This window comes from Bubalus kerabau, chromosome 15, assembly GCF_029407905.1.
Source record: "Bubalus kerabau isolate K-KA32 ecotype Philippines breed swamp buffalo chromosome 15, PCC_UOA_SB_1v2, whole genome shotgun sequence".
NCBI lineage: Eukaryota > Metazoa > Chordata > Mammalia > Artiodactyla > Bovidae > Bubalus > Bubalus kerabau.
The window spans coordinates 36,654,794-36,726,882 of record NC_073638.1 but is presented as its reverse complement, the minus strand read 5'-3'; positions in this window follow the sequence as shown (position 1 = coordinate 36,726,882).

The window sequence follows — 72,089 nt, the reverse complement described above, 5'->3', positions numbered from 1 at the left end:
AAATATTTAGGCCAGTGGCCTCTTGGCAGCTGAGGGCTGTACTGGCCCAGGTCCCCAGCACAGAGCTGCCACCTTGAAAACTCAGTAAGTAGTTTGGACTGATTCCCCTATTAACCAGGAATTTGCAATCTCAGGAGAGGGATAATTAGCACAAGTGGTGCAATTTGGCTCATCCTCAACTGAAAGCTACAAGGAGACAATCAACATCAAAAAGCCTCTTGGTCCGGAAGTCTGCAAGGAAGTGACTAAGGATGGAGGGATTTTGATTTTGTGCTTTTAGTTTTCGGCTGAACCAGTTCCTAATTGGAACAATATCATTAACTACACATTTGTCCCCATGTGGTCTCTGAGCCTCTTAATCTGCTGCAGATAAGGATCCCTACCACAGGGTAGTTTATTACCATGTCCTCTGTCTTCTGTTGTAGTTGAAAGCAGTGTGGGATGGTGTGTTTACTGCTAGGATAGCAAATGCAGCTGGCAAATTTATTGGATTTACCCCTCCCTATCCAAACAGATTGCTTGTCTCTTCCTCCCTCACTGATGGCATTCCCTGCAAAGAACTGCAATAATTAAGACATCTGGTCACCAGTGTCCAAAAAGGAGGGAGATGTGCTTTAATAGCTAACTCCCAGTGGAATAGCTTCCCAAGAATTTGCTTGGGTCAAAGACTTTTTGGACTTTCCTGAAGCAAGTGTTAAACTTCTATAGAGCCTCTGTGGTATACAGAATTGTGGGGACACAATGCTCATTAAAACACAGCCTCTGCCATCTAGTAGCTTAGACTTAAGTCTGGAATATGAGTGCAAAATTTGAATAAACTAGAGGATCTAGGCTTCATTCCAACTCCACTGAGCTTAGGATATTCCATGATCATGGAGTATCTCTGAGCCACGATCTTCCCCTGTAAAAGGGCATCATAGGACTATTGTGAGAATTAAAATAGAGATTTCTTGGGAAAGCATCTTAAAAACAAATATATCCATTATTACTATCACTTACTGTGGTTTACAAAAGTAAATTGGAAGTAACTTAATTTTCCAGTGATACCAAATGCAAAAGTAACTTTTGGCCTTAACTATTCATGAAAACTGTTTAAGCATCTACAAAGACGTTTAGAATAACCAGAAAATATTCATGTTATGCTGTTATGAAAAATTAGGAATAAAAATTTCAACATGGATCAATTTCAAGTTTGTAAAACTAATATATAGGGGAAAATGCAAAGAGAAACACCAAAATGTTAAATGTTAAAATGACATCTTCCTTGGTAGCAAAAAGACAGCCTAGCATCCAGATCTTGGTTTCGAAATATAATTCCCCACTAGAAGGAACTGGGAATCCTGAGAAAAATGGCTGGTTTCAGGGTTGAAACTGGGAAAGCATAAGATGTGCTTGGAATTTTAGCTCATCTCAAACAATATGAAGTGCTCAAAGAATGATAGGAGAGTTTCAAAAGGACAAAGAACCCATCTTGAAGTGACTCCCACTGGCCAAATCGAGGATAGTTTGAGAATCTGAATAAATGATAGTAACAGATTATTCTTCTGCTTAATTAACTATGTTAAAGCCTTTGTATGAATCACAACAAACTGGAAAAATTCCTAAAGAGATGAGAATACAGACCACCTTCTCTGCCTCCTGAGAACCTATATGTGGGTCAAGAAGCAACAGTTAGAACAGGACATGAAATAACTAACTGGTTCAAAAATGGGAAAGGAGTACAATAAGGCTGTATCTTGTTACCCTGCTTATTTAACTTATATGCAGAGTACATCATGAGAAACGCCAGGCTGGATGAATCACAAGCTGGAATCAAGATTGCTGGGAGAAATATCAACAGCCTCAGATACGCAAATGATACCAATCTGATGGCAGAAAGTGAAGAGAGACTAAAGAGCCTCTTGAGGAAAGTGAAAGAGGAGAGTGGAAAAGTTGGCTTGAACCTCAACATTCAAAAAATTAATATCTTGTCATCTGGTCCCATCATTTCATGACAAATAGAAGGGGGAAAAGAGGAAACAGTGACAGATTTTATCTCCTTGGACTCCAAAAACATTGCAGATGGTAACTGCAGCCACAAAATTAAAAGATGCTTGCTTAGAAGAAAAGTTATCAGAAACCTAGGCAGCATATTAAAAAGCAGAGACATCACTTTGCTGACAAAAGTCCATTTAGTCAAAGCTATGGTTTTTCCAATAGTCATGTACTGATATGAGAGTTGGTCCATAAAGAAGGCTGAGCACTGAAGAATTGATACTTTTAAATTGTGGTTCTGGAGAAGACTCTTGAGAGTTCCTTGGATTGCAAGGAGATCAAGCCAGTCAGTCCTAAAGGAAATCAACCCTGAATACTCATTGAAAGGACTGATGCTGAAGCTAAAGCTCCCAATACTTTTGGCCACTTGATGCAGGGAGCATCAAGGGTCCTTGGAAAAGACCCTGATGCCAGGAAAGACTGAAGGCAATAGAAGAAGCAGGCAGCAGAAGGTGAAAATGGTTAGATAACATCACTGACTCAATGGACATGAATTCGAGCAAACTCTGGGAGATAGTGGAGGATAGAGGAGCCTCACGTGCTGCAGTCCATGAGGTTGAGGAGAGTTAGACATGACTTAACAACTGAACAACAGTAACAGTGGATTATCACCCATGAAATAAAATAAGAATCCATAAATTCATGCTGCTGCTGCTGCTGCTAAGTCGCTTCAGTCATGTCCGACTCAGTGCGACCCCATAGACGGCAGCCCACCAGGCTCCGCCATCCTTGGGATTCTCCAGGCAAGAACACTGGAGTGGGTTGCCATTGCCTTCTCCACTATAAATTCATACTTAAATTAATTAATCTCATCAGTTTTTAGTTTATACAAATACAGTTTTAAGTTTATAAAAATAATGTATAGGGAAAATATGTTAATTAATAAATTTGATTAAATACAAAAATTGAAAAGAATGGAAAGTTCTTCCTTAGGTAGAATTTCAACAATGAATTTGTTGAAGATGCTTACTCCTTGGAAGGAAAGTTATGACCAACCTAGATAGCATATTCAAAAGCAGAGACATTACTTTGCCAACAAAGGTCCGTCTAGTCAAGGCTATGGTTTTCCAGTGGTCATGTATGGATGTGAAATTTGGACTGTGAAGAAAGCTGAGCACTGAAGAATTGATGCTTTTGAACTGTGGTGTTGGAGAAGACTCTTGAGAGTCCCTTGGACTGCAAGGAGATCCAACCAGTCCATTCTAAAGGAGATCATTCCTGGGTGTTCTTTGGAAGGACTGATGCTAAAACTGAAACTCCAATACTTTGGCCACTTCATGCGAAGAGTTGACTCATTGAAAAGACTCTGATGTTGGGAGGGATTGGGGGCAGGAGGAAAAGGGGATGACAGAAGATGAGATGGCTGGATGGCATCACCGACTCGATGCACATGAGTTTGGGTGAACTCCGGGAGTTGGTGATGGACAGGGAGGCCTGGCGTGCTGCAGTTCATGGGGTTGCAAAGAGTCGGACATGACTGAGTGACTGAACTGAACTGAACTGAACTGAAATGAAATGAATAAAAAATCATAAAATTAGAAATAACTGTTTGTTAACCAAAGTAAAGTTACTCAAGCAAGAGTTATCAATATATGCTAAAACTAACAGAATTTTGATAAGAAACATGGTATCTACTTTGTCTCAAACCATCTGCTCACAAAACATCCGCTAATTTCAAGGCAAAAAAGAGTTAACTATATATGACGCATCCTGCAGATACCACCTTAGCCAAGTGACCTAAGTTAACATCCATAAAGTGAAAGTGTCATGTCATGTCATGTCAGACTCTTTGTGACCCCATGGATTGTAGCCCACCAGGCTCCTCTGAACATGTGATTCTTCAGGCAAGAATACTGGAGTGGGTTGCCATTTCCTTCTCCAGGTGATCTTCCCAACCCAGGCCTTAAACCTGGGTCTCCCACATTGCAGGCAGGCTCTTTACCAACTAAGCCACCAGGGAAGACCTTAACATCCATAGTAATGGGACAAATCTACATCCTGTGGCTGATATAATGTAATGTAAGAACACTATATTTTATTTCTCTGATGTTCATGACAAAAATGCATAATTTGAACGTGATTGTGAAAAAAGTCATATCAAATTGAGGAATGGTGTACAAAATTGACTTGTACTCTTCAATAATGTCAGATTATAAAAGCAGAAAAATAAAGACAGAGGAAGCTAACTGTCCCAGTATGAGACACTAAAGAGGAATGAAAACTAAATACAATGCATGATCATAAATTAGATCTTAGAGCAGATTTTTTTTCTTTTGCCACAAAAGGCATTTCTGAGACAATTGGAGATATTTGATTAAGATTATATATTAGATAGTGGGCTTCCCTAGTGGCTCAGCAATAAAGAATCCACCTGTCAATACAGAAGATGCTGGTTTGATCCCTGGGTCAAGAAAATCCCCTGGAGAAAGAAAGGCAACCCATTCCAATATTCTTGCCTGGGAAATTCCATGGACAGAGGAGCCTGGAGGGCTGCAATCCACATGGTCACAAAGAGTTAAACATGACTTAGCAATTCAGCATGCATACATGTAATTCTCATATGTTCTATAGTTAATATGTGAGATAGATAGATACATACGTGCAATCATATGTATGTGAAATAAGATTTTTATATTATTCCATTAATACTACTCTCATTTTACTTTGTATTCTCTTGTACTGCTATACATTATTGTACATTAATGCATTGAACTGCAATACATATCCAATGCACTACAAATTATGACTGTTTCCTTCAGAAAAATAGCATCACTTTCTTGAGCTTCTGAACAGTGAAGGTAAGTTATGATTAATAATCAGATAAAAACTGTTTAGTGAAATTCTGAGGATGTAAGCCAGAGGCCTGGGACATGATCACTGTGGGCCCCAATACCAGATGTATCAGTCAGCTATGTGACTTCACTAAGCCTACAAATACAAAAATCCTCAAATTTCCAAGATTTCTTACAACAGAAACATAATATATTATTGAACTTATTCCTTACTCATGTTACCTGTGGACTGTTGATTGGCTACATTCTGCATATGGTCTTCCTATCCTGGAGATCAGACTAGAAAAAGCATTCTCTGTACTGTTATCATGGCAAAGAAAAAAGGTCAAGAGAGCTACTGGAAAAGCACAGTGGTTCTTAAAACTTCTGTTCACTCATGGCATGTGACAATTTTGCTCATATTTCATTAATCCAAGAAATTGCATGACCAAATGGAAAATGGGGCAGAGAACTATACTCATCCCATAGGGAAGCTCTTCAAATCACACCACAAGAGGCAGAGATATATAATCTTCTTGGAAACGAGGAAGCAAATGTTGGGAACAATGATACAATATTCCATGGTAAGTATCTTGATCATAAATATTTGTTCCCTCCCTTCTGCACACAATATATACCACTCCCCAAAAGAGAAGGCCAAAAGTCCAATGGGATATGATAGTAAATGGAAAGTCTCTACATTAAGGTGGTCAAAATGTTGCTTCTCTTGATCCAGAGAGCCATGAACCAAAACCAAATCAAACCAAAAGACAGTTATCTTTTCTTTCTCCAAATTCAACATGCAATGGTAGAACAAGGCCAGAATAACTGTAATGAACTCTCCATTTGTAAAGGAGAAGCAACAGGTGATCACTGGTCCTGGTCCATAGCAATTCTGAAATATAGATGGGCAGATTCTGTTAAACCCATACCCTAGTGTAGGAAATATTCTTTGATTAGATACCAGGTCTGCTCCCTGGGTGCAGCCATTGCTCTCCATGGCTCTTGCCTTCATACTTTGATAATTTCTCTCTTTGCCATTGTCCACTTTGCATATATATAGGGAGAACATTAGGGGATATTCTATCCTTGGGAACTGAATGGCAGAAATTTGGGGGCCTTAAATTTAGTTATGTATTTAACAGTTGCAATCTCTTAATTCATGCTAGTGGCTGTTTTGGAAGTAAAAATCTCTCAAACCCTCATTGGCTCTTCACCAACCAACATTATGTGCCAACAGCCACACCCAGAATTCCTTTGAAGACATGCTTCTTGTTCTAGAATTAATTAGAGGTGCTTCAAACTTATCATGCTTTTATGAGACAGCAAACACTTCCTTTCCTTGAACCATTTTGTCTAATTTAAATTATTTACTTTGGATCACCTTAATTCATTTATAGGTTTTAACAAAGGGTATGGAGGCTACACCCTTAATTTGGACTTTGCTTGGGGCCATAATATAATTAGCTTTTGTTCAACGTATTTTTCAGTTTAACTTTTATAGCTTGTATATGAGAATCACTTGCATCCTACAATGCCTGAAAGTTCTGAATTCTCTCTTTTCCCTTTTACTCACGCTTGAAAACTGAACAATTACTTCTGAACTCATCTCTTTCTTATAATACCTTGTCACACGCAACCAAAAACAAGCAAGCCCACAGGCCTCATTCTGTTTGCCCAAAGCTTCACCTAGAGCCTCACCTTTGTTAGGTAAATTATCTTCCAAGTTATCTCAGGAAATAGTTTTACCAAAGTGTTTAGCCACTGCCTAACATGAGTCACTTCGTTGTCAACTTCAATAATAGTTCCCTCCCTGCCCACTGCTTGACTCTGAAGCCAGTGCCACATAATTTGGTTGTTTTTGTTTCATTTTGCTTTGTTATGGTAACACCCCACTTCTGGTACCAATTTTTGTATTAGTTAGCTTGCACTGGGTAAGACCATGGTAACAGCCCAAAATCTCAGTGACTTCCAAAAACAGTGGTTTATTTTTGTTCATGTGTAATGTGAGCCTCATACCCAGTGAAGATTGACTTATATACTTCTATACTAGAAATGTGAGCTCAAAGGAAAAGCTCCAAAGCTTCAGAGATGGTGTAATAAGAAGTTCTGCAAGAGGGGGAAAACTGCCTCCTCCTGCTGTATTCCTTAATACAGTGAATGACTTCACCATCTATCTGGCTTCCTGAAGCTACAAATAGATAAATGAGTAATCTTCTACTTTTCCCTCTCCTTCACCCCCTGCATCCTCCAAGTATTCTTGGCAACTAAAACATTGCCTGACTTATTGTATAGTATCTCTAAATGTTGTTGTTTATGTTAATGTACAAAATTATCTGATTAAAAGAAAATCTAATGTTTATTAAACTCCTACTCTGAAGTAGGGCCTATCACTCCCATAGCTGGTAAGTGATAATACAAGGAACCAAACCCAGGCCTGTCTCACTGAAATGCCTCTGCTCTTATAATTTTCCTCCAACAGTCATTACTTTGGGGCTAACTGGAGGTTCATAAAAACAGGCATAGGCAGAGTCATAGGCAGGCATAGGCATAGGCATAGTCATTTGCCTTTGTCTTATCTCTGACTGCACATTCAAACATGCTGTCTACAAGAGACAGCATGGCTTACTTATTCATTAAGGCTAAAAGGCAATACATGTCCAGGGTCACATTTATCCTTATCCAAAGGACTTCAGAGCACCTCTTTTATTTAAGGGAATCTTTTCGTGAAGTATTAGTACCTCCCTCTAAACTCTAGGATTACCTAGGAGGGAGAGCTTTACGTTGCTGCTTTAATTACCTGGCCATTCTTCTCACTAGCTAGGAAATTATGAGAGAAACACAGCACTGAGAGCATTGCATCTAAGAAAATAATTACAAAATCATAGTAACTAGTCTTCAAAGATAGAAAGACCCCCCCACCACCACCACCCCCACCCCCGCCAGTAATCCCAGTATTCATGACCTGATATAGCCTCCTCCCACATTAGATCTGGCTTGGTCTATAACTTACTTTTATGGGTAGAATGCAGTATTTTTGTTGTTGCTTGGTCACTGAGTCATGTCTGACTCTTTGCAACCCCATGTACTGTAGCCCACCAGGTTTCTCTTTCAGTGGGATTCTCTAGGCAAGAATACTGAAGTGGGTAACCATGCCCTCCTCAAGGAGATCCTCCCAACCCTGGGATTGAACCCATGTTTCCTGCACTGGGAGGTGTATTCCTTACCACTGAGCCACCAGGGAGGCCTAGAATTATTACAATGTGCCAATTCTGAGCATAGGCTTTAAGAATGCCTGATGACTACTTTTGCACTTTTAGGAGCCCTGAGCTGCTATCTAAGAAAGCATGCTACCTGTTGGAAGGTACACTTGCAGAAACCAAATGGAGAGGCCACTTGGAGAAGAGAAGGTCCCGGATTACGTGAAGACAGAAAGACTCAGCCATCTCAGCATCCCAGCTAAGTTCAGCCTTCTAGTCAACCTTTCCTGATTTCCACAGCCATGGTAAAAGGTCAGATGAAGAAATGGCTGGGAAGGTGCTGTCTAATCTCTACGTGAGCACTCAGGTTTGTGTTATCACACATTCAATCAACCATAAGTGTGCACTGAGCATTGAATTCAGCCAGACTATGATGGGTGGCAGAGGGAAGGGGATTTCAAACCTGTCCTGGAGAACCCTCCACTGGAGACAACAAAACAAACTTGTGAGCAAAGATGACACTGTGTGCTCAGACATTCTTCTCAGCTCTTGTCAGAGCCACAGGGATGGGAGGAAAGCAAAGACGATTGGTGGGTGACAGGGCGGAAGGATATGTGCCGCTGAAGGTCAGAACACAAAATGAAGCAGTCACACCACCTCTCCTTGGGGAGGCAGATTAGTCATGGCACATTCTGGGGAAATCAAGTAACTTGTCATGGCCTCCTCTAGTGAAATTTCATTTTGACACAGGACCTTAGAGGGGAGAAAGAAACGAGATGGAGCCCTGTCCCCAAGGTGCTAGAATTGTGGTCGACCCTTCTCTGGGAAACACAGGGAACTTTTGGAAGCCAGCTGCCCTCTGAATTAGACTGCAGCTCTTGGAAATGCCTTCTAGTCCTTGGAGAGAGATCAAAAATTCCTGGAAAAGAGCCACAACAGGGGCAAGATGAGGGACATACTAACAGGGAGACAGCACCATGGACTCAACATGTGTGTGGCCAGCAACTAAAAAGGAAATAAACTAAAGTCAAATTCTCTCTCAGTTACAGTGGCCACAGCAGCCCTCAGGGGTTAGAGCAGATCCACAAACCATCGGAACCACTGAACTGGGTCCTGGACACCTGCCAGGGCTGAACCTGGCCTGCATTCTTTGTGATTCCCCACCACCACCCCCATGTGGTTGATCCTGGTCTATGAAACAGTCCTTCTCTAGACACACAGGATTCTAAGAAAGCAGAGCTTTAAAGTTCTAGCCCAAACTTGGCTGCTCTCTAAGCCTCTCAGCATGTGGTGCTCATGGTTGGACAGACGTATCTGAAGACATTCTGGGACCTCAGCAGTGCAGACTGACGGGATATGAAAGAAAAACCCCAACTGCTCCAAGAGGAACATCGGAGGGTACTCAGATTAGTGGGGTGAGCCCAGGCTTGACTTAGGCTGGAATTTCTATCAAAGAAAGTGTACTGAGTGGATCCATATAACAACAAGAAACCCAGTTGGAATGGATCCATGTATCAGGAATAATAGTAAATCAGCAATGCAGAGAGCACGTGGGGCCATGAAGGACTTCTAGGCCCCCTGACTATGGGCTAGATGCAAAAAGGCCAATTCTAGGCTCCACTCAATAGAGGGGCTTACCCTACAAATGCTCTGCCAAGTCTTGGTCAGAATTTCACCAAGAGCATGGGCCCGATGGAAAACACCAGTGCCTACAACTTAGGAAGTCAAGGACTGATCATGTCGGTGATGGAGTGCTCTTATTTTCCTCCAGTTTTCTGGAAATTTCCCTATTAGCCCATTCAATCCCTGCATACATATAACCATATCAAATCTTGGCTCATACCCATTGTGACCAGCTCTCTGTACCTATACATCTCTGTATTTAATGCACTTTAAATTCCACTCTAGTGCTGTGGCTAATGACCCAACATCTCTCTGCTGCCAGTGCTTGAACCAAAGACCCTTTCCCAGATTGAAACTTTTCCTTCACTACATTGATTCTCCCCTTGAGGGTCCAAGTTGGTCAATGATTCCCTAGCAAGTTACACAAAAAGATTTACTCTACCCTAGCAAGTTACACAAAAAGATTTCTTATTCTATTCACTGCTTATATACATGCCTACACCCTTTTTCCACCCAGGTAAACCCCATATCCCTCACAGTGATATTTTAACAAAGTGAGGTAGAAGTACAGACTAAACAGACACCAAAGGACCATAAAACTATTTTAGTTGCAATTTTTTTTTTCCAAACCATATTTCCACAGTGGAATGGCATATGTACTTTATGGATTATGTGCTAAGCTGCTCCAAATGAAGGAAAGGCAAGGGAAGGGGTCTTCCAAGGCAAATTCTTAGGCCTTCAAGAGACTCCAGGGCTACCAGAGCAAAGGAGGTGATCCATTAACCTAGACTAAGTTACTTAACTTACAAAAGGGCACATTGAATCCTCAGAGTGGAAGGATTTTGCCCAGAGTCACAGACTAAATTGGTGTAGAGGCTAAACCAGAAACAATGTCTGCTTGGACTTTATACATGGATGTTTCTATATGCTCTCTCTCTAAAATTTATCCAGGATATCCATGGAATCAGATAATGAAGTTATTCAAATATATCCATTTGACTTGATCCATCTTATTTCAGCAATATGTAAAATAACAAATGCAATATTATGGCAAATCATATTTTATTAAATTTCACTGGATCCCTATGAGAATCAATGTATTTAGAATCTTTTATTTTAGGAAAATTAGAAGATGCTCAAGTTGAATAAAAAGAATAAGTTGATTGCATTAGATAAATAATTCAATATGTTTTGAAAAATGCATTTCTCTAGTCATTGAAAGCATCTTTCTATGGAAAACTAAGTTATTAATTTAAATAGGCTTATTAATGTATCTATTTATGATCAATGCAAAAAGCTGGAATCAGCACTCATCTGAAGAACATGTAGAAAATTTAGCCGAATGTGGGATTTGGTAATACTTGCACAGGAGGGAGAAGTTAGTCTAGGGAATCAAGTTTTATAACATGCATATGGTGACCATATATTCTAAATGAAAAATCAGGACACGTGGTTGACAAGTAAGAATATCCTTAAGGGGACAATGGAATAGATATAGCAACCAGATCCGTTCCAGAGAACCTGGAACATATGGTCCAGAAAGACAGGCTGTAGCAGCAATTTTGTGAGGCTTGTCTCCTTCACGATTAATCTTCTTATTCATGGGTTAGAAATCCAGTGTGTATCCCCAGTATCTGAGTCCTTAACTTTCACTTTGTCCTCCTAAGGCAAACTTTATTAAGAAAAGGAAAGCCTTTACAAAGTTAAGGTGCTATAGAAACATGAAAGTCCCTAATTGTGAACAACACTATAAAATATAATTTATGTATTGTTCAGTTCAGTTCAGTTCAGTCGCTCAGTCGTGTCCGACTCTTTGCAACCCCTTGAATCGCAGCACGCCAGGCCTCCCTGTCTGTCACCAACTCCCTAAATTCACTCAGACTCACATCCATCGAGTCGGTGATGCCATCCAGCCATCTCATCCTCTGTCGTCCCCTTCTCCTCCTGCCCCCAATCCCTCCCAGCATCAGAGTCTTTTCCAATGAGTCAACTCTTCACATGAGGTGGCCAAAGTATTGGAGTTTCACCTTCAACATCAGTCCTTCTAATGAATATTCAGGACTGATTTCCTTTAGGATGGACTGGTTGGATCTCCTTGCAGTCCAAGGGACTCTCAAGAGTCTTCTCCAACACCACAGTTCAAAAGCATCAATTCTTCAGTGCTCAGCCTTCTTCACAGTCCAACTCTCACATCCATACATGACCACTGGAAAAACCATAGCCTTGACTAGACAGACCTTAGTTGGCAAAAGTAATGTCTCTGCTTTTGAATATGCTATCTAGGTTGGTCATAACTTTCCTTCCAAGGAGTAAGCATCTTTTAATTTCAGTCACCATCTGTAGTGATTTTGGAGCCCCCCAAAATTAAGTCTGACACTGTTTCCACTGTTTCTCCATCTATTTCCCGTGAAGTGATGGGACCGGATGCCATGATCTTCGTTTTCTGAATGTTGAGCTTTAAGCCAACTTTTTCACTCTCCACTTTCACTTTCGTCAAGAGGCTTTTTAGTTCCTCTTCTCTTTCTGCCATAAGGGTGGTGTCACCTGCATATCTGAGGTTATTGATATTTCTCCCAACGATCTTTATTCCAGCTTGTGCTTCTTCCAGCCCAGAGTTTCTCATGATGTACTCTGCATACAAGTTAAATAAGCAGGGTGACAATATACAGCCTTGACGAACTCCTTTTCCTATTTGGAACCAGTCTGTTGTTCCATGTCCAGTTCTAACTATTGCTTCCTGACCTGCATATAGGTTTCTCAAGAGGCAGGTCAGGTGGTCTGGTATTCTCATCTCTTTCAGAATTTTCCACAATTTATTGTGATCCACACAGTCAAAGGCTTTGGCATAGTCAATAAAGCAGAAAGAGATGTTTTTCTGAAACTCTCTTGCTTTTTCCATGATCCAACGGATGTTGGCAATTTGATCTCTGGTTCCTCTGCCATTTCTAAAACCAGCTTGAACATCTGGAAGTTCACGGTTCACATATTGCTGAAGCCTGGCTTGGAGAATTTTGAGCATGACTTTACTAGCATGTGAGATGAATGCAATTGTGCAGTAGTTTGAGCATTCTTTGGCATTGCCTTTCTTTGGGCAATGAAAACTGACCTTTTCCAGTCCTGTGGCCTCTGCTGAGTTTTCCAAATTTGCTGGCACGTTGAGTGCAGCACTTTCACAGCATCATCTTTCAGGATTTGAAATAGCTCAACTGGAATTCCATCACCTCCACTAGCTTTGTTCGTAGTGATGCTTTCTAAGGCCCACTTGACTTCACATTCCAGGATGTCTGGCTCTAGGTGAGTGATCACACCATCATGAGTATCTGGGTCGTGAAGATCCAGATTGTTATACCAGGCCAAATATTTGTTTACTCACCAATTCAGTAGATAGTTTATCTACTCATTCTGTGTTAGGTACTGTTCTGGGCACTGAGGATACAGTGCTGAATCAACTCTAACCCTTGCCTTCATGAAACTTATAGTCTAAGAAGCAGTATATTAACACAATAATAATCATGGCATCCTGGAGAAGGGAAGGGCTACCCACTCCAGTATTCTTGCCTGGAGAATTCCATGGATAGAAGAGCCTGGTGGGCTAGAGTCCATGGGGTAGCAAAGAGTCAGACAAGGCTGAGCAACAGACACACACACACACACACACACACACACACACACACACGTCATAGTCATAGCAAATAGTCCACTTGCCATCCTTTCAACCAATTTTGTGTGAGGTAGCAGATCATGCACGTCTATTAAAATCAGTCTCAGGTTAATATACATATTGAAAACTAGCTGTATAAGTTGGAACAAGTCACTCCATTGCTTCAAGCTTCAGTTCCATAATCTATGTAGGGATAATTAATAGCTTCTCTGCATAAGAAAAAAAGAGTGAATGGGATGTGCATATAAAATTCTTTTACTGAATTTTCCTACAGTTTTATTCTTTACAGTAAAGGTAAGTGAGTAAAATGCAAAAATAAATTCAGTTTGTTAAGGCATCCAGATAAACAATCTTTGCAGAATAGTTTATGAGCTCCATAGAATACAGATGCTTACACAGTCCTAAGTCCAATTCAATCAGACTCCGCAAGAAGTAACTCACTTCAAGTAAAGAATTCTCCTGTCTCCACCACTGTTTGTATGCATCTGTAGTGTGAATGTGCTCAAAGCTATCTTCCTGAAGTTTGGAAAACCAGGCAATGTGTATGGCCTAGCAGTCATCAGGGTTCCTGCAAAAAGCCAGGTCCTCAGGCAGTAAGCAAGAACTCTTCTGCAGGTGGGAGAAGGCTCCCCTCTTTCTTTAGGGGATATAGATGTGAAGAATGATTGCTGGATGTTTCACCACAGAAGTTAGATGGAGAAATGGCTTTTGTTACAAGGAGGCAGGTCTAGAAGTAGGATGGTGCAGGTCTTTGAGCAAACTTTCATCAGCCAGATACGATCATTTTCCAGTGTATTCTCTGGATGCATTTCCTTTTTCTCATCACCGGTTTAATAAAACTGTGGAAGTGGCCAAGTCTCTTTATAACTTTTCAGGAGAGTATGAAGGCAGTGTCTAGCAGGATACTTTCAAGCCCTTACTACACACAAACACATTCCAAAATAATTGCTGTACACCTTTCTGAATGCCCGGAATGGGATGTTCCCCACATGAGGTCCTGGCAGGTTGGTCCTTAAGCACAGAAATTGCTGTGGTTGGTCTTCAAACAAAAGAGATAAGGTGGAGATCTTGAGAGAACATGATACATCAATATCCCTACATCTCCCTCTTGCTTATGACATCATCAGGTAGCCCAAGACTGTGCCAGTTGCCTAAATTCAGCCAATGGTGATCTTCCTTCCTTTTTCTTGCACACCAATAGTCAAAGGTGTGAGTGTAGCCCTACCTAAACCAGCCTGTGGATAGCAGAGGAACAGGACTTACTCTGCATGCAATACTCAGTCCTGAAGAAGCCATAACTGAATGATGAAGAAAATGGTAGGGGACCCCAGAGTCAGGAAGCACGTGACTCGGCAAACAACTCTGGGCAGCAGCGTGTCAGCCTGTGGTTCTCAGTTGGCCGTGCTCCAGAGGGCCAGACTCCAGACATGTAGGCAGTCCAGACAGAAAAGAAATTCTCTGGAGGCCAGAAAAGCCAACCGGGCACCTGGGAACTTAGCCACCACTGACATGTACAGTATTCTTGCCATAACAACTGGTTAAAGGTAATAAACCTCCTCTTGTTTAAATGGCAAGTGACTAGGACTGTTCATTTTTGCTTTCAACAAAAGTGTAAAAGAAAAGGATTCAAAAGGAAGAAAAATAACCCCGACTTGTTTCCCTGAGCAGTGAGGCAAGAATTAGAAGAGACAGCCTATGTTTACACAGAGTCCATCGATAGGTCCCCAAACGGGTCCTCTCACTTTCATTGTCCCTACACATTCCTCCTGTCAAAATTTTTAAGTGGGAGATTTTCTTTAGGGGAACATAACAAAAATTATGATTGCTAAGTGATCCTGCTGTTAAAATTTATAGACTTGAACTCCATATGTGTACACCTTCAGGGACCATGTACATTTATTCCGACATCACATACACTCAAATGATACATGTGTCCACTCAGGTGTCTCGCCTGTTACTCGCATGATGAGACCTGAGGTATCCACAGGTGGGTGACCAACCACTGATGAGGGAAAGTTTTGCTCCTTCTGGAAAGTTCCTCTTCTCTCACAAAAGTTTTATCATCTTCAGCATTTAACGTTACCATGTCTCACATTATACTAGAACCAGATCCCCGCTGTCTTCATTGACTGCAGCCTCATCTAAAACTCTAAGACCAGTTTAAACTGAATTGAAGTTTTCACTCTCAAGTAGGTTGCTATTTTGCCTGTAGACTTCTGTATTCGTCATTGGTGGTTTCCAAGTAACTTTCAGCCATCTTCAGGAATTGTGCACTCTCTCCTCTCTCTCTCTCTCTCTCTCTCTCTCTCTCACACACACACACACACACACACACACACACTCAAATACAAATGCCATTCATGCCACTGATTGGTTGACTGACATCTTATAATTGTCTTAGAACAGAGGTCTGCATGTCCACCTCAGCTCTCTTCTTGAAGAAATGCCAATCCCTCCTGCCTTTCAGCCTGGGTAAGTCCACCTGCATTACTAACAGTTACCACATCATTTGCCCTGGAAAACTCCATGGACCTTGAACAGATATTCAAAGTGTTTAGGGGGAAAATAAAATACCTTAACAGCATTGCCAAATAACTTGTGGGGAGGGAGCCTCAGAAGTCACCACGGGCCTGACTGGAAGCCTATGAATCTTTGCAAAGTAAAATCCTTTTAGCCCAGGCTCCCTCCAGGCCACAGAAAGTGCCCTTGAGTACATAAAGATGGATGTGAGGCTGCTGTCCACACCTCAGGCTGCAGGAGAACTTGTGCATTTTTTAAAACGATGTTTATCGGGTCTACGTTGTTTTTCCAGCTCAAAACTGAGACATGAAAATGGAATTTTTAGCCAGTAACTCATACATTTAGATTCCTGGTTTTTAGGTTTTGGAAAAAATGCACCTAGTTGTTTTCTTATTACAATACTGCTGGTTTTGTTCACCGGTCCATGTTTTTCTTGGACTGTGGTGGAGTGGAATGTTTTAAATTATGGGCTTTTGCTTTTTACCCTCCGATGTCTACTAAATAAGTCCATCGTCTAATTCTAAAATTGTGAGGCAGCAAACATGCACTTGTAGCCAACAAAGCTACATTTTTATTCCAGAAAGGGTATTTCTGTTCTAAATTTACAGCAAAATAGCTCTGGAGACAAAGGCAGGATTTCGGCCAAACCAGACATGCTTCTTTATAATGGCATGTGGCTCCCAGTGAGTTGCTAAGTAGTCTACCGTACTGAAGTTTTCTCTTCATTATTAAAATCTATCGTAAGTGTTTTGAACCTTCAGTTGTTTAAAAACGAAAAAAAAAAAAAGCTATGTTTCTCTTTTTTTTTGTCCATATTTTGTTGTAGCCATTAGAACAAAGTTCAACAACAACAAAAATAAACCCACGCCTCTGTGAGATGAAGAAATCTGATATTATTTGGAATCAAAGACTAAGTCATATTCTTAGGCTTTCTGTACCAACAATGTTACCAATCTAAAGCAGTGGTAAATTAAATTTAAGTGAAATGAATTAAATCTCTCTCAGTAGAGCTACTGCAATTTGGCTAGACTCCCTGTCCCTTTCTTTTCTACTATAATCCTTTCAGGCAAGGGGCTGGAGGTGGTTACTGCATGACCTTCAATGCCCTTCCCAATCTACGATTTCAGGACTTCTTAATTCTGAAACTACTCTGAATCAGCAAACCTAAACTCTAATTCTCTGCCTACCTGTCTCTCAGACATCACGGCGGGTCACTGGGGTGCACTGCCTATGCTGCATTCCTAGCCAACAGGTCATGATGAAGCAGAGAACCAGGGTGCATGTCACCTCCCCTTCTAAGCAGGCATCCAAATATTGACTGTGATCCTGCCAACTCCTGGGGAAATCAAAGGTATAATGAGAAGCACTTATTAGGACTTCTGACCCCAAATTGCTTATAAGTAAACAGCAGCAATAAAAACAAAGCCATGTCAAGGTTTAAACTCTAACCTCTAGAAAGAACCTTGGTGATCTTTCCCTTCTCCCAATGTCTTTCTTTTTGTTTTTCTTTTAGAGTTTGACTTAGTCAGCTACACTACTGCTTGAAAACTGAATTGGGATGAACATGATTGTCTGGCTGTTTGGATACTGATGATGGTATGACTTGGAGGAGGAAAGTGGTATATAGTGCCCACCATCTCCCAGCACCTGGATTAACTTCAGTTAATCAAAGGTCAGACTCTTGTTTGGCACCCAAGCAGATGGGGCAAGCACATACGTTCCTGTGTCATTAGAATGCCACGTGAAACCAGTTCAACTTACAAGGACTTCTGTCTTCCATCCTTGTTCCAAGTCACATGTCCCCATTTCATATCTACTATTTATAGGTTAGTACTAGAATTTGGGATCCTAATGGAAAGTCCTGTTATTGGGAGAGAAGGGAGAAAAAAACAGTCTCGTGTTAACAAAACATATTCTGTAGGAATCTAACTGGTCCACCCCTGTATTCTCCTCCAGTCCCTGTCTTTTGCTACTGCTTTATTAAGTTCCTGCTAGTTTTCAGCCTCAGCTCTCATGCAAACACTAGCTCTGGTCTGCATTGTCCAGATCCTTAAGTTGTTCATCAGATGTATCTTCTCCTGCTGCCTCCCCAGCTCCTCCTGAGTGGCCATGCCATTCATCTGCTCTGATTTCAGAATCCACTTTTCCTATGAAGCCATGCTCAGCTCTAGTCAGGGTGGAACACGAGGAGTTCTCAGTCTTTTGATGTTAAGAGAGAATTGCACAATTTTTGCTTAAGCCAGAATGCCATAGGATGCTTAGCTTGGGTGTTATATATTATAAACAAGTTGACAGATGACATTAATCACCATGTGTGGTTTGAAAGACACAAAATAGCCCTCTCTTGTCTCTTCTCCCCCAATACTGATCATGTCCTAGAGTCTGGAACCCTCAACACTTGTTCTGACCCTGGGTCACCCTGTGGAAGGTCCTTGTGAAAATGATGCAGGTAAGCTTTCTGGTAACGTGCATTAGCTTGAACTTGTTTTATGTAGAATTGTAAAGAATGGAATCTCAGCATTTATAACAGGCTCTCAGAGTTGCTTGCTCTATCTGCTCAAATAACCGTAATCCCCAAGGAAAACTCATCTGCTTTGCATAGTTCTGCTTCTTACAAAATCAGTCCTGGTGTTAACAGTAATCATCTCTAGATGGTAGAGTCATGGCTGATTTTTACATTGTCTTAATACTTTTATTTTTGTATGTTATAAAAATTCTGCAATGAGCAAATATAATTTATTTTAACTTAATTTAAGAAATAAGCTAAATTGTTTTAAAAGTAGGAAAAAGAAAGTTATTTCCTATATGAGCCAAATTCTGCATCCCTAACATTTTCCCTCATAGGTTTTGTTCTGACATCTGATCAATGAGCCTAATTCCTCTTCCTGTGACAACCCTTTATATACCTTAAAGTATCAAGTATGTTCTTGATTCTGTTCTTTCTAAATGTAACCATTTGTTCTGCTCCCCATTTCCTATAGTTTCTAATTCCATCTCCAACCTGTCAAATACTGAATTATCTCTAGCCTACCAGCAGTGTTTAATAGTGGTTTAGATCTGAACAAAATACAGCTAGTGTGCTTTTACTCAATGCAGAAATCAGTGCAGTATCACCTCCTTTAATCTGAGCAATCTACTTCTATAAATACAGCCTTTTTAGTTTCAATCGCAACACACTTTTGGTTTCTATTGACTTTTTATTCATCTAAAATGCTTAGGGCATTCCCAACACACACTCATGAACCAATTTTTTTTTTTTTTTTTAATCTTTAAACCGAACAGTTGATTTTTCAAAGCTAAATAAAAGACACTGATTCCATCTTGTCACACTACCTCTTATACTTTGGGTTCATTCTTTTAACCCTTTAATGTTATTCTGATTCCTGGTCCTACTGTGTAAGCCTCAGGGATCATTTTATGCTTTATGGCACCTGTGAATGTAGTTAGTGCTCATGAACTGAGCACTACGATGGGTGAGGAGACTCACCACTTGGAGGGACTGGCCTGTAAGCCACCAGGTGATTCTGACCATGCTGGAAAAAAACACCAAGAGAAGATGCCAATTAGCATATCAAAGTCTCTGTTTTCTCATTTTGTGATTTTTAATTTCTTCTTTTCAGGATTGTTGTGAGTATTAAGTAAGTTTAAGATGCTGCCTTGAAAGACATCTGTCACATACAGGTACACTTTATTATTAGCTTCACTTTCCACATTGGTAGAACTGTTTAATAGTTGGGAACCAATGTAACCTATAATAATGTAACCCACACTTGGCTAAAAGTCTTGCAGGAAAGCACCTCTGCCCTGAGGTAGCCCTGCTCAGAGTCTCCCCAAATACTAAGTAACAGGATGCCTTTCAGAGACATACTTGAAACACCACTTTGAACTGTCCTTTACTTTTTCACAATGGCCCTGTGTCAACTGTCATAGTGGTGTGGAGTTTAAAATGTAATTATTTGTAATAATAATGGCATCTTATATTTATGCAGATTTGGGGAGTTCTTATCCTTTTGCATGCATAATTAAGTCTTCTGTTACTCACAGCAACTCAGTCCATTAGGATTCCTAACCAACCATACATTACAGATTAGAGACCTGGTAGCTGAAGAGTTCTGAGGACTTGCTCAAAGCCACATAATCAAGACTGAGCTGGCACAAAACCCAGGTCTTGTGATGACTGATTTTGTCCTCTTGCTTTTACTCCACTCAAGTTTATTTTGGTTCTCGGAATGACCAAACATCCCAAGGGTTACCTCTGAGTTCAGTTCAGTTCAGTTCAGTTCATTTCAGTCACTCAGTCGTGTCCGACTCTTTGCGACCCCATGAACCACAGCATGCCAGGCCTCCCTGTCCATCACCAACTCCCGGAGTTCACTCAGACTCACGTCCATTGAGTCGGTGATACCATCCAGCCATCTCATCCTCTGTCATCCCCTTCTCCTCCTGCCCCCAATCCCTCCCAACATCAGAGTCTTTTCCAATGACTCCACTCTTCGCATGAGGTGGCCAAAGTACTGGAGTTTCAGCTTTAGCATCATTCCTTCCAAAGAAATCCCAGAGCTGATCTCCTTCAGAATGGACTGGTTGGATCTCCTTGCAGTCCAAGGGACTCTCAAGAGTCTTCTCCAACACCACAGTTCAAAAGCATCAATTCTTCAGCTCTCAGCCTTCTTCACAGTCCAACCTCTGAGTAGATCCCTATAAAAGGACTTGGTTTAATACAGTTGGGACCCATTTCTTTCTGACTTAAATTTGTTTATCAGATTAGCCTAAGCAAAAAGCAAAATTCTAAGGACTGATAAGCTTTCATTAGGGGGACAGAAGGAGGGACAACTCAAAGCTACAAGAAGTCAATTTAGACTGAGATATGACAGGAAGAAACCCAGAGAATGAAGTGGGGCAAAGTGCTAATGAAGAAACAAGGAGCACTGTGGACCACCTTTGTTAACATCACACCCGTTTCCCAAAGCCAGTTCTATGTGTAATTTTTAGATCTATGTTCTTCTGCCCCGAATCTTAAATAGGACCTTTCAGCTCTCCAATATTCTCCATGAGCCTTGGCTCACTTCTCCAAGGAACTGTATCACTCACCTGCATGCATTTGCAAAGTTATTGCTCATGGACGGTGCCAAGGAAAATACACCCACAATGTGGTCACCGTCAGGGTCTGGAAGACGTGTTTTAACACCATGGTTTTCAAGCTTTTCATTGCCAATGACCACTTTCATGTTTCCCCCCAAGGACCTCAGAAAGTCCTACCATGGCAGCAGCAGACAATCAGAACCTCATGCGATATCCAGGATTACCAGACACAGCCAAAGAAATTCCATTCTAAAGCACAGAAACTTTACATATATATAGGCTCTTTGACTTTACTGGGGGCAAGTGTGCATTTTCCATTAGCCTTATTATCTGAATATTTGTATATATTGATGCCCCATTTCTACCCACTAAGTGTCTGAAGTGACTATATAGCAAAAATACAAACATTGAAATAAAAATAAAATGAAATGAAAAAGTTGGGAAATGCAAGTATACATGGAAAATCAAGACCAAGAAAAAAAGACTGGAAATATACAACAACTGGAGAAGGAAATGGCACCCCACTTCAGTATTCTTGCTGGGAAAATCCCATGGACAGGGCAGCCTGGCGGGCTGCAGTCCACAAATCACAAAGATTTGGACACAACTGAGCACACACACATGCAATCATTAGGATCAACATGAGTGCCGTGAAAGGGCATCTTATTTCACCAAGACTGTCCTGCAACCCAGGGCAAAAATGAAAACAAAGCTAGGTCTTTGGCTTTCACTATTCAAAAAGGAGACTCATGTGGAACTTTTTGCAACACTTAATATAGGCCTAAGACTTTTGCTTTAACCTAATATTTTCAGACCTCAGGGCTTCTACATAATAAAGTCAAAGATTCATTCTTGTCTGGGCACCTGCTCCCCAACCTAACAAGTCCTTAATGAGTCCACTAGTAGTTAAAGCAAAGGAAACAGACCAATGGACCACACAGCTCTCCTGTTTTCTCCCCTGCATTAGAATTTGTAGTGAGGGAGCAGGATACCACCCCTCCCCCACAGCTACAGGCAAATCTTATAAAAAGGGTGTGAAACTTAAGAAATCATTCCATCACTGTGGTGTATATACATAGGGGTTCACATGTGCTAGAAACCATGCCAGAATATTTACGTCTACAAATAACCAACTTGCCAGAAGTTTAAAAAAGCAGCAATAGAATTAATATTCATTCCTGGGCTTTGGGAAAGTGAGAAATTTCAATAAAAAGTGCTGAAGTGAGCTGAAAAATACAGTAAACCAGGGTCAGCAAACGTTTTCTATAAAGTCTTATAGATAGTAAATATTTTAGGCTTTGCAAATCATATTTTTCCATCACAAATATTAAACTCATTGTGATGCAAAAGCAGACATAGATAATATGCAAATGAGTGGATGTGTCTACATTTCAATAAAATTTTTTATTTACAAAAACAGGTCAAGGGCTGCGTTTGGCCCACAGACCGTGGTTGGGGCACCCCTGCTATAAATGGAAGCAGAAATGACATGCTATACCTTTGAACAATGACCCTACAAAAACAACTTTACAAGCTGCCATGCATTAAAGACTCTGTTTGCTGTTTCTTAGACTCTTCGAGTTTCTGGCACATGCAACCAGAGTATGCATCTCTAGTTTTATTTCTTTTCAAGCTTCTTCCAAAGGCGCTAGATCTGATGTTCGCTTTGCTGCACATAAATGGAGAATTATGAAACATACATAATTTTGTGAACACACTGAAGACGCACTGCCTGACACACAGTAGGTGCTTTATCTATTGATCTCTCACAGATCTTTTCAAAAATGCTGATCCCATTTGGGGGAGGGAGAACATCATTACCTTCATTGGGTTATCAGCCCTGCATGAGATCTTGGGCACGTCACTCAATTTTTTTAATTAAAAACATTCTCTCATACAATACAGTGTTATTAACTATAGTCACCATGTTTAACACTAAATCCCGAAATCTTATGCACCTTATAAATAAAAGTTTGTACCTTTTTAACCAAACTCTATTTCCCACACTTCAGCCCCCAGCCCCTGAGAACCACTTTTCTATTCTCTGTTTTTGACATGTTTTTATCTTGCTTTTGATTTTAGATTTCACACATAAGCGTTACCATGCAGTATCTGTCTTTCACTGTCTGGCTTATTTCACTAAGCATCATGCCCTCAAGTTTCATCCACATTGTCACAAATGGCAGAATTTCCTTCTTTCTCATGACTGACTAGTATCCTACCATATATATGTACCACATCTTCTTTGTCCATTCATCTGTTGACAGACACTTAGGTTGTTTCCATATCTTTGCTATTATGAATAGTGCTGCAACAAACCTCGAGTATAGATGTTTCTCTGAGGTCCTGTTCTTACCTCCTTTAGATATATATACAGAAGTGGAATTGCTGGATCATATGGTAGATGTGTTTTAATTTGGGAGGAAGCCTCCATGTTGCTGTCCATGGCGGCGGCAGCAATTTACATTCCCACCAGCAGTGCACAAAGGTTCCTTTTTCTCTACATCCTCCCCAACACTTGTTATCCCTTGTCTCTTTAATGATAGCCATTCTAACAGGCTGTGAGATGATATTTTACTGTGGATTTGATTTGCATTTCCCTGATGGTTATGGCAAAAAGTGAAGAGGAACTAAAAAGCCTCTTGATGAAAGTGAAAGAGGAGAGTGAAAAAGTTGGCTTAAAGCTCAACATTCAGAAAACTAAGATCATGGCATCTGGTCCCATCACTTCATGGCAGATAGATGGGGAAACAGTGGAAACAGTGGCAGACTTTATTTTTTTGGGCTCCAAAATCACTGCAGATGGTGATTGCAGCCATGAAATTAAAAGACGTGTACTTCTTGGAAGGAAGGTTATGACCAACCTAGATAGCATATTCAAAAGCAGAGACATTACTTTACCAACAAAGGTCCGTCTAGTCAAGGCTGTGGTTTTTCCAGTGGTCATGTATGGATGTGAGAGTTGGACTGTGAAGAAAGCTGAGTGCCGAAGAATTGATGGTTTTGAACTGTGGTGTTGGAGAAGACTCTTAAGAGTCCCTTGGACTGCAAGGAGATCCAACCAGTCCATTCTAAAGGAAATCAGTCCTGGGTGCTCATTGGAAGGACTGATGCTGAAGCTGAAACTCCAGTACTTTGGCCACCTCATGCGAAGAGTTGACTCATTGGAAAAGACCCTGATGCTGGGAGGGATTGGGGGCAGGAGAAGGGGACGACAGAGGATGAGATGGCTGGATGGCGTCACCGACTCGATGGACATGAGTTTGGGTAAACTCTGGGAGTTGGTGTTGGACAGAGAGACCTGGTGCTGCAGTTCATGGGGCTGCAACGAGTTGGACAGGACTGAGCGACTGAACTGAACTGATGGCTATGGTGTTTTGAGTATTTTTGCAAGTATATGCCAGCCTATATCTTCTTCGGAAAAATGTTTATTCAGTTTCTCTGCCTGTTTTTAATATGATGGCTTGAACTTTTATTTTTATATTGAGTTGTATGAATTCTTTATGTATCTTGGGTATTAACCCCTTATTAATATATAATTTGCAAATATTTTCTCCCATTCTGTAGATTGCATTTTCATTTCATTGACAGTTTCCTTTGTTTTGCAGAAGCCTTTTAGTTTGATGTAGTTTGTTTATTTTTGCTTCTGTTACCTGTGCTTCTGTGTCAAATTCAAAAATACTTTGCCAATAACCAATATCAAGGGTTTATCCCATTTTCTTCTAGGAGTTTTATACTTTCAGGTCTTACATTCACATGTTCAATCTATTTTGAGTTGGTTTTGTATACAGTATAATATAGGAGTCCAGTTTATTTTTTTGCATGTGACTGTCTAGTTTTCCCAACATCTTCTGTTGAAGAGACTATCATTTCCCTATTGTGTATTCTTAATTCCTTTGTCATGAATTAACCGTATATGTATAGATTTATTTCTGGGCTCTCTATTCTGTTCCATTGATCTGTGTCTGTTTTTATGCCAATACCATACTGTTTTGATTATGGCTATTTTCTTTGTAATATAGTTCAAAATCAGAAAGTGTGATGTCTCCAGCTTCACCCTTCTTTTTCAGTATCATTTTGGCTGTTCAAATTCTTCTGTAGTTCCATATAAATTTTAGTATTGTTTTTCAATTTCTGTGAAAAATGTTACTGGGATTTTTATAGGGAATCTCTTGAATAAATCTCACTTGATCATGGTGTATGATCCTTTTCAAGTGTTGTTGAACTTGGTTTGCTAATATGTTATTGATATTTGCATCTATATTCATCAGAGACATTAGCTTGCAAGTTTCTTCTCTTTTAGTGTCCTTGTCTGGTTTGGGTGTCAGAATAATGCTGGCCTCATAAAATGATTTTGTAAGTGTCCTCTCCTGTTTTTTGGAAGATTTTGAGAAGAATTTTTATTTATTCTTCTTTAAATGTTCAGTAGAATTTACCCGTGATGCCATCTGATCCTGGGCTTTTCTTTGTTGGGAAGTTTTGGGTTACCGACTCAATATCCTTACTAATATTTATCTCAGATTTTCTGTGGCTTCATGATTAAGTTTTGTAAGCTGTATGCTTCTAGAAAGTTATCCATTTCTTCTAGGTAGTCCTTTTTTTGGTGTATAACTGCTCATATAGTCTCTTAATGATCATTTATATTAGTGTTCTTTCAGTTGTAATGTCTCCTCTTTCATTTCTAATTTTATTTATTTTAATCCTCTCTCTCTTTTCTTGGTAAAGGTTTGTTAATTTTTGTCTTATAAAAAACAGCTCTTAGTTTTATAAACTTTTTTCCCTATGGCTTTTCTGGCCTCTATTTCTTTAATTTCCATTCTAATCTCTGTCATTTCCTTCCTTCTAATAATTTTGGGCTTGATTTCTTCTTTTTTCTAGTTCCTTGAGGCATAAATTTTGATTGTTTATTTGTGCTATTTCTTTTTTCTTAATATAGGCATTTATCACTATGAATTTCCCTCTTAGAACTGCTTTTTGCTGCATCCCATAAGTTTTGGTATGTAGTATTTCTATTTTCTCATGCCTCAAAACATTTTTTACTTCTTCTTAGACCCATTGGTTGTTCAGTAGCATGTTGTTTAATCTCCATTACTTGTGAATTTTCCAGTTTTCTTCTTATAGCTGATTTCTAGTTTCATATCATGGTAGTCAAAAATATGATATTATTTTAGTCTTAAGTTTATTAGACATATTTTGTGGCCTGACATACAATCTATTTTGGATAATGCTCCAGTTATACTTGAGAAAAAATATATACTCTACTGCTGTTGGAAAGATATGCATTATTGGAAAGATTTGCATTATTGTTGGAAAGATTTATTCTGTCAAAGTCGGTTAAGTTTATCTGATCTAACATAGTTTAATATCTACTTGTTGGTTTTCTGTCTGGATAATCTATTTATTGTCAAAAGTACAGTATTAAAGTCCCTTAATGTTATTGTATTATTGTCTATTTCACACTTCAAGTCTGTTAATATTTACTTTACATATTTATATGGTCCTCTGATAGTCTTTGATTTCAGATAAAAATAAATCAAACAATCAGGGTTCAAGTTCTGCTACTTCATTGTTTGTGGGTCCTGGGGATTTTTCTTCATTTTGCTGAGTCTCAATCTCTTTTTGTGTCAAATAAGAGTAAAAATATAAGAAGTTAAATGGAATAATACATCTAGCATGTCAGTCAGTCAGTTCAGTTGCTCAGTCATGACTCTTTGCGACCTCATGGACTGCAGCATGCCAGGCTTCCCTGTCCATCACCAATTCCCAGAGCTTACTCAAACTCATGTCCATTGAATTGGTGATGCCATCCCACCATCTCATCCTCTGTCATCCCCTTCTCCTCCCGCCTTCAATCTTTCCCAGCATCAGGGTCTTTTCAAATGAGTCAGCTCTTCGCATCAGGTGGCCAAAGTATTAGTTTCAGCTTCAGCATCAGTCCTTCCAAAGAATATTCAGGACTGATTTCCTTTAAGATGGACTGGTTGGATCTCCTTGCTGTTGGAGGGACTCTCAAGCATCTTCTTCAGTACCACAGTTCAAAAACATTAATTCTTTGGTGCTCAGCTTTCTTTATTGTCCAACTCTCACATCCATACATGACTACTGGAAAAACCATAGCTTTGGCTAGATGGACCTTTGTTGGCAGAGTAATATCTCTGCTTTTCAATATACTGTCTAGGTTAGTCATAACTTATCTTCCAAGGAGCAAGCGTCTTTTAATTTCATGGCTGCAGTCACCATCTCCAGTGATTTTGGAGCCCCCAAAAATAAAGTCTGTCACTGTTTCCACTGTTTCCCCAACTATTTGCCATGAAGTGATGGGACCAGATGCCATGATCTTAGTTTTTTGAATGTTGAGTTTTAAGCCAACTTTTTCACTCTCCTCTTTCACTTTCATCAAGAGGCTCTTTAGTTCTTCTTTGCTTTCAGCCATAAGTGTGGTGTCATCTGCATATTTGAGGTTATTGATATTTCTCCCGGCAATCTTGATTCCAGCTTGTGGTGCATTCAGTCCAGCATTTCTCATGATGTACTCTGCATATAAGTTAAATAAGCAGGGTGACAATATACAGCCTTGACGCACTCCATTCCTGATTTGGAACCAGTCTGTTGTTCCATGTCCAGTTCTAACTGTTGCTTCTTAACCTACACACAGATTTCTCAGGAGGCAGGTTAGGTGGTCTGGTATTCCCATCTTAAAGAGGTGGGAATCTCTTTAATCTAGCATATACCAGACATATAATCAAAGTTCAAAAAGTGTAAAATCTGCCTCCCACATCTCTATTTTGACTGATCTGTGAACTAGAAATGGTGGCTGCTTTACTTCTGGGCAATTTTCAAGAAGCCCGAAGATGCCTGTTGTAAGAACTGGGAAGATGAGAAACTGGCCTGCAGCCACCCTGACTGTCACAGGTCTGTCACTTCTCTCTGACTCTCCCCCTGGCTTCTTAGAAGATCTGACTTCTTTTTCTTCATACCTGGCTCCATAACTGCAATACAAGCCTGGGGTCTCATTATCAAACCAGGGGCTTGGGTATGAGTCTATCCACCAAGTAATAGCTTGCAAGGTCCTTAAAAGTTTTGTTTAGATCAGTCCAGTGCCCTTGGTCACAATATCTTACCAACAATTTTCCTGTGGGTTCTTTGTTAGGAACAATATGGAAGAACATCTGTGTTATGTTGAGGAAGAATTCACTGTACATATTGGACTAAAATACAATAGTTGGGGAGAATACTAGAGGTAGAGGTCCAAGAATTCCTCTGAAAATGACCAATAGACACTGATTTCCCATTTGTAGCCGTGGGGACTTTACTACTTTGCTGTTGTTGTTCAGTTGCTAAGCAGCGTCCAACTCTTTGGGACCCCATGGACTGCAGCACACCAGGCTTCCCTATTCTTCACCATCTCCCAGAGTTTGCTCAAACTCATGTCCATTGTGTCGATGATTCCATCCAACCATCTCATCCTCTGTCACCCCTTCTTTTCCTGTCCTCAATCTTTCCCAGCATCAGGGTCTTTTCCAGTGAGTCAGCTCTTCACATCAAGTGGCCAAAATATTGGACTTTCAGCTTCAGCATCAGTCCTTCCAATGAATATTCAGGATTGACTTCCTTTAGGAATGACTGGTTTGATCTCCTTGCAATCCAAGGGACTCTCAAGAGTCTTCTCTAGCACCACAATTTGAAAGCATCAATTCTTTAGTGTTTGACTTTCCTTGTAGTCCAACTCTCACATCCATATATGACTATTAGAAAAGCCATAGCTTTGACTATATGGACCTTTGTCAGCAAAGTGATGTCTTTGCTTTTAAATACACTGTGTAGGCTTGTCATAGCTTTCCTTTACTACCTTAAAAATCAGCAATTTTGAACAGTGTTGATAATTATGTAGTTCATTTCCATTGCCTATGCTGTTAAAGTCCTTTAAGTCCCTGATTCTTGTTAAACCAAGCTATTTACTATTATTTCCAGCTCTAATTATCCACAAATTGAGTAGCATGACATCTGTGACTTTATCAATGTCCTCAACAAAAATATGAGCCTGAATAGTAACCATGGACAGAGTCCGTTGCCTGCCCTCACTCTCCTGCCACTTTGGGTATAATCATTTACCCAGGTATGAAACTCATGTACATACACAGGGCATGATTCCTAAAGATCTGTGAATTATACCATACCCAGAAGCAGCATCTCCCCAAACAACTCAAAAAGACTAAGGGAAAAAAGGAGATTTAATCATTTGGCGCTGGACAACCAGCCTAAGACCTTAGGCTGGATTCCGAGGAAATCAGGCTATAGACAAATGATAGCAATAAGTCTCAGTCTGAAAGTGCTCTGGGCTGGATCACTAGTGGGATTAGTTTATATTCATACAACAAATTGCTGTGGAAAAATACTGTGACCTAGTAGATTGATTTTCAAACTTGGCTGGGAGCCTGATATATAAAATAGACTAAGGCAGAGCTGCTCTGATTGAATTCCATCTACATGGACTCCTCCCTACCCATGAGGCACCTTAAGCAAATCAGAGACACTCTAGGAGAAACATATCAGAGAGCAACTTGCAAATCATGGTTGCCAGACAAGTCTCAGGGGTACTATCGACTCATTGTCTGCCTCTGCTCAAGTCACATTATTTTTTAAACAATTTTTATTTGTATTATAGTTGATTCGTAATGTTGTGTTTGTTAGTTTCAAGTGTACAACAAAGTGATTCAGTTTTACTGAAAAAAAAGATAAGTTTTATTCTTTTTCAGATTCTTTTCCCACTTAGGTTATTACAGAATTTTGAGTAGAGTTCCCTGTATACTGTAATTTATATATTAGATTCTTGCTGATTATCTATTTTATATGTAGTAGTGTGTTAATCCTCCCCTGGAGAAGGGATAGGCTACCCACTCCAGTATCCATGGGCTTCCCTTGTGGCTCAGATGGTAAAAGAATCCACTCGCAACACCAGAGACATGGATTTGATCCCTGGGTTGGGAAGATCCCCTGGAGAGGGGCAAGGCAACCCACTCCAGTATTCTTTCCTGGAGAATCCCGATGGACAAAGGAGCCTGGGAGACTACAGTCCATGTGGTCGCAGAGTGGGACATGAGTGGGTGACTAAGCACACACACACACACACACACACACACACACACACGCACACACACACAGTGTGTTAATCCATAGATAGGTCCATCCATGTTGCTGAAGATAGCAACATTCTTATTTTAATTGCTGAGTAGTATTTCATTGTATACATATACCACCTCTTCTTTATCCATATTCCTCTATCAATGGACATATAGGTTGCTTCTGCACCCTGGTTATTGTAAATAGTGCTGCAATAACATTGGGATGTATGTATCTTTTCAACGTATGTTTTCTTTGGATATATGCCCATGAATAGGATTGCTGGATCATCTGGTAGCTCTATTCTTAGTTGTTTTTTTTTTAAGGAACCTCCATACTGTTCTTTATAGTGGCTGTGCCAATTAACATTCTCACCCAGTGCAGGAGGGTTCCCTTTTCTCCACACTCTATCCAGCATTTACTGTTTGTAGACTTCTTGGTGATGGCCATTCTGAACAATGTGAGATGATATCTCATTGTAGTTTTGATTTGCATTTCTCTAATAATAAGTGATGTGGAGCATATTTTCAAGTGCTTTTTTGGTTATCTGTATGTCTTCTCTGAAGAAATGTCTATTTAGATCTGCTGCCCATTTTGTGATTGGGTTGTTTTTTTGTTGTGTATTGCATTGCATGAGCTATATGTATACTTCTGAGCATGATTTTTTCTGAAATATAAAGTGAAGTTAATAGAAATATACATCTTGTTTCATCTCAGCAACACTATGCCTCCTTATATCACTATATCTGCTAACCCATATTGTGATTACTTTGAGCCACCAGAATGATCTCTCCACCATAATATCAATGAGGATATTTGAGAAGAAAAAACAAAGAACAGATGATTCTAAATTATGTAACAGTCTTACCAGTCCAAAGAAGAATTCTTTACAAACTCAACTTGAAGCAATTGTTTCTACTTTAAAGTATTTGCATAACAGGATCTATTAGGAGAAAATTAAGTATTTTTCCTGTTAAGAGAATTCCAAGTAAGTGAAATGTTTTGTTCCAAAATAATTTGAACAGAATTATTATTTTACAATAAAGCATCTGAAGATTTTATTTTTGTATGTTCACCAACTTTATTAAACTTGGTGTGAGTTTGTTATTCTTGTTTTGTATGTCTACACAGAGAAGTGCACCTTCATTGTGGAAAATCCAACATTACATAAAAATATAAAAAGATAATAAAAATATGACAAAGCAACAAAATTCATCATTATCCAGCAAAATCACCATCAAGCTTTTGATAATTATTTTATTAGACCCCTCAATGTCTAATCTCTATTTTTCATTCAACAATAACATATGGACATTTATATGTTTTAGTTTTTTGAATGTTGGATGGCATCACCAACTCAATGGACATGAATTTGAGCAGACTCCAGGAGATCATAGAGGACAGGGAAGCCTGGCGTGGCTGCAGTTCATGGAGTTGCAATGAGTCAAACTTAGCTATTAAACAACAATTCCATTTTCTATAACTATTTCTACTATTTCACTATTATACACAACACTTTAATGAACATGCCTGTGTGATCAAATTCATTTTCAATTATCTCCATCCTTTTAAAGTTATATTAAAAGGGTCTCTTAAAGTATATTAAAAGGACATACATTTTAAATCTCTCTGCATCCTGTCATCCAGGAAGACTGTACTAATGTTCACATCTATCAATTTGTACTTAATGATTCTGTTTCCCTACAACCTTACAACCCTGGATATTATCTCTCTTTTCCTTCTGTACCAATCTGATATGGTACAGCAAAAACAAGTCATCAGGTATACATGCATTTACTTTATTGGAGGTGAAGTTGAATGTATTTTCTGATGTTTATGGGCTATTCATATTTATTATTTCCTCAATGGCTGCCTATAATTTTTACCCAACTTGCCATTGGATTATATGATGTTTTTCTTATGAGACTGTTTCACATTTTGATTTCAAAATTTTTACTTTCTATATTTTTCTTTATATATAAATGTTTAACATAGTCTCTTCCTTTATGGTTTATGAGTTATGGCCTCCATAGCCTTAAGAATATAAAATATTCATTACCATTTTTAGTTATGCCTCTACTTTTTACATTTCAATGTAATAGCTATTTGAAATTTATTTTTGTATTAAAAAAGTATTAATTGATCTTCTTTGTTTTCACTATTTATTATTTCCATTCTTAGCACTATTAAACATTTATATTTCTTATCACAAATCTGCAATAGCATCCTGTCATATAATACAGTCCCATATTTATTTAAATCTACTTTAGAACTGATCAATTATAGTCAGCTGAATTATCTTTCTAGCCTAAAGTAATATCACATTGTTTTAATAATAGAGCTTATAATTAAAAAAATATATTGTGTGTGGTTTTGTTCTTCCTAATCTAGCATACTTGATTCCCAATAATTTTACAGTAATTTTAACAAGTTTCCATTACCAAGGCAGTACATAAATTGTTTTGGATTTTGTTAAATTTAAGAGACTACAATATTAAGACTGTTAATACCAGAACAAGGAATTAACTTAATTTTTTCATTTTTTTAATATTGTTCATTATTGTGTATCCATTTTCTTCAAACACACTTCTTGATGAATTTGCTACGTATTTCATGGACTTTTGCTACAATAAATGGAATCTTTATTGGATTATATGTGCTATTTGTTGTTGAAATATAAGAAATCTATTGTTTTTTACACTAATTTTTAAATGATCTTCTTGACTGAATACTTGCTGATTTCCAATAGTTTGTGGATTGTTTCAAGCTTTCCAGCTGTATAACTATATGGTCTGCAAGCAATGATTGCTGTTTGCTTTCATGTTGATAGTACTCAGTAATCACTGTGGAGATGATAGGTGTGTTAGTATTCTGTGGTTGCCATAACCATCAGTGACAAACTATACAAATCTGCTGCCTTACAGATCCGTAGGTAAGACATCCAAAGGTGGTATTCCTGGGAAACCCTTAAGGTGTTGGTGCAACAAAGGCATTTTTCATTTCTGTGAGTGTTTTTGATCTCTAGCAGATTTTCTTGGTTCTTTCTTAGGATTTCCACCTCTCTGCTTACATTGTCTATCTGTTCTTGCATGCTTTCCACTTTATCCATTAGAGCCCTTAGCATATGTACCATAGTTGTTTTCAATTCCCAGTCTGATAACTCCAATATTCCTGCCACGTTTGCTTCTGATGCTCTCTCTGTATACGTACATTGTGCTTTTGGCCTTTTAGTATATCTTGTAAGTTTTTCTTGAGAGTCAGACTTGATGTACCAGATAAAAATACCTGCTATAAGTAGGCCTTTAGTTGTGTGATGGTGAGGTGTGGGAGAGGGGAGATGTTCTACAGTCCTGTGATTTCGGCTAGTCTTTTAGTGAGTCTAAAGGATGAGAGTTTGGATGGCATCACTGATGTACTGGACATGAACTTGGGCAAAGTCCAGGAGATGGTGAGGCACAGGGAGGCCTGATGTGCTGTAGTCCAAGGGGTCAAGAAGAGTCAGACATGACTTGGCGACTGAATAACAACTTAGTGAGTCTCCAAACTGTGGATTTCACAGGAGTTTCTAGTATTTTTTCCTCTCCTTCCTGAGATGGGCTATGATTGCTCGAGTGTCCTGAAGTGGATATTTTCCCTCCCCCTGGTCAGTTAGGCTCTGATAATATCTCAATACATTAGGCTCTGATTAACCAGTTTCTTCTGAGGACAGGCCCTGTTCAGAACAGAATGCTCTGTTTCCTTTTACTATTCCCCAGCCGAAGGGATTTTTCTGTGATATTTACTGTGGGAACCTGGTTGAGCTCCTAGAGGTAAAACTCATAAAATTGTGGGAGCCCCTTGTGATTGATTTCCCTAGTTTTTAACTCTCAGAGTTGTCCACACTGAGCCTCTAGCAATTCATCAATTACAACTCAAGTTTTCCTCCCTGGCACTGGTTCCTGATGCTGGTTCCCATTGAGGCTTACTCTTGTGAGTCTGTGCTCCAGTAAGCCATTATTTCTTGTATTAATATTTGCCTGCCTGTCTATCCAATCTTGGAAATAGTGGCTTGCCCTATGTCCCTCTCTAGGAGATTTTTTTTTTTTTAATTTTTCAGTCTGTTCAGCTTTGTCCTTATTCTTAGGGCAGGTTGACGACTTCGGAAATTCTTGCATGTGGAACTAGAAACCTTTCCAAGATTCTGAATTGTATTAATAGATACTGTAGAGCTAACTCATATTTGCTTTCCTGGGATCAATCGTTATTAACCATTGTGTAGAATGTAACTTCCAGGAGAGACAGGAATTTTATCTTATGCTTGCAGGCATGCGTGTGTGCTAAGTTGCTTCAGTCATATGACTCTTTGTGACCCACTACAGTATGGACCACAGCCCGCCAGGCTCCTCTGTCCATGGGATTCTCCAGACAAGAATACTGAAGTGGGTTTCTGTGCTCTCCTCCAGGGGATCCTGACCCAGAGATATACCTGCTTCTTTTAGTCTCCTGCATTGCCAGGCAGGTTCTTTACCACTAGCACCACCTGGGAAGCCCTTTTATCTTATAATCATTGTTAAATCTCTAGAACAAAATTACAGTGGAAGCTCAATAAATATTTTGTAAATTAAACTAATTGAGTTTGTTGTTATTTAGTCCCTAAGTCATGTCCGACTCTTTGTGACCCCATGGACTGCAGCACTCCAGGCTTACTTGTCCTTCGCTATCTCCCAGAATGTGCTCAAACTCAAGTCATTGTGTCAATGATGCCATCCAACCATCTCATCCTCTGTCATCCCCTTCTCCTTCTGCACTCAATCTTTCCCAGCATCAGGGTTTTTTTCCCAATGGGTCAGCTCTTCACATCAGATAGCCAAAGCATTGGAGCTTCAGCTTCGGCATAAGTCCTTCCAAGGAATATTCAGGGTTGATTTCCGTGAGGACTGAGTGATTTGATTGCCTTGCAGTCCAAGAGACCCTCAAGAGTCTTCTCCAGCACAATTCAAAAGCATCAATTCTTCAACGCTCAGCCTTTTTTATGGTCGAACTCTCACATCCATAATGACTACTGGAAAAAACATAGCTTTGACTACACAGACCTTTGTCAGTGAAGTGATGTCTCTGCTTTTTAATATGCTGTCTAGGTTTGTCATAGCTTTTCTTCCAAGGAACAAACATCTTTTAATTCCAAGGCTGCAGTCACTGTCCTCAGTGATTTTGGAGCCCAAGGAAAGAATATCTGTCACTTTTTCCCCATTTGTTTGCAATGAAGTAATGGGACCTGATGCCTTGATCTTAGTTTTTTTGAATGTTAAGTTTTAAGCCAGTTTTTTCACTCTCCTCTTGACCCTCATCAAGAGGCTTTTTAATTCCTCTTTGCTTTCTGCCATTAGAGTGGTATCATCTGCATATCTGAGGTTATTGATATTTCTCCCGGCAATCTTGATTCCAGCTTGTGATTCATCCAGCTCAGCATTTCGCATGATGTACTCTGAATATACGTAAAATAAGCAGGGTGACAATATTCAGCCTTGATGTACTCGTTTCCCAATTTGGAACCCGTCTGTTTTTCCATGTCCGGTTCTACCTGTTGCTTCCTGATCTGCATACATGTTTCTCAGGAGACAGGTAAGGTGGGCTGATATTCCCATCTCTAAGAATTTTCCAGTTTGTTATGATCCACACAGTCAAAGGCTTTCACAGAGTCAATGAAGCAGAAGTAGGTGTTTTTTCTGGAATTCCCTTACTTTTTCTATGAGCCAACGGATGTGGGCAATTTGACCTCTATCTCCTTTTCTAAATCCAGCTTGTACATCTGAAAATTCTTGGTTCATGTACTACTGAAGCCTAACTTGAAGGGTTTTGAGCATAATCTTTCTAGCATATGAAATGAGTGCAATTGTATGGTAGTTTAACATTCTTTGCATTGCCTTTCTTTGGGATTGGAATGAAAACTGACCTTTTCCAGTCCTGTGGTCACTGCTGAGTTTTCCAAATTTGCTGGCATATTGACTGCAGTACTTCAACAGCATCATCTTTCAGGATTTGAAATAGTTCAGCCAGAATTCTATCACCTCCACTAGTTTTGTTTGTAGTAATGCTTCCTAAGGCCCACTTGACATCACACTCCAGGATGTCTGGCTCTAGGTGAGTGATAACACCATTGTGGTTATCTGTGTCATCTAGACCTTTTCTATACAGTTCTTCTGTGTATTCTTGCCACCTCTTTTTAAACTTTTCTGATTCTGTTAGGTCCTTGTTATTTCTGTTCTGTATTGTGCCCACCTTTGCATGAAATGTTCCCTTTGTATCTCCAATTTTCTTGAAGAGATCTTGTTTAGTATTCAATTTGTTTTGGATATTTATATCAATATTTATAAATGAGATCAAACTATATGTTCTTCCAAGCCAAATCTATTGACAGTCATCAGTTCTACCCCTAGCCTCATGATAAAATAAAATATGATACATAATTACTCTGGGATACCCCCCCACACACACACACACATCTGTTATCATGCTATTTTCATGATCTTGTTATTGTCACTTTGTTTTTAATTCAACATTGCTCTATTTTTAAATTATAACATTTATAAACCATTTTAACTATAATTACCAAAGTTGTTTAGGTATAATTATACATCTATCATATTTAATTTTCAATTCCCTTTCATACTCAGATTTTCCCATTCTTCAATTCTTTTACTATTCCTAAAAATTTCTTGGCTAAGTTATATTTTTGGTTCATTTCTCAGGAGGAGAAATCCGTTTCTCATGGATAAAATATTTCCCAAGACCTTTTGTATTTGAGAACAACTTTATGTTGGTTTTACTTACACGTTTAACTAGTTACAGAATTCTTGTGCAATTGCTTTCCAGCATTCTGAGCTCAACCTAATTTTTCCCCTTTAGGTAACTTGACTTGAAGTTTAAAAGCTATTTTTTTTTTTTTCATTTTCTTCGAAATCTAGTTGCTTCACTAGACTAAATTTGAAGAATTTTTGCTATCTGTTAAGTTTCCTAGAATAAACACTTCCAATGAGAAAATCAGTCATTCCTTCAAATCTGAAGTTTCCTTCTCTTAGGTGTTCTATCTACAGTGTTTCCTTTCCTCAAATGGCCTGTGCTGCTCTCCAATGTCTTCTCCCTATCATGTTATTATATTGGTAAATATTTTAATCTTTTCCTATTCTACATCCTGTTTTTTTTCCCCCCTCAGTGCTGTGTCCACACACCATTGACTTAATATTTTCAAATATTTATTTTGGTCTTTGAAAGTATATTTTAATATTCCCAATATATTTTTTCACTCTAACTCATTTTCTTACATTTATCAGCTTCCTTTTTATTTTAGCTAGTTGCATAATTATCAATATGTCTTTCATTCCATAAAGTCTATGTTTGCCTTGAGAGCAGAAAGTAGTAGCAACTGATTTTCTATTTCATTGAATACATTTTTCAAAACTTATTTGTATTTTTTCATATTATGTTCCATTTACTCATGTATGTATTTTTGCTAATTCTTATTGTGGTTTCCTATTGCAGGGATTTCTTTTCACTCATCTTTGAACAGAGCCATTGTATCTCAAACTGTTCTTTTTTCCAAGGTGTAGATTTACTATTGCCCTGAGCTCTGGGTAAATCTTTTCCTTGGAATATGAGCTGAAGCACTGGATATTTTGTTTTATTTTTTTCTCTCCAGTCACACAAGTGCCCAAAGGGTGTGGACAAGGAGCTTGAGTTTTGTGTAACCACAATTAGAGAATTCTGTCTTTGCTTTCTTTCTCTGTACTTGTTGGAAATAACTGAGAATCACACCACTATATTGGTGACTCAGTTCCCCTGTCTCGTGGAAGAATGGGAGGTGAGCTTTGGACTTGGGTTTGCACTCTTCTCTGGGTGACTGACTAGGAGGTGCTGTCCTTATTTGCATCTTTGCTGCTCACATGCTTTTGATTTGGGTTCAACATACATTGATTTCTACACTCTACTGAGACCAAGTTTACTGCTATTGCAGGGAATCCTAAGAAATGATTCTTCCAAGGAAAAGCTGCAGCAATCCAAGCTCACGCTTATAGTGCTTTTGAAAATTAACAGTGAGAAAGGCTTCTTCAACAGAAGATAGTCCCCATTTCCGCAACACCCCCCAACAATTTATACCTTAATCCTAATCTCTCCAAATCTGAATATCAACAAAATGTAGCTTTACTCTCCCTACTTCCTGTTCCTTTGCACTGATGTTTCTAAGGGAAGTTATGCATCCATGGAGCCCTTCCTTAATTTCAGTCCAAATTGTCCTAAATCTAAAAACCCTTTTCATAATACTCGGAGTGTGAGATTGGGATACTTCCTTAGTTTTGCATTAATGGTTTAGCTTTGCTCCAGTGTTTTAATTCTTTTTATTTGGGTAAGAAAAAGTTTTATGAATCTTCTTTTTGGGATGTCTATCATTGATTTCTTTTTCATACTCTAATTCCAAACTATTCATTTTTTTCTTCTTTTGTTATTTTTCAGTTCAACCTGTACCATTTTACGGTGTGCTTTAATAAAATTACAGTGTACTGAAAAAATACCACCATTTTTTGCTTTCCGTTTATGACTCAGACTCACTGTATAATCTTCTTTATACAGTTCACCCCTCTGGGCATTATTTTGCTCAGCTACTAAGTAACCAGTTTGCATTAGGTGGTCTCTCAGCACATTGGCAGTGCTAGAAGTCCATGAAATCAAAAACACTGAATCTGGATTTCTGAGCATTGCTCTCGTCCTTGGTTTCTAGCCCCTGCCCAGGGAGGGGCTAGAAGGGCTGGAAGGTGTTGGGTTCTTATCTGTATCGGAATCATCCTGGATTTGAGAGCACACAGACTGTGAACACAGGGGATACATTTTGAATCCCCAGCCATGAGACGGCAGGAGTCTGACAAACAATCCCAAAGGGCAACAACGGTTCTGATTTCAGCCATTGGCCCAGAAAGCTAACACATTCACTTGGCAAGACTTCTGAAATAGTAGCAAAAGGAGAAGACTCTGAATTTGAAATTCACATCTAAAAATATGTATTACTTGAGAGTTGTGGAGAAACTTGATCCAATGAAAATCACTCCACTGTCCATTGGCAGTGGTTCATGGAGAGCTAATCACAGCCAATCCAACCTTATCTAAATATAGTTTAAGAAAATAGACAAACATCTATCCTAGGAAATTTCCTAGAACCCATCCTGTTTTGGAAGCAGTTCCACCTCCAAGGATGAGGAATAGGTAGTCCTGCTCCACATAGATCTCATCTTAGTTCACTTATCCAAGTTTGGAGCCAGACACTAATCCTATCACTAAAGGATGTCGGGCCTTTGGATTTCTTGACAGACAAGATTCTCTCGAGTTTGGCATTCTCATGGTCTGAGTGGTTATGAAAAAGCAGAGAGGAAAGTGGCAGAACAAGAGCCAGGCTGAGAGTCCAGCAGGACCTGAAGGGAAGACCTGTGCTTCAGGGCTGGCTACATTGCTGGTTTGTTTTGAGCCGTAAGTCCTGGTAAAACACTAGGGTCAGCTACACTTTCCCTGCACCATTACCGTCTAGACAAAAATGAGTCAAAATCTTGTTTCATGTTTTGTGTGAGTCTACTGCAAATTCCCAGGGGACTTATGTACTTTGGTCATATTTGCCTTGAGGTTCTTGTGTTTGTGGGCGTGGTCTCTTTTGTAGCAGCTCAGGTACGACATTCATCCTTTTTGTGAAATTTTACTGAAAACTGATTCTTACAAAACACTTGTGATTTAGGGGTGGGGCTGAGATGAAGGAGAGTTCCATCCCATCTAGGTTAAGGACTTCAAATCAGATCTTGGACATGCCCTTACCAAAAATCTCTCGTACACCCCTACCCTTAGGAGCATCCCCTGACCTCTCCCCATATAGTTTCCTGGTTCCCACAATCTGTATTAGTCAGGGAAGGCTAAATGCTGTAACAAGCAACCCTAATATCTCAGTGGCTTTAAAAAAATGTCTTTCTTACCTACGTCAGAGCCCAGATGGGTATTTAGAGGGAAGTTGCATGCAGTGATCCAAGAATCAAATCATTGTTCTCCAGTACTTTCATCTCAAAACTTTCCTCTGGATCTTATTCATCCAACTGGGAGACAAGGAATTGAGGATGAAGAATTGAGTATAGAGAACCTTACAGAATGTCTCAGAGGTCAAGCCAGGAAATGGCATACACTCTTTCTGCCAATATTCCATTGACCAGAACTAAGTCACCTGGCCCCTGCTACTGTAGAGGAAGCTAGGAAATATAGTAATAAGTGATCCCAGAGGAAAAACAATAAGTTGGTAGAAATACAGTAGTTTTCCTGCCATACCATCTTTTTGGTTCCTCCCTCATATTTCTCCTTTCCCCCCACGCTTCCCTCCCTTCCCCTCATTATCTCATACAGAACAGTTTAAGCATTCTTTTGTTCTTTTGTGATGTCTTTTCTCACCAAGCATGGACATGACCTCAGAAATCTACTCCATACAGCAGGCACTACCACCAGAGTTGGCCTAAGAATTCAATTACCATATAATCCAACTATCCCATTTCACAGAAAAGGGACTTGAGATCCTTTGTTGTTATTCAGTCGCTCAATTGTGCCTAACTCTGTGCGACCTATGGACTGTAGCACGCCAGGCTACCCTGTCCTTCACCATCTCCTGGAGCTTGTTCAAACTCATGTCCATTGAGTCAGTGATGCCATCCAACCATCTCATCCTCTGTCATCCCCTTCTCCTCCTACCTTCAATCTTTTCCAGTATCAGGGTCTTTTCCAATGAGTCCACTCTTTATATCAGATAGCCAAAGTATTGGAGCTTCAGCTTCAGCATCAGCCCTTCTAATGAATAGTCAGGGTTGATTTCCTTTAGGATTGATTGGTTTGATCTCCTTGCAGTCCAAGGGACTCTCAAGATCTTCTCAAACACCACTGTTCAAAAGCATCAATTCTTCGGCACTCAGCCTTCTTTTTATAAATAGGTTTTTATAAATTAGGATCATAAACAGGTTTTTATAAATTCAGTTCAGTTCAGTTCAGTTGCTCAGTCATGTCTGACTCTTTGCGACCCCATGAATTGCAGCACGCCAGACCTCCCTGTCCATCTCTCGGAGTTCACTCAAACTCACGTCCATCGAGTTGGTGATGCCATCCAGCCATCTCATCCTCTGTTATCCCCTTTTCCTTTATAAATTAGGTTTTATAAATAGAGGTGCTTAAATTTGAATCAACAACTTTAGCTCAGCACTCTTTCTACTATATTGTAAACTACCATCTCTTCAGTGAGATTGTGAGCTCAACATCAGATGAAAGCTTCTGCAATATCCACCTCCAACCAGCCCAGCACCTAACACAGAGAAAAATATATGTCAGGATGACAGGATACTCAATAACTGTTGAAAGGAGCAACATTCTCAATAGGAAAACGGAGGAAATGTTCTACTTTGGTGACCATGAAATACTTCCCAAAGAAACACAATTCATTTACCTTGGTTTAATTGAGGCCAGTTGGAAACAATAGAGCATCTTTTGATCCACTTAAAAATGTTGCCCATAAACTGTGAAACTTTTCATGGCATTCTTCAGACCAGAGCAGTGTTTTACAGCCAAGTTTATGAACACATTTTTTTCAAAGGAGATTTTTATCATGGAAAATGTGACAACAGAACTCCAGGGGCGTGAACATGCTGTTATAATTACTCCTCCAGACACAATGAAACCAACTCAAGTTAATTATTTATCAAAACCAACCCACTCTCTGGAAACATCTTTGTTTTGGCAGAATTTTTTTTTTTCTCCAGGAAATAGGTCAACAGTTTTTCCTCCCACATTTCATTATCATAGTATCTGACTTTCAGAGTTAGCTATGTCAAATCTTGAGACATTTGCCAAACACCCAGGTGGGCTGGAGAGCGTACAAGAGTCCTGGGGTTTCTGTTTCCTAGATTCTTCCCTTTTCAGCTTTCCTCATCAATAGGAGTTAGGGCTTCCCTGGTGGTTCAGATGGTAAAGTAGGGCTACCTGCAATGCAGGAGACCTGGGTTCGATCCCTGGGTCAGGAAGATCCCCTGGAGAAGGAAATGGCAACCCACTCCAGTATTCTTGCCTGGAAAATCCCATGGGTGGAGGAGCCTGGTGGGCTACATCCCATGGGGTCACAAAGAGTCAGACGCAACTGAGTGACTAACACACACTTGTCAAACTCTCTAAGAGGCACAGTGTTACAATGTTTTGCTTAATCCTATGAGACAGTTGTGAGTATTAGGCTCAGAGAGGTTAAATAATTTTCACACACCATTCTCTATATGTAATTCCATGTATCTGGTTTTCCATGTCTGATGAGGAGGAGGCTGAACTCTGTGAACAAAGTTGCTGTTGACTTTGAAGATTTTGCTGTGAGTAGCATAATTCCATAATTCCACTGAACTGGGGATAAGACAATTTGGGGATAAAGTAAGCTCTGCCACTTTTCACTATTTTAGCTCAGGTCAACTTTCTGTCTGGGCCTCAGTTTTGCCAACTGGGTATAATCAGTCTGAATTTCTCTACAACTCTAGGGGCCAGATCCCTTCATATCTCTTTCATTTCTCCAAACTCAATTTCAAGTACTAGAGCTTCTTAGTCACCAGATAGATAATATATTCAGAGTCTCACTCTTGAGTGCTTTGCCCTCCAGTTGCCTGAGAACTTTGAGAGCTCGCATAATCTAAAAGGGTCTACAGAACATCCACTTTTGAGCAAACACTCTGCCTGCTCTAGCTGCCATCCTTGCTGGCAAAGCTTCTCCTTGCCACATGGTGCCCCTGTAGAGCACTGGCCCACTCCTCTGTCACTGGCACTGCTGGTGTGTGCACAATAATGCCTAGTTTATCTCAGCTCTAGTACAGACCAACATAATCCTCCAAGGAAGGGCGGACCCTGGGTGATTCCACTCCCCTAGAGCCATACTTAACCAGAAGCTGCTCCCCATTGAATCCTGAAAGTGGCATCTCTTGAAGCTCAGTCTTTGCAATCACACCCAGCCATTCCACCTTCATCCTGACCAGCCCCAGAGGTGCTGGACCCATGATGAAACATTAAATGCAAACAGATCAAGTTTTCCTGAGCTTAATGTCAAAGCAGGGCTCAGCACTTATAAAAATGCCTGAGCCCTCTTTTCATAGATTTAATACATCTAGGATAGAACAATGGCACCCCACTCCAGTACTCTTGCCTGGAAAATCCCATGGACGGAGGAGCCTGGTAGGCTGCAGTCCATGGGGTCGCTAAGAGTTGGCCACGACTAGGCGACTTCACTTTCACTTTTCACTTTAATGCATTGGAGAAGGAAATGGCAACCCACTACAGTGTTCTTGCCTGGAGAATCCCAGGGATGGGGGAGCCTGGTGGGCTGCCATCTATGGGGTCGCACAGAGTCAGACACGACTGAAGTGATTTAGCATAGCATAGGATAGAATATATAGACACCATACATAGATGATTCTGGTACAGCATGTGCTGAGTCCCCAAATTAGAGAAATAATGATTTAGAAACATAAATTGTTCTATTTACTTTCTGAGTTTATGTGGGGCTTGAGGGAATATCTTCCATGAGCCAACGATCTCTGTTCTAGCCCACCCCATGTCGAGCACTAATAGCCTTCTTATCACTCTCCTGCAAAAGAAGCAAGAGTCAAGGCAAAATGATGCTTTGTGGTTGTTTAGTTGCTCAGTCATGTCTGACTCTTTGTGACCCCATGGACTGCAGCTCGTGTCACTTGCCAATTCGGGACACCCAAGTTCCATGCAAAAGTGACCTGGAAGTTCTCTCTGAGATTCCTACAGCTCTGTTATTTCAAGTCATACGGTGTAAGAGTTGGAGGTGTCTTCCTGATGAGTTACTCCCTAACTCTAGAAAAACAGAATTCCAAATTGGAACTAACTTATGGTTGTGAGGTGGGGGCCAGGATAGAACAAGTCCTCTACATTTTGCTTCCTGGAGTTTACAGAGGCCACCCCAACAAGTTTCTGTACAGCTGGTCTCTCCCTCCTTAAGAATCCCTCCTGGCACACTGGCTGCAAGATCATTCTAAAACATAAAGCTGATCATGTTGCCTCCAGGCTGGAAAACCTCTTTGGCTCCTCTTGTTCAAGTTCAAGTTCAAACTCTTTGGCTTGGCAGATAAAGGTTTTCTCATTATCCTTTTTCCTGCTGCTGCCGTGCTAAAGTTGAGGTGCTACCCAGGCGCAGGCCCACCATGCTCTTTCATCTCCACACCTTTGCTCAGTTCTACCCTCTAGTAGGAATTGATGTTTTCCCCAGTGCCTACTATTTTTCTCCATAGTGTTTAAGATCCAAATCAAGTGCTGATTTGTCTTTCAGTTTTCCCTAACAGGATTAGTAACCACCTTCTCAGCTTCCCCAGCACCAAATACATAGGATCCCAAGGGAATCTAACTCATTTAGGGGGCTTTTGTCTTCTCCTTGGCATAAGGGTTAATTAAGTGTACATAAGCTCTTGGACTGAATGCTGGTTCCACCTCTTGGAGACTGTATGACCTTGGGAAAATGACCTGTCAAATTTTTAATTTTCGTATCTGTTAAATTGGAAAAAATAATACAGCTTAACTATATATTTGTTTTGGTGGATGAAATGCAATAAATAATACCATGGAAGTGCTTACTATAGTAAGAGTTAAATATATTTTATTTATTATTTTTATTATTCTTATTCCCTCCCCCAAGCCTTAGGTTAGGTAGTTCCCAGGAAACATGTTAGGTTAATGGTTAAATAGATCAGCTCATTCGAGTGAGTGAGTAGAGTGAGAAAACTTACTAGAAACACATAGATCTCCTAGAAACCATAATCTCAAATAGGAAAATCAATGTTTTAGTTGTGTGTGTGTGTCTGTCTGTCTATGTATCTGTGTGTGTATGTGTGTTTGTACAACTCTTCAGCAAAATTTGAGTAGCAATTTGTATTTAATTTCAAAAGTTGAATTACTTAGATGAGGTAAGGATTTTCTTCCTCAAATCCAGTTGAGGATTTTCTGTTCCAAGTCCAAAATCAGGACTGCAAAGATTTTGTGAAACATCCTGGGCTTTCATCCCTAACCAGTCGCTCTTTGGCAGAGTCAGTCATCAGTAGAGCATGGACTCTGGCCCCGTTCATAAGATGCTATGTGTTTGGTGGCATCATGATTTATCCAGATGACCAGCTGAGCACATTCCAATTCCCAGAGACCATCTAGATTCTGGCTAGCAAGTCAAGAGGGAATGAAAAATGTCCTTCCAGGGAGTTGTCATTCTTTCTTTCTCCAGTCTCTATGATTTAGCAGGTCTGTCAAAATGGTCAAATGAGATACAATGAGATGCCACAGGGCTGATGGTGTCAAGCATCATTCATAAAGGGTGTTCCCTTCTGGGCATTTCTACCTCTTTCTCAGATTGCTTGTTTCCAAGGCTCATCCTGCTTTCTAGGCCTCTTACTCAGGTTCTTTCTTCTCAGTAGCAAAGTCAGACACATACCCTCACCTTTCCCTACATTCCTTTCTGTTTCTGGTATAATCTATCAGTGGAAAGAAATCTCTGACATCTCTCTGTATCAGGAAGTGACATTATTTAAAAAAAAAAAAAAAAGAAAGAAAGAAAAACAGAAATCTCAAACCAACTTCCTGCATTAGAAGGCCGCTTAATAAAAAAGGTCACTGCTTCTCTGCTGACCTCCAGGTTCTGCCATCCTGTTGGTATTGCTTTTGCCTGCAGGTTGGCTTCCCTCAAGTTTGCACGTTGGCCACCAGCAACAGCTGGGCCATGCACTTTCTAGAGAGAGGACAACACCCCACACATCAATGCAAATAGCTTCACTTCAGTCCACTGCGGGCCCAGGATAACCACAAAGGCACCTTGGCTTGAGCCTGGGCAGGAAGGAGGGGCTACCTGCACTGACTTATACCAATCGGGGCCCATCTCCAGAGCTGGTCGTGGGGTCAGTCCTTCCCAAATTGCAAGGCTGAGACAGCATGCGGGGCCCACCCCACTGCCCTCTACGTTTCTTCCCTCACTCTCTCAATCCCTTTTATGGGCTGCATGCAGGTCCAAATAAATTCTCACTCTCATTTTTTTTTCTGATTAATTTTGTTTATGCTTATTTTGATTGAAGAGAAAAAATTTTAAATAAAAATAGAATAATCTAGAATGTCCATTAAGCAGATGAAATGCAAACATTTTGGCAAGTGAGCTTTATTTCTGTGCCTTTTTTGTACATGGTCATATTCACTGTACGTGCACACAGGTTTAACATCATGATGTTAACATCTCCACAGGTTGTTGGAAATATTCTAAGGGTTACGTATGCTCGCACATAGAGGAACTGTGGTTTACTTTAATGCTCCTCAACAGAGGTACAAGGAGTTTTCTAATTATTCATTATGATAAATAGTACTTTAACGAACATCTTTAGATTCCAGATTATTTCTTTATGACAAGTTCCCAGATACCTACTCCCAAATTATTTTCCAAAATGAGCACCTCGTATTAAACTCCTCTCCAAAGTGCAGGAAGGTGGCTATTTCACTGTCTTTCCACCTGTACCAGAGTTGTTTGCAATCTTTACTAATCTGGGTAGAAAAAAAGGGAGAGAAGCATCCTGTTGCTATTTTCATTTTCATTGCTCTGAATAGTACTGCAGATACTTTGTTTGGATGCTAATTAATCATATATTTCTTCCTCTTATGCATGTTCATACCATTTCCTCATTATCCATTGAGACCTTAGTGTTTTACTTATCAAGTTTTAGAAAATTCCCATACTCCAGGAGGATGTTACTCCTTTGACATTTGTGCCAATTTTCCATTTTCCACTTTAATTTTTTATGTTAATTTTCACATACAGAAGTATTATATTTTTATGTAATCAAATATATCCTTTCCTTTTGGTATCTGTGTTGGTTTTAAGATTATAAAGCCATTCCTAATTCAGATATTTAATCAAACTTTAATTTAATTTTTGCTTTCATTTCGGTGGTTTGATCTTAACTCCTAATCCTACATGCTTCAAGTGTCCTTCCTTGACAAGGTCTTTACTTAAGCATGTCTCAGGAATCGCAGTTTAATACAGGACAGATGTGTCCTCTAGATATAAAGACACAGACTGACTCATTAAATCATTTGCTCTGAGAAATCTCCTCTCCTACGTGGGTGGCTTGAAGGAGAGAAGATAGCAATGAGGGAAGAAACGATGTACGGTCACGATGTTGGTTTCCTTCTCTCATGCTCAGTTTCCTCATTTGGAACATGGACTTTTGACCAAGTTTTCTTTAAGTTACGTCTCAGGTATGACTTTTGTGGTTTCAGAAAATGCTTTTTTGTTTCTGTGCATGTTCTTATGGCTTCTTCTTTCCCTAATTCCTTCTCCTACTCTTAGGATGACTTGCATGGAGATTAAAATCAGATGCAACTCTCTTTACAATGTGTATTTTATGGTGTTTGACCCCCCAGCTATCCAAAACCAACACATCTGCATCTCTGCTGAGGAAAGTAGCCACACGATGTCCTTAGTACCAGGTAACCAGCAATTCGCTTGGGGAGGACATCCCATCCAAGGTGGCTTGCCCATTGGCCAGACTCTATCCCCATGAGACTGTCATGAAGGACATTCTCCGATGGGACCAACAGTCATTAGTTAAACTTGGACTCCCTCCACAACATGGGCTGCAGCATACGAACATGATTGTCCACCACATCTCACATCTCGGGATCTGATTGGAGCAGGAAGTAGAGATGCTATGAACACATGCCCTCTCACAGCTCATGAGAGAGAGAAGCGTGTCCATAGGCTGCCTTGAAGCATATGTAAGTTCATTTTGGGTCTACTCTCATCCTAGCAATAAACCGCTCTTGTCTTAAGATGGTTTTTGTTTCCTGCCAGCAATAATCTGAGTAACACTCCCCACATGGTTTCCTTCCCACTCTTATTCACATCCTTTCATTAGTCTGTCTGGGGTGGGGCTCAGCTGCTACTGTATTACACCATTAGCCAGGAGACAGTGAGCGTTCGGGGGAAGTGAGATGACCAGTTGGACAAAGGGAAGACGTGACATGGAGAATGTGCACACACACACTCCCAGCTTCCACTCCCACTAATGGTCTGATGCTTCATGTGGAACATGCTCCCAACCCCAGCTGGTCCCAGAGAGCTCTTTAACTTGGCAGGATGTACTTAACTGTGGAGAGGTACTCTTTGCCTTCTCATACCAGCCTTCCTGAGAATTGTTTTATAGAAACGTTATCATTGTGCTCAGGGCTGGCCCCAGGCAAGACTGGGAAGTGGAAGAAGTTAGCATTTGGCTCTCCACACACCTCTCTGGCCCCACTCCCTCCTGCTGACTGCCAGCTGCGCCCTTGCCCTGCATCTTACTATTAAAAACTACCCTGTCTGTCTCCAGCCTCCTCAGGGCCCTGCTCTCGGCTTGAAATATACCAGAGGGTTTTCCTTAACAGGAATCTCTTAAGAGTCAGCGCCTTCACCCCACATATTGTCAAGTCTGAAAGATGACTTCAAGCAGTCAGAAACTTGTCTGCTTAAAGAAATCAACAAACACAAAGCCAGTCCCAAGCCCACATGCCAGTCACAGCTGGGAGCCCAAAGCTTTGCTCTGGTGTTCCCCATGTTCCTTTCTGGCTTTTTCTGCGTATCTCCAAGGTGTGCTGCTTCCATTCCTCATGTAAAGCTCTGCTCTCCCTGTGACCCCAGTTCTCAGCACTATGGTGCTAGACATGACCACTACCCCTACCCCCATTTCTCATGCCTCTCTAGCCTGGCCACCCCTCTAAAAATAGCTACACCCTCATGGGCAAGTCTCCCCATGGAGCTCTGACCAGATCTTCCTTCAGGGTGTGAATAGTAGTGACTCTAATGCAGGAACCCTAGAACCTGGGGTAGGCGCCTGGCAAAACTCCCATATCTTATCACTCTGGGGAAAGAGCAGATCCAAGCCTCAGGATCCTTACTTATAAAATGCAAGTAATAATAGTAGCCATTTCCATGAATTCCTATGGGAGGTGAGCATTTCGTAATGTAATAGAAATGAACAGTGTCTGGCACAGAGTTAATGCTTTGAATCTTGGCTAGTAATTGTTGTTGTTTAGTTGCTCAGTCATATCTGATTATTTTGTGACCCCCATGGACTGTAGCCTACCAGGCTCCCCAGTCCATGGGATTTCCCAGGCAAGAATACCAAAGTGGGCTGCCATTTCCTCCTCCAGGGGATCTTCCTGACCCAGGGACCAAACACACGTCTCCTGCATTGGTAGGTGGATTCGTTACTGCCGAGCCACTGGGGAAGCCAGTTACACTCTGGACCCAGGTGGCTCAATGGTAAAAAAATCTGCCTGCTAAGCAGGAGACGCAAGAGATGCAGGTTTGATCCCTGGGTTGGGAAGATCTCCTGGAGTAGGAAATGGTAACCTTATCCGATATTCTTGCCAGGAAAATTACATGGACAGAGGAACTTGGTGGGCTACAGTCCACAGTGTTGCAAAAGAGTCAAAAACAACTGAGTGGGATAAGTACACACACACACATACCTGGACCAGGCCCTGCAAGTGAACTGTGTAGGGGCTGCCTGGGCCAGGTGGGGGCAGCAGAGAGCTATCGGAGGGCAAGCTGGGACCAGTGGGCCACCTGGGAGTCCCGGGTGGAGGGCTGGAACCCAAGTCCAGTCACCAGGAAGACCCTGGTACGTTAAGACATGGAACTGGGAGGGAGTCTATTCCAATAGCCATCCTTCTGATCTCCCTGCCTCCTGTCTTAACTGCCTTCAATTTCTCTTTCACACTTTATTAGAGTGGTCTTTCAAAATTACAGTTCCAATATAGTCACCCCCTTGGTTAAAACTGTCAGGCGAGTGTATTCTCCTCGGTTCTGTCTTGTCTCAACAAAAATTTGAAGCAACCGACGTTAGAGCCCTCAGCGTGTCATAGCTCTCGGACAGACTGTGTTATAACTCTTAGACAGATCAGTGTTACAGCTCCATGTTACAGCTCAATTTTATTTAGAAAATAGCAGGAAAATACATCCTCTAGGTGTGAGAGCATGCTGACCCGAAGAGGCGAAGAGAAGAGAGGGGCCCCGGCCCTTTGGCTCCTCTTTTTATATGTTTTTCCCTCCCCCTGGGCCTGCCCTATGTAAATTGGGCTAGCCAGGAGTGCTGTTTGTTCTACCTGAGGTCCTCACTCTGGTCCTCGGACCTTCCTTTGTTCTATTTTCGCAGGCTTTTCCCTTCCTTGTCTTTTAGCCACCGCCATTCTGGACTCCTGTTTCCTTTTCTAACCACCTAACAAAACCACTGGATAACTCCTCTGCCCATGGGGAGTGACCAATGCCATCAGGCTGATATTCAAGGCCCTCTAATAATGTACCATCACCTCCCTAAATCTTGCACTTAATATCGCTCCTTATCTTCCCTCATTGGCCAAGACACTTATTCCCAAACACACCTCCAGTTTCCTTGTCTTCACTAAGGGCTTTCTCTGGCCTTTCCTCTATGTGTTAAGTTCCTGCTTATTTAGCTCCAAGACCCCTTTGCCATGAAGACTTCCTGGTTTATCCCAGCAACTTACTAAAAAATGTCTCTCTTCTGTTCTTGCTCAGTCCTTCACATCTGCCTTTCTAGTGGCATTTGTCATGGCCAACATTACGCTAGAGTGATAATGATTTCTCAGAATCTGTCTGCTCTTCTGTAAGAGAGAGTAAAAACCTCTTCCCTGTAGTGTGTTGAAGGATATAGGAGATGGTGCCTGATAAGCACCTAGAACTGGGCCTGTCACAGGGCAAGTTCTCATCGTTATCATTATATCACAGTCAGCCCCCTCCTCCCCATTGTTATCACTGGAGGGACGCTGCCCCTGGGTGGTCAAGGATTTACGGACTCAAGTCCTCAGCCTGACTCTATGACAAACCCATTTACAAAAGAAAAACACTACTAAAAACCCTTTGTTTGGGACAGGAACAGCCAATTCCAATCACAGGGCTGGAGGGAGCCTTTAGGGAGCCATGAAGAGCAAGGAAAACCTCCTGTGGAGGAGAATTGAGAGCAGGTAAAAGAGCAAACTAGTACAGTGACACGAGAAGAAACTTTTTTTTGTTGTTTAGAAAGATAGTGATGTTTTCAATAAAATTTTCAACCCGGAAATTAAAATTTAAACAACGTAAGTGCCTCCGAGAATCAAGCGGCAGGGAGCAGTCCCTTAATGGTACTATGCACAGCCTTTATTTTTTAATGTGGAGAAGGAAAGGATTTGTCATTAAAGTTTAAAAATAATCAGAATCAAAATCCCTTTTGTTCCTGCGGGCTGGCAGAGCTGAGGGGCCGATTGTGTGCGCTGAGTGGGTGTCCAGGAAACAGTAGTCATTTGTGTGCGTGTGACAGGAGCCGAGTCCAAATCTAAATTTAAGCAAGTGTTGGCCTTCTTGGAACCCATAATTTTTGGATCAATTATCCCGGACTAAGTGTCTGAGTTTCTTGCTCTCTCTCTCTGCTGCATTTAATAATTACAACACTTGAGCCAATAATTTGCCGACCAGCTGCGGTGGCCTAACTGTCTGGTTCACTCATAATTTCTGGAACTTGATACAATCATGGCCTTTGAGCCAATCAGGGCAATATTTGGTGTGTTGGAAGTCTGCTCCCCACCCTCCCACCATCTCACTCGGGTGAGAAACAAACAGCCCGTGTCTATCCTGCAAGAGAAATCTTGTGTTCTCAGATCTTACCGGGCCATTACACCCATGGATTCTGGCTATCCCATTCCTCCCCATACCTTGGGAAAGAAAGGAAGGCTAGTAGGCTGGAAAGAACCTGATCTAAGAGTCCGATAGGCCAGTCCTACCATAAGCCGCTGTGTGACCTTGGCTTAATGGCTTACCCTCTCTGAGTTCAGTTTTCTTTCCATAAATAGCCAGACTATACTGTGCTGTGCTTAGTCGCTCAGTTGTGTTCCACTCTTTGTGACCCCATGGACCGTAACCTGCCAGGCTCCTCTGTCCATGGGGATTCTTGTCCAGACAAGAATATTGGAGAGGGTTGAGTTCAAATTCTGTTTCCATCTTATTCCTACTGTGCAACATTGGGCAAATGACCATATCTCTCTGAGCCTTAATTTTCTCATTAGCAAAATGCAGATTATGATAATATTAACTATCACATACAGTTTATGAGAATTTAATGGATTGATACAAGTAAAACCAAACACACATACACACACACACTCCTAGAATTTAAACTCCATAAAGGCATGGTTTTTGTCTGATTTGTATGCTACTATATCCTTAGGACATAGGATAGTGTCAATAATTTTCCATGGATGAATGAATGCATAGAATTTATTTTTATTTGTTCAATGTTTACTCTCAGCTTATGTCCAAAAATGATTTGTCATGATTCATGTTTACCACAGAGTGACCACAATGAAATAAGAACATCAAAGACCAGGATAAGGAAGAATAATCAAAAGAGCAATGTCTTTTCACTTAGCGGTTTCTAGCCACCAAAGCTAAACCAAGCAGCCTAAGAGACTCCGTCCAAATTTAACATAACAGGAGTATGACTTTTAGAGTCAGAATCAGTGTTTCTGACTTTCATCCTGACCTTCAGCAAATCTCTCATCCTCTCCTAAGTCTCAGTTTTCCCATCTATAAAATGTGAGGACTTGGCCATAGGAGCTTAGATTCATTCTTGGATTTTAGCTCTTCTTTCAGCAACTGGCGATGGGGATACAAAAATAAAAGATTTGATTTCTACCATCAAAGAGTTTATGAACCTGCAGGAGAAATAAGGTGCATACATACACAACTCTCTAGTTCAAACTAGAAGATGGTGCTTTAAGAGTGTTACCAAAGGTTAAAGGAATGATGAAGAAAGATAAATATGCTTGCCTAGGAGGACTTGATAGTAGCTTTAGAGAAAAGCCGCAGATGGTGATGACCCATGGAGAATATGAACAGATATTCACAAGTAAAGAATTCCAAACAAGTAAGAAAAAGATGGGGAAAGGCAAATGGGTATGAAATTGCACCTTAGGTAATAAAGTGAATGTAATGTATTGGGCAGAGATGCGTGTGTGTGTGCTCAGTCACATCTGACTCTTTGTGACCCTGTGGACTATAGTCTGCCAGGTTCCTCTGTCCCTTAGATTTCCCAGGCAAGGAAACTGGAGTGGATTGCCATTTCCTACTCCAGGGGGTCTTCTTGACCCAGGGATCAAACCCAAGTCTCCTGCATCTCCTGCATCGGCAGGCAGATTCTTTACCACTGAGCCAGCTGGGAAGCCCCTACTGGGCAGAGAGAGGAAGGCAGATGTGTGTGCTGCTAATTCCTCACCTTGACCTATAGCAGACCTCACCAGTCAATCACAGAGCTTCATCCTGCTTAGTTAGGTTGGAGCCTAAGAAAGCTTCTAAACAGTGTTTCAGGCAGCCACTCCCAAATAATCACAGCAGATATGTAAAACGAAACCTCTTTGCTCTCTTGATTTAAAGTATATATAACAACATATGCAAGAGACATAGGTTCAATCCTTGGGTCAGGAAGATACCCTGGAAAAGGATTCTTCTTCAACCCAGGATTCTTGCCTGGAGAATCCCATGGACAGAGGAGCCTGGCAGGCTCCATAGGATAACACAGTCGGACACAACTGAAGGAACTTAGTGCACACGCAAGCCAGTAGTGGAAAAGAAGACTGGATCAAAGCACAGAGAGCCCCGAATGTCAAGACCAAGAATACGAATAATGAAAACATTTTGCTGAGTGTGGATTCAGCTGCTCCTTACATGGCTATGATAGCCACAGAGTTTGTGGGCGACAGACATTATTGTAAAATATATACCCTGAGCCGGGAGGAAACGAATCCCTCCCCACCGAGGCTTTCCGCCATCATCTGGGCTGTAATCCACCTCCCGGGCGGCACAGTGCCTGGCTTGTGCTTAAACAAGGATTGTACTGTAGCAGTGTTCTCACATCGCTCTGCGGGAAGGAAAGCAGTGCTGGGGACCTTTGCCAAAGTTGTCAGAGGGGCTGCCCTAAAACGTAAATGTGGCCTCTGCACATTCTTAAAGCGACGCTAGTGATCATCTCTGTGGTCCCAGGGCCAGCACAATTATCCCGTTACCATCCAATGGCTGCTCTGGATGAATGCATCCCTGTGATGGTTCCATTTAACCTTACCCCAGGAAAAGGAAAGTCTATCGAAAAGAACGTGAAACAGAATTCCATGAGCTCATGTCTGGTGGGGAAAGAAAAAGGCATCTGAGGGTGATGGGAAGTGAATCATATTGTTTCTCGGCTCCAAGCGTAATCCTATCCTCCTGCCCTCCTCCAGGGGAATGTCCACTCCCAGCCCGTGTGTGGGGACATCCTGGCAGCAAGGAGTCCAGGGAACCCAGGCAATCTAAGTGGCTGAGACCTCAGCCCCAGGCCATGTGTTTTAGGGTGAATTACTCTATATATTTGTTCATACCCTACATCCTTAAAAAATGGTTTCTAGCTGGTTCATCCTAAACACTTTTAACATAATACAAGGAAATAAAGTTAAAATTAAAAGATGCACACATATTAATCAGACTAGATGAGGGGAATATAAACGGCAGGATTATAAAAATCAAACCTGGATTAGGGCAGGCCACTGTATCTTTCTGAGCCTCAGTTTCCACATCATAAAATTGAAGAATCTTTTTTATAAGATTGTTGTGAAGAAGTGAAAGTCACTCAGTCATATCCAACTCTTTGTGACCCCATGGATTATAACCCACCAGGCTCCTCTGCCCATGGGATTTTCCAGGCAAGAAAACTGGAGCAGGTTGCCATTCGCTTCCAGGGGAACTTCTGACTCAGGGATCAAACCCAGGTCTCCTATACTGCAGGCAAATTCTTTATTGAGGACAAGCAAATATTCAAAAAAAGAGAAAAGAAAAATGGATTGTAATGGGAAGATTACTGAACAGGTTGTTAGGAGACTCAGATCTAGCCCAGCACTGCATGAATTAGGTGCTCCCTAGGGCCTCTTCCAGGGTAAAGAGTCTCTAATTCCATGAAGTAGGGATGCCTGAGAGGGGATAGAGAAGTAGGAAAGGGAGCAGAGGGGGATGAGGAGTGGTGAAGTCTCTTACTTCAACTCATTACTGATTGAGTAACTCATTGCTATCATTAATTGTATCTTTGGAAGACTTTTTTCTCATGACTATATCAGGGACAATCATTAATTTTGCAAATATCATGTAACTACTGTGGCCACCTCATGCGAAGAGTTGACTCATTGGAAAAGACTCTGATGCTAGGAGGGATTGGGGGCAGGAGGAGAAGGGGACGACAGAGGATGAGATGGCTGGATGGCATCACCGACTCAATAGACTTGAGTTTGGGTAAACTCCGGGAGTTGGTGATGGACAGGGAGGCCTGGTGTGCTTCAATTCATGGGCTCGCAAAGAGTCGGACACGACTGAGCGACTGAACTGAACTGAACTGATCCCATCTGAGCCTGGTGCAGATGGACAAACTTCCATATGTATGTTCTAGTTTCTTCTCAGGCCATACCCAGTAAGGAGAGGTGGGAAGGACTGACCCAGATAACTGTAATATAAAGCTTTTTGAACTGAATAAAGATGTAACTAGAAGGGTATGGGGCAGAGTAAGAGGTGGAGACTGTCCTTGAGATAAAGAAGAGTTGCCTGGGAAGAAGAAATTAAGTATGGTCCAACAAGTAAAGTGTCAAGGTACGAAGTTTTGAGTAGAAGTGACTAGGTAGGTCAAAGTGGAAAGACTGAAATGCACATGGGATTTGTAAGGAGTGGACATTTATTGGGTCTTCATGAGCCCATCAGCAATTTCCTTTCTTTGGATAAAAGCATGGAAATTCACCTTCCCAGAGTACCCACTCCCCTACTCTCAGTCCACCTGGTTTGGATAAGACTGATCCCACTCCACCTAGCATCAGGGGAAATATATGATCCTGATCCAGAAAAGTAGGGTATTTCATTCCCCTTACCACAGTGATTGGTTTAAATAGGGGCATGTGACTCAAGAAGATCCAATGAAATTCACACTGAAACTTTTTCTAGATTCCATCTTCCCACTTGTTGTTCAGTCGCTCAGTCATGTCCGATTCTTTGTGACCCCAAGGACTACAACATGCCAGGCTTCCCTGTCCTTCATCATCTCCCAGAGCTTGCTCAAACTCATGTCCTTTGAGTCAGTGATGCCATCCAGCCATTTGTCCTCTGTTGTCCCCTTCTCCTGCCTTGGATCTTTCCCAGTATCAGAGTCTTTTCCAATGAGTTGGCTCTTAGCATCAGGTAGCCAAAGTATTGGAGCTTCAGCATCAGTCCTTCCAATGAATATTTAGAGTTGACTTCCTTTAGGATTGACAGGTTTGATCTCCTTGCAGTCCAAGGGACTCTCAAGATCTTCTCCACAGTTCAAAAGCATCTTCCCACTGGACTTGGATTAAATGTTATCCAGAAGTTGCAAGAGTGAGTGAATGTCTTGTTTTGAAATGAATCACTCCAAGAAGGAAGTCAATAAAAAATAAAAGTAGTGCAGAGAAATAAAGCTTGGTGAATCTTCAGCATCATTTGAACACCTAGATCTAGCCATGTCTGAAGACAACACCTCCTGGTTTGTTGTTCTAGTTTTATGAGTTTAAAAATTCCCATTTATTCTTAAGCCAGATTGATTTACATTTTTATCATTAGCATCGGGAAATATGTAGTATAATATGAGGGCCCTGGTCCAGAAGGGCTACGAAAAGTGGCCATGGTTGACAGGACTGCCACTGAACTATCAAGAGAGGGAACTTTCAGGAAAAAGACCAAGCTGTCAAGGACCAAGATACCCTAACCTGAAGGGACAAGGTGAATAGTGAACCAGGGTGTATGCAGAGTGGGAGATTCATTAAATGGAAATGCAAGTATATTATAGTTAAAGAAGCATTTCTCTGTCAATGCAAGAGAAACTGAGCTAGAGCAATGACAAGGAAAGCAAAAGCTTCTCTCATAAAGTGGTCTACCATCAGGTCCTTAATAGTTACTCCTGATGTATCTAGGAAGCAAGTCTTTCTAACATGCTATGAAGCACATTACCATATAATAGTTACTCCTGATGTATCTAGGAAGCAAGTCTTTCTAACATGCTAGGAAGCACATTACCATATAATAGCTACTCCTGATGTATCTAGGAAGCAAGTCTTTCTAACATGCTAGGAAGCATGTTACCGTGGATATGGCAGCTGTTTAGTGCTGTAAAGGGTATAGACTTTGAAATCAAGCTGACTTGATTTCAAATCTCACTGGTTTAAGTCCCACTTTTTGTTAATTTAGTGAGTTAACAGGTTAAGACTCAAACTAGTTTAAGGCCGCTTAAATGACTAGGTTGTGAGGATCTAATGTACAGCATGTTGATTATAGTTACTAATACTGTATTATGTGCTGGAAAGTTACTAGGAGAGTAAATCTTAAATGTTTTTACTGTAAAAAGAAATGATAATTACGTGACATGAGACATGCTAGCTAAGCTATGGTGGTAATTATTTGCAATATATTAATATATCAAATCACAGAGAAGGCAATGGCACCCCACTCCAGTACCCTTGCCTGGAAAATCCCATGGACAGAGGAGCCTGGTAGGCTGCAGTCCATGGGGTCGCTGAGTCGGACACGACTGAGCGACTTCACTTTCACTTTTCACTTTCATGCACTGGAGAAGGAAATGGCAACCCACTCCAGTTTTCTTGCCTGGAGAATCCTAGGGACAGGGAAGCCTGGTGGGCTGCAATTTATGGGGTCGCACAGAGTTGGACACGACTGAAGCGACTTAGAAGAAGAAGAATACATCAAATCAAGAAGTTGTACACCTTAAATTACACAATGCTGTCAATTCAGTCAGTTCAGTCTCTCAGTAGTGTCCAACTCTTTGTGACCCCATGAACCGCAGCATGCCAGGCCTCCCTGTCCGTCACCAACTCCCGGAGTCCACCCAAACCCATGTCCATTGAGTTGGTGACGCCATCCAACCATCTCATCCTCTGTCATCCCCTTCTCCTCCCGCCCTCAATCTTTTCCAGCATCAGGGTCTTTTCCAATGAGTCAGCTCTTCGCATCAGGTGGCCAAAGTATTGGAGTTTCAGTTTCAGTCCTTCCAATGAACACCCAGGACTGATCTCCTTTAGGATGGACTGGTTGGATCTCCTTGCAGTCCAAGGGACTCTCAAGAGTATTCTCCAACACCACAGTTCAAAAGCATTAATTCTGCACACAGCTTTCTTTATAGTCCAACTCTCACAGCCATACATGACCACTGGAAAAACCATAGCCTTGACTAGACAGACCTTTGTTGACAAAGTAATGTCTCTGCTTTTTAATATGCTGTTGATTATATCTCAATAAAATTGCAAAAAAATAGTTAATAATAAACAATAATATTTAATAATAAAAATGAACATTTATTGACTACATACAAGATGTCAGGCAGTGCTTTAAATACTTTACTTGAAATAACTCATTTAACCCTTATGTTGTTTAGTCATTAAGTAGTGTCTGAATCTTTGTGACCCCATGGACTCGAGCCTGCCAGGCTCCTCTGTCCATGGAATTTCCCCAGGAAAGAATACTGGAGTGGGTTTCCGTTTCCTTCTCCAGGGGATCTTCCTGACCCAGGGATCAAACCAGCATCTCCTGCATTGGCAGGAGGATTCTTTATCACCTTAGAAGCCTTAAGACAGTACTATGAAGTAGATACTATTATTACGCCAACTTTATAGATGGAAAAACTGAAACAGAGACAGGTTAAATAATTTGTTCAATGTCAGACAGTAAAGAGTTGTTATAGTCAGTTTGCAAACTTAGATGCCAGTATCCAGAGACCAGGGCTTTCCAGATGCCTCAGTGGTAAAGAATCCACCTGCAATGGAGGAGCCACAGGAGATGCATTCGATCCCTGGGTCAGAAAGATCCCTGGGAGTAGGGCATGGAAACCCACTCCAGTATTCTTGCCTGGGAAATGCCATGGACAGAGGAGCCTGGCAGGCTACAGTCCCTAGGGTGGCAAAGAGTCAGACACTGGACTGAAGCGACAGGGTACACACAGGCACACCTCCAAAGCCTGTAGGTTAACTACTACACTATGCTACCTCTGTAAATGCATTCCACAGATTTTCTCCCATTTTGTGGCTGTGGTAGACTGAATAAAATGGTCCCCAACTATATTCACATCCTAATCTCCAGAACCTGTGAATGCTACCATACATGGCAAAAGAGACTTTGCAGAAGTGAATAAGTTAGGGACCCCACTTCAGATGAGAGGAGTTATCCTATATTATCTGGGTTGGCACTAGTGTCATCACAAATGTCTTTATGAGACAGAAGCCAAGGGAGATTTCACTGCAGAAGGGAAAAGGCAATGAGAGTGTGGAGGCAGAGATTGGAGTGATGCAGCCACAAACCAAGGGATGCTGGCAGTCACCAGAAGCTGAAAGAAGCAAGGAACTAAGTCTCCAGAAGGAAACAGCCCTGCCAACACTTTGACTCTCACCCAGTAAAACTGATTTTGGACTTCAGACCTCCAGAATTTTTAAGAAGGGGAATGAATTTGTTTTGCTTTCAGCCAAGCTTACAGCAATTTGTTACAGCAGCAACAGGAAATGAAGACCGTGGCATTAGCACCGACTGTGTTTTCTGGCATATCCTTTGCCTTCCTTAACTGTCACTTACTCTTGAGCTCATAGCTTCAATTTTGCCTTCTCAAGGCAGCCTTCCTTGACACTTTAACCTTATGTTTCCCAATTACATCTCCACACAGCCCCCTCCGCTACTCCTTAGTACTCACTACATTTATAATTGTTGATGATTGTGGTTCACGTGACCAAATCTGAGGGACAGGAGTACAGTGTGTGTCTCTTGCTCCTCATTATATCCCAAGAGTCTAGCTCAAGGCCTAGCACATCATTGTTTCTTGATAAATATTTGGTGAAATGAATACATACATATATTCCTCCAGTCATCCATACATACATATATACCTACATGCATATGCAGTTTATTAGATGCTTTCAAAATGTGTAGAACTTGGTATAAGACCTGGCATTTAATAAGTTCCCAAGAAGTAGAAACCTTTGTGAGATCTGGGACTCACCTGTGTGTCTTTTGAACAAAATCACAGACCTGATCTTAGTTAAGTGCCAGGAGGAGTGCTGTGTTGTACCTCCTTTTCCCTAACACTTTAAATACTACTCTTAACTGCAAATTCTGGTAGTCACTCAGGCTCGGTGACCACACTGAGTATTCTAGAAAGGAAAGGATCAGGTCTTTCCAGAATACAAGAATATACAGGGGACTCCAGCAAAGCTGCCTTCCACTTTAAGATGACAGCAAGCCCTTTGGGCCAATCATCATGGCAGTCAGAATGGGTAATTCCACCCCTTCCTCAACTTTGTAGTGTGTGTATGAGCCTCCAGCTGGACCAGGGACTGACTTTCCAGGCCCAGAGGAATTCTCATCATTTCTCAGGGATCGTTAGTTTGAGTTTGGTCCTCGCGCCAAGGCTCTGACAGCTTTATTAGCACCTATAATTCAATGTAAGCATCAACGTGTTGGGAAACACTTTGAGGCTATCTTTTAAAGTCAACTTAATTCCCTCTCAAATGCCTCTTTGTTTGCCAAAGTGCCAGCCAGAAGACTTCCAGGTAGGCAGGAGATGAGCTCCAGACAGGGGATCAGTGGGACGTGTCTGCTGGGCGCCCAAGTCACTTTGCTGGTAGCTGATGTCATTTCCAGTTAGTGGGTTCCTGGCAGAGGTGCCTACAGATGCTCAGATGACATCACTGGGGACCAGTCTGTCACCAAGGGAGATAACAAATGGAGACCAGCCCTGAGTCCCCACTGCCCCAGGAAGTCAGAACTCATTTTGTGGCTTCACTGTGGGCCTAGAGAGTAGACATCCTGTGCTCCCACCCTGACCAAGCCCAGGAGAGCTAGTGCACACCCATTTGCTAGCTGTTCTGCTTAAACAAAACATAGTGGGTCATGCTGAGCTTGCCCCAAAGTGCTCATGACTCTATAACAATAGAAACTGGACAAGCTAGATATAGCAGACTCTATTGATTGTCTACTCTACATCCATATACTCTTCCTCCTGAGCTGGTGGAACCCGATTTTGCTCACATCTGCACTCCCCTCTGGGAGAGACTGGTGCATCCCCATCTTCGAGGGGTGGATCCTCATGGGTCTAAGCCAGTCAATCATTCAACATATGTTCATTCACTGAACATTATGGAGCATCTATGGTTCAGGAGTAAAGAACCCACCTGTCAGTGTAGGAGATGTGGGTTGGGAAGATTCCCTGGAGAAGGAAATGGCAACCTGCTCCAATATTCTTGCCTGAAAAATTCAAAGGACAGAGGAACCTGGTGGGCTACAGTCCATGGGGTCACAAAGACTCAGACAGGAATTAGTGACTAAACAATTTGTTTGGCATTGTTCTAGGCACTGAAGGTAGAGTCATGAAAATATCAGACAAAGTCTTCACCTTCATGTGGTCTTAATTCTAGTTGGGGTGATAGGAAATAGACACATAAATATATGCTATATAATAAATATACAGTGTCAAGCCAAACAATGATAGATTTAATGAAAAGAATAAATGCAGATAAAGAGAGAGAGAGAAACAGTCTTGCTATTTCAGACAAGGGGACAGAGGGCGGTGGTTATTTCAGCAGAGACATGAATAAAGGCAGGGCACCAGCCATGTGACTCTTAGGGGTGGGGACAGGGGTAATGGGAAGCAGTCCAGTCAGAGGGAAGAGCAGGCTCAAAAGCCCCAGGTAAGGGGTGAACCTGCATGTTGAGATGAGCTAGAAGGCCAACTAGCTGGAGTGTTGTGACTTTGAATTTTGTTCTAAATGTGATAGGGAATTACTGGGGACTCTTCACTAAGACAGATAATTGATCTGACTTACATATTCAGAGGATAACCACGGCTGCCATGTGGAAAACTGACTCAAGCAGGGCAAGAGAGAAAGCAGGAGACCAGTGATCATGGTGAACCAGGGTGGTAGCCAGGGAGGGGGTGATAACTGGTTGGATTTGGGACCTATTTTGAAGGTAGAGGCAAAAGAATTTGCGGATGAATTTGCTATGGAGAATGAAAGTCTGGGGCCTGCTGTGTGCACTAAGTCACTCTGTCCTGTCCAACTCTTTGCGGCCTCATGGACTGGAGCCGACCAGGCTCCTCTGTCCATGGAATTCTCCAGGTGAGAATACCAGAATGGGTTGCCATGCCATCCTCCAGGGAATCTGCTCAGCCCAGAGATTGAACTCGTGTCTCTTGTATCTCCTGCATTGCATGCAGATTCTTTGCCACTGAGCCACTGGGGCCTGCACAACTGAATAAATAAGAGTGCCATTTTTAACTGAGATGAAGAACACCGGAGGATGAGCACTTCTGAGTGGGAAGAGATCCAGAACTTGGGTTGATATATGCTGGATTTGGGGGTACCTACTAGACATCACCAACTCAATGGACGTGAGTCTGAGTGAACTCTGGGAGTTGGTGATGGACAGGGAGGCCTGGCGTGCTGTGATTCATGGGGTCGCAAAGAATCGGACACAACTGAGCGACTGAACTGAACTGAACTGAACTAGACATTCAGGTGCAAATATTAAGTAGGCTGCAGGTGGATACAGGAGTGTGACATTCAGGAGAATAGAGGGTCCTAGTTCCCTGACCAGTGCATTGGTTAGACTCCAGCATGAGGTGCAATTCTAGCCAATGACACATGGCTGAAGGAGGCCTCTGGGCAAGGCTTCCTCATTTCTAACAAGGAGTGAGGGTTGGTAAGTTGGATGAATGAATGAATGAATCTCTAAGTTTCCATTCATCTCTGATGGCCATTCAAAAATTTTAGATGCACTGGAATTGGAGTTCAGAGACCTGGGTCCTATCCCTGGCTCTTTTATGAACTAATTGCAACCCTGGTCATGGATATCCCCTCTCTGAGCCTCAGTTTCTCTATCTGCACAATGATAGGGGCCCACCCGATCCTGCCACTCCACCAAGTTGTAAGAACATGGGCTTTGGAACCAAAAACTTTTCCCTACTTGATGTGTGACCTCTGGAACCTCAGAGCTCTTCCCTGTCATCATTTCCTCATCTCTGAAATGAAGATTTCTGGTCCTGTCCAACATGAATTTCCATTAAGTCACAGCATAGTTGCCTGGTAACTTGTGTTGATGGAAATTGTAAAAACCTCAAGGCGAGAAATATTTATAAGGACTCCAACTCCTCCGTGCAAACACACACATACTCACAACCTGGGAGGGGACACCAGGCCTTTCCTTTCAGAGCGGCAGCTCCTTGGCTCCTTCTGCGTACACTGGGTGGGGAGGGACGGGCGGGGCACTAGGCAAGGCAGTAGGATTGTCCTGGGGGCTTCCGGTTTTTCTTGCCCCTTATACCCAGGAGCTAAGAGCTAAACTAAGAATGCCAAAGCTTAGCCATACTGGGACACTCCTGTAGTTCTACTGCAGGGCTTGGGGATGAGTAAAAGGAATTAATACTCTATAGTCCCTGGCCTAGGCCTGGGACACAGTGAGTATGCAGACTGCCTTATACCTTGGTCCTGTGTCCTGCATTACTGACAGGGTATAAAGTGAGCATTAATAGCAGAGTAGAGTACAAGGCCATTTTAGAGCTCATAGTCTTAAGATGCTAAATGGTAGTGATTTCTGGACTATTTCATTCATTTAAAAGGTCTACAACAATTTCTTAGTTTTGAAAGCAAATTAAATGTAAAATAAAAGACCTACTGGAAACCCTCCTCTTAACCGTTGTTAAACCCACCTAGCCAAACTAAAATTTCTCTGGTCTGAAATTATGTCACTTCCATGTTGTTAGTGTTATTTGATCAGTACTATATGTGAAGGTGGATTAGCAGCAAATGAGCAAATAAGTATATTATGACTTAATCAGTGCTTTATGTTTGAAGACTTGATCTTTCAAAACTCAGAGGGAGGGATTACTAAAAGAGGTCTTCAGTATCATCAAGGTTGGGAGGCAGCAAGCACAATGCTGAATGTTTTGACAGGGGGCTGCTGATGACTATATCCCTCCCTTTGATGTCTGGGCCCTAAGAACCTCTGAGCTGGGCCGGAGTGTCCCCAAGGCACAGAGCCAAGGGAGAAAGGGGAAGAGACACTGTGCTAACAGTGACTAATGTCATTTCCAGTTAACTGGCTCTTGGCAGATATGCTACAGATGTTCAAATGACCTCATTAGGGACCAGGATGTCAACAACAAGACAGATACAAACAGAGCCCTGCTTAAGATTCCTGCACATTCCACGGCTTTGGAATCCTTTAACTCATTGCCCAAGCTTTCCAAATGATAGGAATTTCAGGCCTCGGTATGTGGCATCATACAGAGATTTAGGGAAGAGGGAGCTTATTAAAAAGCAGAGACATTACTTTGCCAACAAAGGTCCATCTAGCCAAAGCTATGGTTTTTCCAGTGGTCATGTATGGATGTGGGGGTTGAACTATAAAGAAAGCTGAGCAGCAAAGAATTGATGTTCTTGAATTTTGGTGTTGGAGAAGACTCTTGAGAGTCCCTTGGACAGCAAGGAGTTCCAACCAGTCCATCCTAAAGGAAATCAGTCCTAAATATTCATTGGAAGGACTGATGCTAAAGCTGAAGCTCCAAGACTTTGTCCACCTGATACGAAGAACTGAGTCATTTGAAAAGACCCTGATGCTGGGAAAGATTGAGAGAGGGAGAAGAAGGGGATGACAGAGGATGAGAGGGTTGGATGGCATCACTGACTCAATGGACATGAGTTTGAGTAAGCTCCAGGAGTTGTTTTTGACAGGGAAGCCTGGTATGCTGCAGTCCATGGGGTTGCAAAGGGTCAGACATGACTGAGCAACTGAACTGAACTGAGCTTATGTTAGCTGAGTAGACTGGTTTTGCTACAGTACCGAAAGACCCCCCAGAGCTCTCCTTCACAGCACCCCCATTTCACTTTATGAGTTGTCTTCATCTTTAGCCACCTCCAGTTGGCACCCTCCAGGCCACATAGAGTGAGTATGGCCTCCAGACATGTCCAGGCTTGCATTTAACCAGTCTTTGACCTCAATGGAAAGAGAGGTCTCTCAGTCACCATATCTAAAATCCTGAGGAAAGACTTTGACCAGGGTTGGAACAGGCATTGATTTCTTACTATGTCCAGGGGCATAGGATACTCTGTATGGCCAAGCCAGGGTTCAAACATCTGTCTCCCTTCTGGACTACAGGACTGGAAATGGATCTCATTCTGCTTCCTGTCTGCAGCCTTGCCCAGCCTGGGGACACCATGTAAGGGACACTCAGTCAACATCAGTTGAGTCAAAGATATTAGCAAACCTGAACTCAGCACAAACAAGAAATACACATACACACACACACACACACACACACACACACACACATGTGCTTGTGCTTAGTCATGTCTGACTCTTTGCAACCCTATGGACCATAGCTCACCAGGCTCCTTGGTCCATGGGAATTTTCAGGCAAGAATAGTGGAATGGATTGCCATTTCCTCCTCCAGGGGATCTTCCTGACCTAGGGATCAAACCCGAGTCCGCTGTGTCTCCTGCATTGCAGGCAAATTCTTTACTCACTGAGCCAACAGGAAGGATAAAACTAAACACAGAAAATGCTGATAACAGAGGTGACTCATAGACTGAATAGTCGATTGATCGACATTGTATTATATTCAATGATAGCAGCTATATTTCATCTAATAAACTCTTTCCAGAGCTAATAATAATAATAATAATAATAATAAACAGTTTTTCCCATGGTGATTCACAAAACTTTTCTACATCATTTATTTCACTTTGATACAATTCAACAAACAATAATGAGAATCTTCCAAGTGCCAGGCACCACGCTTAATGGTGGCCTATGGGAGTGGAAGCCGACATGGCCTTTGTGCTCAGAGAATTCTCAGTGTAGTTATAAAGAAAGGTTAAATTATTGAAGAGAAAGTAATAGCTGATGTACTAATACCTAGCTTTCACTGTGTGTCAGGTACTAGGCTAAGTGCCCAACACATATTAACTCAATTAATCCTTACAATAGTCCTTTGAGAGAAATACTATTATTAGTCTTGGAAGTTGGGTAACTCATCCAGGGTCACCAGCCAGCAACTAACAAAGCCAAAATCAAACTTATGTAGCTTGGCTCCCAAGTCTGTGTTCTTAGCCATAGCGCTGAAACCACCGGCCAACAGCAGTGTTATGAGAGTTAAAATGGAAAGTAGATGGATCAAGAAGGCTCTGGTATTTAACCCAGTAAAGAGGTCAGGAAAAGCCTTCTTAACTGAAGCCTGCTGGATGAACAGATGTTAATGTCACAAAGACAGGACACTGAGAGCCCCACAGGGCACACATGGACCAGCTGCGTTTTATACTGATGGAAAAATCAGGCTGAACAAGACTATGGGACTTATCCAAGGTCACACAGCAAGTAAGGGATGATTCAGGTCTTCGAGTCAGGCCTGGGGTCGGGAGGCACTTTAGAATCCAGTGTCCTTCCCAACAGGCTAAGCCCAAAGACTGGAGTGGGGACTTCTATAAGCTGAGCTCACGGGTCTCCAGGGAACTGCAGATGTAACATCCCCTGGCCTTCTTCCAGTTGCCTCAGCATAAATAACCAACAGGTTGACAGATGCACATCTTATAAACCACATCCTATAAAGAACTTAGAAGAAAATTGGCCTTCTGGTAATTGCATTAAGGGAACATATTTGTTTGTTTACCTTAGAAGTTAAAACAGAATGACCTTGTCTTGAAAATTGTGAAATAATCATCAGAAGTTATTTGCTTATGTTTGTATTTAGGATTAGGTATTCATATGAGCAAATGCAAAATAGGGAGGGGGTTGTAATACTGGTTACTGATTAAGAGCCTTCAGAGACATGGGTTATTATTCATTCTGCTGTAATGATTAACAGTTAAAAATCCACTCTTGCTCTATATCTGGGGGAAGAATAGAAGCTTTTGTTTTGGAGAGTTTTTTTTTTTTTTCCCCTGAAATAAAAAGCTACATCTTTCTTTCCAGGGAATGCATTAGAATGAGGGGTTTTCACAGAGCTGGAAAAAAGCCAGGATATTTTGGAGTCGAGATCCCCTGCCCCACCCCCTCGCCACTACCCTTGCAGGGGAGGGTGAGGTAGGGCTCAGACTGAGTGCTCAGCGGGAGGGAAGGAGGACCGACTCCACCTGGAAGCACAACCGAAGGGGCTCAGGGTAGGTGGCGGGATATGACAAGAGCAGGGCCACCAAGCAGTGCTAACAACAGCTGATCATTAACCTTTATCGGGAACTCTCTATGGCCAGACACAGGTCTGGGTGCTGTACATCCATTAGCTCATTTGACTAGGTTGATGTAATTAGTACCCTCAATTTGCAGGTAAGGAAACTGAGACACAGGGGTTCACCTGTTCAAGACCATCTTCCTAGAAGTTAGAGGATCCAGAATTCTAGCAGGGTGACTCCAGAGTCAGCACCCTTTGTCAGTTGCCACAGCAAATCCATCATCCTGGAATCATCACCCTGCTGACGGGGCTTCTGAGACCCTCTCAGGGTCCTCTGGTGAGCACCTCTCTTATGAGTTCTGCTGGCCCTGAAATGATGCTCTGCAGTCATTTTTGGTTTATAGCCATCTCCATACAAACCATCAGTTTAATTTTGGCCCCAGAGTTTCCTTCCCTGGGGAACTGGGGTAGGATGGCGGGGGAGGAGAGAGATAGAGAAAGACAGAGAGAGACTAGCTAATGATTTGGAAGAAGTCAGACAGCATTATAACCGGCTTCTTACCCAAGTGATGAAAAAGCTATTGTTGGGGCGTCTTGGCACCAGAAAGGAAGAGAGAGATTTTCCTGAATCATTTCTCATTTTTTATTTAGCCTTCACACTTTTCCTGGGGCCTCCGGGCAGCCTTCCAGGACCCCCATCCCCAGGACTGACTCTTGAGTTCTAGAGGTAAAGGATCTGTTGCTCCCAGGCTGAGGAAGGGGCGGGCCGAGGCCCGGACAGGCCGCGCCTGGCTCGGCCCCCTGACATTGTACACGCTAATGCGATGTGAAGGAGCACGTCTAAATAGCCTGTCCAACTTTTTTGATGTTCTTGAACCCACAGATGGGATTCATTTCCACACTGTTCGCAAAACGTAAACGATACAAGGACATTAAAGAGCATTAAACTACTTGATGACATTTTGGTCACATTAATGAAAAGTGGCATTTTTTAAACTACCAGAAAGAAAGAGAAAGAGGGTGGGGGCAAAGAGGGGAGGGATGAAGAGGAAGAGAGAGGAAATAGGGAGGGGAAGGGGGAATAGGAGAGCGATTGAATCCATCTAAAAAGTAGAAGGAATGTGGCCTTCCCATCTCTTACCGGCCCAGATGACCGGACTTTGCTGAGTAGGATGTAAGAAGCAGACATTTTCAGTGACTGGACAGATCTGCCGAATATCCCAACACCTACAGAGTAAGTGGCGAAGACATACTAACACACAAACATTTCCTTCCAGACTGACTAGTGTGGCCAAGTCACCACTGGGACACAAGAGAGGACAGGAGCGATGTCAAACTCACCTCCTCCAGGCAGCCTTCCCTGAGTGCCTCCTGAGCCTAGATTAGGTATCTCTTCACTGGACTTTCAGAGACCCTAAGCTGACCCTCATTGTAGCCCATTTCACCTCATCATTTCAACACTGATCTACTTGCTAGAACCCTGTCTAAACTGTGGGCTTCTTGAAGACATACAGTAAGGACTGGAAGCATAAGTCTGAAAGAGATTAATTTACTGGGGCTCAAATCCCAGCTAGGTTCCTGTATTGACTTTATGACCTGGAAGAAGTTAATTAACCTCTCTGAGCCTCAGTTATGTTATCTGTAAAATGGAGTAAGAATAAACCTAGCCTGTAGAACTGATGCCTAAATGAGATAATAAATGGAAATGGAGAATACATAGCACCAGGCTGGGTCCTCATACATTCAACAAATGTTGTAGATTAGTACCAGCCTCTTGCCCAGCACCCCAAGTGCTTGGCATATAGAAGGCACTCAGTAGATACTGCTGAAGAAATGAGTCTCAACAGACTCACTTAGGCAGAAAAAATTCACTGATCAAGAGACTAAGATATTGGACACGGAGCCACAGAGAGTGAAAATGGGTGACAGAGACATTTTATAACTTATCAAGTCCTGAGCACCTTGTTTTAAAATAAAACCCATTTAGTACCGTGGAACCTCTCAGGAGTCTCTCGGGACATGTCCTGCTCAGCCCCCTAAGCAAACATGGCTGGTGAACGGGGGTGAGCAGCCCTCTCCCCCAGCAGCCCCTGCCCCCTCCCCACGCCGGCTGCCTTGGCAGGGTTTTCTCCTTCCAGCCGTGGTGGTTACATTAATTGCTAATGACAATGGCAACCTTCACTCTGTGTGGTTTCCTGCCCAGATTCTGGATCCTTTACAAGGCTCCCTTTTCTTTTTTTCCCAGATAGGAAATGCAACCCGAGACGTGTGAAGAAAAAAACACTGCGCTTATTGTCATAGCCTCCACTCCTCCTGGGCTCCCAGGCCGGCTCTGTGTGCTCTGGGGTGTCTGCCCCGCCACAGGGAAGAATAAACCCAGACTCAAATCATAGGAAATTCATCAAATGTGCTTCTCAGAGATCTGTCTTTCAAGGTCTGTTTCCCTGCCATATGATCTCTATAAACCAAATCACTGTGAGCCAGGGCACAGGACCAGAGGCGCCGGAGGCTCATGGATAATGAATGCCAAATGCATGTGACAATAGACTGATCAGGGAGCTGAATGAAAATTTCTGAGTTGTGCTTTTATAGAGGTACACATGCATACGTACATACACACATGCACGCGACTTCGTGCATGAGCATGTACACATGCACACACATACACGTCACGCACACAGCACATCCTAGCAGTCATCCTTGGTGCCAGGCTCAGTTAACTCACCTCTGAGTAACTCAGTTAAATTACCAAGACAAAGGAGAATAAAATGAAAGAGAGAAAAGTAGAGCTGAGGTCCTCAGTTTAGCTGGGGATACTTGACGCGAAAGAATCTCAGTTTGACTTAGGGAAGTCTTTTGCTCAAGGACTAGCATGAGGGGCTTCAACTGAAAAATGAGAAACATGGACTCGTTTCGGGCACCAACAGTGAATGGGAACAATTGTCTCCATTGAATGAAATATTGCATGATCTTTCCCAATAACGGTTTTGACTCCTGGCTCTGACCAAACCCTACCCTGAATAACTGGTTACCTGAGTGGGCAGGGTAAGAGAAGAGAACATGGGGAAGAAACGAGCAGACTACCAGCTAAAAGCAAAAAGGTAATTAATGTTATAGCCTTTTAGATTCTAGAAAATACTGCACTTAAAACTGCAAGTCAACGAAGCGGCTGTCTGCAACCGATAAATGCTTCCATATTCACAGGCATCAGCAATCTTCCCCTTACAAAAAAAAAAAAAAAGTAATAATACATACATATTAATGGATCACATTTTGTCCTTTGGGGAGCATAATTTTTAAAAGGGCCAAGGCAGCAATAATAGTTCCTTTAAAAATTCTAAATGCTGTAATTGTTTTCTCTGAATTATGGTGCTAGGATTTAATTAGTGATGAATGTTCGGTATGGGGTTTGGGCATTTTTGATGAATTCAGCCAAACAGAAAAGTAGTCTTGTCCTCGCTGCTCTCTCCCCATCTGCTCCCCTCCCGCTTTCCCTCCCCAGGACCCTGAAGTGTGCATGTGCACAAAATTGTGTCCATGTAGGAATTTCCTTTTCTGCAGTTGGGCTGTAGGAGATTGTCTTAACTATAGTTCAATGAGGAAGATGAAACATGGTCAGTGAGGTCATGCAATTCAGCACAAGTTTTCAGGTTAAGACAGGAAAATAATAAAAATGCAAATGGTAGACATTTCTTCTTCGCCATGTTCTTATCAGTAGAAAGAAGTTGCCCAGGTCTTGGGTGTGGGCTTTGGAGCTTAAGGGGTTCATAGGCAACAGGGCTAAAGGTGTGTCTGTGTGTTGTGGGGGGTGGGGAGGTGATTCTTCATTCATTACCATTAAGCAAAGCCTCCTGAGTCCAGATTCTCTGAGCTGGGCACCGAGCACACAGCCCTGGCAATGGAGCTCTTGCGGGGGAATAAACACAATCCCTTTGTTCTGCTCCAAACCATTTCTTTGTAAAAGCAGCTGGAGGAAAGCCCAGACCAGCAGCCATCCACACAGGCCAACTCAACGTGGCCTCCGCAGCAGGGCCCCTGGGGGCCGAGCCACCCCTCTCCTCCACCTTCAGGACTTCTTTCATTTGAGACCTGGAGGCTGTTCCTGGGTTCCCAGTATCCTCTATTAACATGCAAATGCCCCTGGGAAAGGTCACACCTTGAGACCCCATCAGCTAACCTCTTGCTCACCAGTTACTTCTTAGCAAGGATTAGCAGAAATAGAACACCAAAAAGGCTTATGGGGTGGGGGAAGGTTAGGGCTTTCGGGGATGGGAGGTAAAAGACCTCTTCCTCTTGCCAAGATTTTCCTGGACGGTCAATTTGCTTTAACTCAATACAACAAATCAATATATTTATTTCATAAAGTTTAATTTTTTTTAAACTGTGAGACTAAACAAAATAAATTTACACATCTTTCATTTCTGCCTAGTTTCTGCATTTCTGCCTGCTTCACAATTTTGCCCAAATAATAAAAATGCTGTGTCCCAGGATGGCAGGCCACAGTGGTCAATGGTGCTTTTTTCCATTCAATCTAATGTCAGTTCTGTTTCTCCCTGTCATCTCCCACCCTCTCTCTGCCACCATTCTTCCTTCCTATCTCTTTAGCATAACCCACTTCCTCTTCCTCATTTTCCACCACTGTAGGCTTCTCCAGAGTGCTACTGAGGCCCATTGGGCCGGTTGCTACAGGGCCATCAGCATTCTTCTCAAGGGAGCCTTTAAAATGTTATCTGGAGAGGGTCATGGTGAAGAACACAGGATTCT